The sequence below is a fragment of the Musa acuminata genome, chromosome BXJ2-8 (genome assembly GCF_036884655.1).
Source record: "Musa acuminata AAA Group cultivar baxijiao chromosome BXJ2-8, Cavendish_Baxijiao_AAA, whole genome shotgun sequence".
NCBI classification, from domain to species: Eukaryota; Viridiplantae; Streptophyta; class Magnoliopsida; order Zingiberales; family Musaceae; genus Musa; species Musa acuminata.
Genome location: NC_088345.1, coordinates 32,048,107 through 32,120,195, shown reverse-complemented (window position 1 = coordinate 32,120,195; position 72,089 = coordinate 32,048,107). Strand labels below are relative to the sequence as shown.

Sequence of the window (72,089 nt, the reverse complement as noted above, 5' to 3'; positions counted from 1 at the left end):
TTCAAATACTTGCATTGTTGAATGATTCTCCTTTTTGCCTATGACAAAGGGGGAGAAAGAACTAGCTTGCATGTTTTAAAATGATGTAAAATTACTAGCTTGCATGGTGCAAAAATTGTTAGCTTGCTTGATGTAGAACTTGCTATCTTACTAGCTTGCATATCTAAAACTTGCTAGCTTGCCCAACTCAAAAGAGAAGCAAGAATTACTAGCTTGCACATCCCAAATAGAAGCAAAATTGCTAGGTTGAACTTCTCTAAAGAGAAGAAAGAACTTGCTATCTTAAACATTACCAAAAACTTACTAGCTTGCAATCTTAAGAGAAGCAAGAGTGCTATCTTGCACATCTCAAAAGATACAAAAATTTTGTCAACTTTCATATGTGAAAAACTTGCTAGCTTGCATGTTCTAAACTTGCTATTTACTATCTCACATTCAAAAACTTACTAGTTTGAACATCATAAAAAAAAGCAAACATGCTAAGTTTCACATCTAGCAAAATTTACAAACTTGTAAAACTTAAAATTTTTGCTAGCTTGCATATTGTAAAATGATATGAAATTTTGCTAGCTTGCACTTTGCAAAGGAAGCAAAAAATTACACTTCTCAAAAGAGAAGAAAGAAAAATACTAGCTTGCATAATGATATATGTAATGATGAAATTATGCAATGATTTGAAATTATATATCAAAATCTTGCTAGTTGCACTTCTCCTTTTTGTTGATGACAAAGGGGGAGAAGTTATGTTGATGATCATGCATGGAATGATATATTAAAAAATTGATTATGCATGATTTTATTGCTTGGACTCATAATGATTTCATGATTAAATTTGCCTTGACTTGAATTCAAGGTTCTATCAATATGGCATATTGATAGAGGGAGTAAAGGTTAACTTCGTCATTAATTGGTTGTTATCAACAAAAAGGGAGAGATTATTGAATCTCAAATTTTGATGATGAAATCAATTGATGAGTTTATGATCTAATCTGCATTTTTAAGTGATGCAGGACTAGCTTTGATCAAGGAGAGACATTGATTAAAGTAGGAAGAATCATATTGGGCTAGAGTGAATATGTCAGAAGATTAAACGTCGGGCTGGAGGATTGATCGACTTGTTGGCAGAAGACTTGTGCCATGAATTCGGGCATCAGGCCAAAAGAGGGGACATTGCACTAAGGAGATCGAAGTTACGGAGGTCAACATGCCGATTGGGCATAAGGCTACAAAAGAGGACGATGCGTCGAAGGATTGGATGAGTGCCAGATGAACTAATGACATACCGAATAAAGGATTCATGCTTTGTAATCATATATCTAAGATCGAAGCAGTTTATGGGGCTAATTGAGTTAGCTTTTGGTGTAATCATGTTAACTTAATTAAGGGACAATTGGGCCTTAATTGAGATTTATTTGGGCTCATTGAGAGGCTCATTCAGTGACCCAAAAGTTGGGTCATGCGGTTGCACCGCCAGAACAGGCGGTGGAACTGCTTGTGAGTTGGAAAACTCGAAAAACTCGATCTCCGAGGCTGTCAAGCGGTGGTACCGCTAGTCTGGCTTATGGTACCGCCCAGACATAGTCTCCCAAGCAGTAGTACTACTAGACTGGGTGGTGGTACCGCCCAGTGTCAGGCTTCAGGCGGTTGTATCCCCCAATGCAGGCGGTGGTGCTGCCCGTACCCCGAAATCTCGGGGATTTAAATTTTGGGCTTCAAATTTGAATCCATTTTGGGCCTATAAATATCCCACTCTTTTCTGCTTAGAATGAAAAGAATTGGGTAGAAAGGGGGAAAGAATCCTTGATGAAAAAGAGTTGAAAAAGCTTGAAAAGTGTTGAGTGTTCCTCTCCACCTCTTAGAGTTTAGAGTTCATTCTGAGAGAGGTGTGAAACTTGTAAAGGTTTCTCTTGAGCGTGTCAAAAGGAGAATAGAGTTATAAGAAGGAGGTTGGTCTTCGCCTATTGAGGAAAGATCGATAGTGGATGCGGATGGCCTCGACGGAAGAGGAATCGATGGAGTGGATGTAGGTCACGACGACCGAACCACTATAAAAATATGTTTTACGTTTCTTTTGAGCAATTTACTTTAACTGCAAACTGCCTTCTTATTACTTTCACTATGCTTTCTTACGCTTCCAAGTTAACATCTTCCAAGATCAGTTTTTAATGCACGAAAGAATTTTCAAACCGACGACTTTTATCCGCTGCACTAATTCACCCCCCCCCCCCCTTAGTGCTAACTCATTCCTAACATACAGTACAAGTGCTCATTGGAGAATAAGTTCACTAAATGATTTGCTTATGAAATGTTGGATGGTTGATGATGTCTTATTGTCAGATAACGATTCTGTAGTCCTAGTGGTGTATCTGGTCCTTAGACTTGAGACACCAAGGATGTCCTGTATGAGTACTCCACTCTTTGATACTGGACTTATAGGTTTGGAGGTTCCAGATCTAGCACAGTCGGTCATTGGGAGTGGTAGCCAACCCTACAAGGACTATTGAGTGTCAATAGAGGATTATCTACTCTCGGTGTCATAAGAGGAATATCTCATATGTTTTTGCTCAAATAAATCCCTAGCCAGGGTCATTCGGATTGAGAGAGAAAGAGTTCTCCGGGAGAATCCGATTAGAGCGAGACTCGAGTAGAAATCGTATGGGGCTGAAAGCACCATGCCCGGTATATAGTCTTTGGGATATTAGATGAATGAGGGACTATAGATATGTGGTAACTGAGGACAGATAGGTCCAATAGATTGGATTCCCCTATATCGTTTGGGGACTACGACGTAGTGGCCTAGTACATCCGCAATCGATGAGTCGAATGAATTATTATGGAGATAATAATTCACTGAGTCAGAAGGAGTTTTGATAGGTATGACTCACGGCCAGCTCGATATTACACCTAGAGGGTTACACACATATGGTAGATATTACGATGAGTAAAGGTTCGGATATGAGATATATGCAAGAGCTCTTATCCTATTGGATATCCAATAAACCCCTTGAATTATTGGATCTTGTGGATGAGATCTAATAAGAGCCCATTAGAGATTATTAGATAGAGATCCAATCTAAGAGGCTTGGGTAGTTGGATGGAGATCCAATATCCAATAAGGGAGGATTCATTAGGGTTAGTTGACAGGGGACCTCTATAAATAGGAGAGAACTAGTGGTTCATAAACTAGAGATTCTTGGTTGCCTCTCCTATTCTCCTCCTCTTCTCCACCTCACATAGCAGGTTTGGAGTTTTGAGGAGCATTCTCGTAGCCCTACTATGTGGATCACCGCTAGAGAGGATGGCACTTAACCTCCTTCACCCTCTCCTAGATATCTGCAAGGATTCAGGGATATACGATCTCCCTATGTAACACAATCTATCTTATACGTAGTTTTAAGTTTCATAGATTTTTACGCACCAATCTTCAAACAACGATGAACACATCTTTGTGAAATTAAAGATTTTGTTTTTATGTTCTTTCGCTGCGTATGTGATGTCGCCCCCAAGATTTTCCAACATCCTCCTCTCTAGTAGTGTTCCACACAATAGGGCGGCGATTATGCTCCTCAATTCTCCAGGCCTACTATCTGAGGAGGAGAAGGGGAGGAGAATAGGAGAGGCAACATAAAAAGACTCTAGCCTATGACCCATTAGTTCTCTCCTATTTATAAAGGTTCCCTATTAACTTAACCCTAATGGATCATGCCCTATTGGGTATTGGATCTCCATTCAACTACCCAAGCCTCTTAGATTAGTGAATCTCTATCCAAAAATCTCTCATTGGCTCTTATTGAATCACATCCATAGGATCCAATAATTCAGGGGTTTATTGGATATCCAATAAGATAGGGGCTCCAACGGATATCTCATATCCGAACCTCTACTCATCGCAATGTCTATCATATGTCTGTGACCCTCTAGGCCCAATATTAAGCTGGCTATAAGTCATACCTATCAGAACTCCTTCTGGCTCAGTGAATTATTATGTCCATAATAATTCACTAAACTTATCGACTGCGAATGTACTAGGCCACTACGTGTTTAAGAGTTCTCCCAATTTTCATAGTTTGTGGATTAGAGTAGCCAACCAATGCATGCACTGGATGTGTGTCGACTATCGAGCACTTAACAATATTACAGTGAAAGATAAATATCCTATTCCAGTAGTGGATGAACTATTGGACGAATTAGGAGGAGCTCAGGTCTTCACTAAATTGGACCTACGATCAGGCTATCATCAAATTAGAGTACATGAAGAGGATGTTCAGAAAACTGCCTTCAAGACACATAATGGCCATTATGAGTTTCTAGTAATGCCTTTTGGGTTAACCAATGCGCCCTTTACCTTCCAGAGTTTAATGAATGATATATTTTGGGCTCATCTCCGTAAGTTTATTTTGGTTTTCTTTGATGATATTTTAATATACAGTCATTCCTTAGAAAGTCATTTATTACATTTACGAACTGTCTTTAATATTCTTCGTGAGCATGGTCTTTTTGTTAAGAAATCCAAGTGCAGTTTTGGGCAACCTGAGGTTGAGTACCTCGGCCATATCATATCTCAAAAGGGAGTTGCAGTTGATCCTTCAAAAATCCAAGTGATGACAGATTGGCCAATTCTAAAGTCAATCAAAGCTTTAAGTGGGTTCTTGGGATTAATCGGCTATTATCGAAAGTTTGTGAAGAATTATGGCAAAATTAGTGCCCCCTTGACGTCACTTCTAAAGAAAAATGCATTCAGATGGTCAGAAGAGGCAACTCAGGCATTTCAATTCTTGAAAACTGCAATGTCTACTACACCCGTGCTGGCTTTGCCCGATTTTAATAAGATGCTTGTAATTGAATCTAATGCTTCTTGAGCTGGAATAGGGGCTGTATTAATGCAGGAAGGTCGGCCTATCGCTTATGCTAGTAAGGCTCTTTCCCCTTCCCATTTGAGTTTATCTATTTATGACAAGGAGATGCTAGCTATAATACATGCAGTCACAAAGTGGAGACCCTACCTAATTGGTCGATGGTTTCAAATACGCACTGATCACAAAAGCCTCAAATATTTTCTAGAGCAAAAGATTTCTTCTCCAGAGCAACAGAAATGGGTCACAAAGCTACTGGGATTCGATTATGAGATCATTTATAAAAAGGGGAGTGAGAATTTAGTAGCCGATGCCCTCTCACGCCTTCCAGAACAAGCTGAACTAGTAGCTATTTCTATTCCTATTTGCGAGACTTTGGAAGTTATCAGAAAGGAATGGTCAAATAATCCTGAGATCCAAAACATCATTAAAAACTTAGACGAAGCCCCAGGTTCTGTCTCAAATTATAGTTGAGATTCGATGGACTTGCGCTATAAAGGCCGAATAGTAGTTGCCCCACATTCTTCTTGCCAAGCAATAATTCTGAAGGAGTTCCATTCATCACCAATTGCTGGTCACTCGGGATTTCTCCGCACTTATAAGCGAGTTCGACAACTTTTTTACTAGAAAGATATGAAAAATTTTATCAAGAAATTTGTTGCTGAATGTGATGTTTGCCAACATCATAAAAGTGAGACAGTAGCCACCCCAGGCTTACTACAGCCCCTCCCTATTCCTGATGCTACTTGGACCGACATATCTATGGATTTCATTGACAGTCTCCCATCATCTCAAGGAAAGAGTACTATACTTGTAGTCGTGGATAGACTTACAAAGTATGCTCATTTCTGTGCTTTACGACATCCTTATACTGCTACAAGTGTTGCTTGTACTTTTGTGGAAAACATAGCTAAATTACATGGGAGTCCCCGTTCAATTGTTAGTGATAGAGACAAGATTTTTACTAGCTCCTTCTGGACAGAACTTTTTCGTTTACAAGGTACTCAGCTGAATATGAGCACTGCTTATCATCCACAAACAGATGGGCAAACTGAAGTGGTAAACAGGTGCCTAGAAAATTACCTCCGATGTTTTACTAGCGACAAACCGAAGGAATGGGTCAAATGGCTTCCCTGGGCAGAGTGGTGGTATAATACCTCTTACCATTCTTCTATTAAAATGACTCCATTTGAAGCAGTTTATGGCCAACCCCCACCTACAATTACAAAGTATGTACCTGGTTCTTCTAAAGTCGATCAAGTGGACAAGGAATTGATGGATAGAAATAAGATTATTCAGCTTTTAAAGGATAACCTCACAGCCGCACAAGCAAGAATGAAACAACAAGCTGATAAACACCGAAGTGAACGAGAATTTACTGTAGGTGATTGGGTTTTCCTTCGTCTTCAACCCTACAAGCAAACTTCCATAAAGGTCCGATCTTCCATGAAGCTATCTCCTCGGTTTTTTGGGCCTTATAAGTGTTGAATCTCGGATTTTGATGATGAAGTCAATTGTCATTTGTTATCTAATCTATGTGTTGAGATAAGTGTGCAGGATTAACTACGATGAGATTAAGACAAGCAGCAGGAGTTGCCCCGGAGTCAAGATCATGATCACGTTGGGAGTTCGAGAGTTCGACGGAAGCTTGGACGGTCGTCGGAGGTTCAGAGAGAACAGATCCGAGAAGTCCAGAAGCTTGCCAAGCGAAGCTCGTCGGAACTCGCCAAGTGGATCGTCGCAAAGTCCAGGAGTATGCCGGATGTCCGCAGGAGGATCACCGAGGGTTATCGGTTGATCGACGGAAGTTGGCCGGAAACTCGCCGGAAGAAGCGATTGACGCATCGGAGCAAGCTGCAGGAGTTGTCTTAGAGATAATCGTAGTTAGCACGATGATTAAGCATGAAAATGGGAAGTGATCCCATTAGCTTAATCTTGGGGCAATTGGGCCCCTGAAAAGATTCAAAGTGGGTCGAATGGAGTGAACCATTCGGACCCTGATTGCACCAGGAGGTGCAACCGCCCCAGCCAGGAGGTGCAACCGCCTGGGCTGTGGGGCTGGGAGGTGCAACCGCCCCAGCCAGGAGGTGCAACCGCCAGGGGTGCACGGCTGGGAGGTGCAACCGCCCCAGCCAGGAGGTGCAACCGCCAGGGGTGCACGGCTGGGAGGTGCAACCGCTCCAGCCAAGAGGTTGCACCGCCAGAGCTCAAGTTCCGAGCTCTGCCAGGCGATGCAACCACCAAGCTCAGTCTTCGAGCTTTGGCAGAGTGGTGCATCAGCCTGAGCTCAGTCTCGAGCTTTGCAAGGTGATGAATTCACCAAGCTCAGTCTTCGAGCTATGGCAGAATGGTGCATCAGCTTGAGCTCAGTTTGGAGCTCTGCCAAGTGATGCAACCACCAAGCTCAGATTTCGAGCTCTGCCAGGTGATGCAACCACCAAGCTCAGTCTTCGAGCTCTGCCAGGTGATGCAACCATTGAGCTCAGTCTTCGAGCTCTGGCAGAGAAGAAGCAATCGGCAGAGCTCAGTCTTCGAGCTCTGCCAGGCGGTGCCACCTCTCCAGTTGAGAGGTGCAACCGCCTGATCCCAGAAATTCTGGGATTAGATCGATTTGATCGTTTTGAGCTCGAATTTTGAATTGGGTTGGGGCCTATAAATACCCCACCCATTCAGCACTGAAAAGATATAGACACATACCGAAATTGTGATCTTTTCTGTGATTCTAAAGAGCTCAAAAGTGTTGTAAATCCTTGAGTCTCCTCCTTCTGTTCTTCAAGTTTTCAACTGTAAAGTGAGGAGAGAAAGGTCTGTAAAGGTTGTCTCCTAAGCCTGTCAAAAGGAGAGAAACTGTAAGAGGGAAGTTTGGCCTTCGCCCATTGAAGGAAGGCAGCTAGTTGACGTCGGCAACCTCATCGGTGGAGGAAGCCAAAAGTGGAGTAGGTCAAGGCTGACCGAACCACTCTAAATCTCTGGTTTGCGTTTAATTTCGAGCACTCTATCATTACTGCAAACCTCCCTCATCACTACTGCTCTCTGCGCTTTCACGAACAAGTTCTAAGTGCTGTTCTTCCAAATCTGCATTCAGACGTAAACTTGTATTTTCGTACATTGCAGTTTACGTTTACGTTTGATTCTGCAGAACTGTTTTCCGCGCTTTTACGAACGAGCTTCCTTGCAGTTTACGCTTACATTTTAATCCTATTAATAACTGCAATCTGTCCTCTACGATTTTACGAACGAATTTTAACATTTAGACGTAAAACTGCATTCGGACGTAAATCGGCTTTCTTCGCTCAATCATCAGATTTCAGTTTACGTTTACGTCTTGATTTCAACTGCATACTGCCTTCTGCGAATATACAAACGAGTTTCAAAGTTTAGACGCAAATCTGCGTTTAGACGTAAAACTGCGTTTAAACGTAAAACTGCGTTTAGACGTAAATCTGCGTTTAGACGTAAAACTACGTTCAGACGTAAAACTGCGTTTAAACGTAAAACTGCGTTTAGACGTAAATCTGCGTTTAGACGTAAAACTACGTTTAGACGTAAAACTGCGTTTAGACGCAAATCTGCGTTTAGACGTAAATCTGCATTTAGACGCAAAACTGCGCTTAGACGCAAAACTGCGCTTAGACGCAATCTGCGCTTAGACGCAAAACTGCGCTTAGACGCAATCTGCGCTTAAGACGCAAACTGCACTTAGATACAAACTGAGAATTTGCTTTTGCATCATAATCGTTTTTGAACGAACGCAGCTTTTTGTTTTTAAATTATTATAAAATTTCCGCTGCACTAATTCACCCCCCCCCTCTTAGTGCTCTTGATCCTAACAATTGGTATCAGAGCTCGGTTAACTCTCTAAAGGATTAAAACCCAAGAGAGAGATGGCATACGCCGGAAACCAAGAGGGGCATTCGATTACACGTCCACCCATGTTCAGTGGAACGGACTACACTTACTGGAAGACCCGAATGAGGATCTTTCTTATTTCTATGGATTTTGAACTATGGAACCTTGTTGAAAATGGATTTTCAAAATCTTCTCTTCCAATGATCGATTGGAACGATTTGGAAAAGAAGGCTTTCGCTCTTAATGCAAAGGCTATGAATGCCTTATTTTGCGCACTAGATAAAAACGAATTTAATCGTGTTTCAACTTGCGAAACTGCTTTTGATATTTGGCACACACTTGAAGTGACCCACGAGGGCACAAGTAGAGTGAAAGAGTCAAAAATCAATCTGTTGCTGCATTCTTTTGAACTTTTTCGAATGAAACCGAGTGAAACCATTGGCGACATGTTTACCCGTTTCACGGATGTCGTCAACGGTTTAAAAGGTCTCGGAAAGAGCTTTTCGGATTTTGAGCTTGTTAATAAGATACTAAGATCCCTTCCTAAGAGTTGGGATCCTAAAGTCACCGCCATTCAAGAGGCAAAAGATCTGCAAAATTTCCCTCTTGAAGAACTAATCGGGTCATTAATGACCTACGAAATGACCTGCAAAGCTCATGAAGAGCAGGAAGACATCCTTCCAAAGAACAGGAAGGATATGGCACTTAAGACTTCTGAATGCCACTTGAGAGAAAACTCAAGTGATGAGGATTGCGACGATGACTTGGCACTTTTGACAAGAAAGTTTAAAAAATTCTTCAAAAGAAACAAGTTTAAAAACGATGTGAAAAATAAACTTGAACCTAAGAAAGACCAGGTGATCTGCTATGAATGTAAAAAGCCGGGACATTACAAAAATGATTGTCCCCAAGTCAAGAAAAGAACAACAAAGAAGAAGGCGCTCCAAGCAACATGGGATGATTCGAGCGCATCCGAGGAAGAAGAATCCAACACCGAGCAAGTTGCTCATTACGCCTTTATGGCCATCGAAGGGGAGGTAACGGATTTATTAGATGCTGATTTATCTTTCGATGAATTATTAAATGCCTTCCATGATTTATTTGATGAATGCAAAGTTATAAATAAGAAATACAAGTTGCTAAAAAGGCTACATGATAATCTTACTTGTGAGTTTGATAAGTTAAAAGTCGAACATCATGATAGTTTAAACTCATGCATCAAATGTCATGATTTAGAAACTATACGAAAAGAAAACTTGCTGCTTAAGGACACCTTGAAGAAATTCGAGGTTGGTAGCAAGTCATTAAACATGATCCTTACAAACAAGGGTCATGCTCCCAAAAGAAGTGGGATTGGATTTGTGAGGAGTCCTCACCAAAATCCAACTACCTTTGTAAAAGGCCCCATCGTACACGTTCAACACCAAACCAAGTGCAACTTTTGTTGCAAATCTGGACACAAGACACATTGTTGTCCATTCAAGAAAATAAGTCCAAACAAATTAATTTGGGTTCCTAAAGGAACCATGATAAACTCTATGCAACATGATAGAAAATATAGATCTGTTTATGAGGCACCCAAAAGAAAATGGGTTCCTAAAGATCATCCGTTCCTATAAAAACATTAAAAGTCTAGGCCGGAGCAAGAAATAATGTTCTGCTCCTTAACTGTCAATGATCATAAACCAAGAATCAAAAAGGAACTCGCAACGCTTAAGTAACAAGTGGAAGCTATGAAATCACAAAAACGATACAATTAGAAACTTATGATATCCAAATTCACATACCCCCCCTGATCTTCAAAACCTGTTCATCTACGAATTAATTCTTGTAGAAACTAAACATGTCATGATCTTAAAAGGGACACCAAACAAACATTCGTATGCACGTTAAAAGATCTATCTAACAAAGAGCTTCTTCCTTAAATAAAAACTTATACGAAATCATGTAACAAACATCAATTGCTCTGAAACTCTCCTCAAGGCAAACTCTCCTAAATCAAAACATCCTAAAAATGCTCACCTGCTGCAGGCGGTGGCACCTCTCCAGCTGGCGGTTGCACCTCCAGCCTTCACGGGTTGCCAGAGGTTGCACCGCTCCAGCCAGAGGTGCAACCGCCAGCAGCTCTGCCCTCTTAAAATCACGCTAGGGCCGGCTAAGGAACCGACCCCAACTCCATTCCCACTTCACTCCTCTAAGCCTTCCAAATACCTCTCATTTCGGAGCAAAACATCAAGAATCCTCCCTTCTCTTGAAGATTTCACAAAGGTATTCTCTAAGAAGCTCTTAAATTCTGTTTTGTTCTTCATTTTCTTTAGCTCATCATCATCCCTTTAAAACAGCAGTAGTAATGGGATCTAGAAGATCCTCAAGGGACAAGGGAAAGAGGAGAGTAGTAGAAGAGTTTGATCTCACTCTTTTTGATTCCAAAAACCATGCTGAAAAATTTCTCTCCTTCGAACTAAGAAGCATCAATAAGGGAAAATATGTAGATCTGAATGAACTAAGAGATGTAGAGACTATACATTGGTTTGCAAACCTAAATCTACTTCCCATTTTGCAGATCAACGAACCCATTTATCCTAGACTAGTTCGATTGTTTTACAACAACATGCAAAAAGATGATGAAGAAAGGATATCAACCTATCTCTTAGGACAACACATTTCAATCACTGATAGATTCATTTGTGATATAATAGGTATCCCCATGAAAAGCATAGGACTTTACTTCAAAGGATCATGGGATGAAAACACTATTGGAACATCTTACGTTGACGCCTTAGGAACAATCCTTGCCAATCCTAACATAGAATCTATTTCTAAAAGTTGTGAACATCTAATGCCTTTTAACACTAAGATACTTCATCATATCATGACTAGTATAATTCTTCCTAAGCAATTTCATCATGATGAAGTAAGTCAATTGGAATTAGGAATTATGTACCTAATTATGAAAGAACGTGACATTTGTCTTGGCTATCTGATCCAACAAAACATGTTGGAATTATCTACAAAAGATATGATGCTCCCATATGGTGGAATTATTACTAGAATAATGAAAGCTTACGACATTCAAATACCACTAGAAGAAGAAGTAATGAAATCAGATAGATACAGCATAATAAACAAAAATCTACTTCACCGTCTAAGATGTCACTATAGAAACGGTAACTGGGTTAGAATGCCTAGAAGAACTAATCCCCCTGAACCTGAACCTGAACCAGAGCCGGAAACCCCAATCTTTAGGAGTACCCACTCTCCTCCAATCTGTCCCTTTGAGGAAACACATCCGGTTGAGCAGACTCACACATCATCCATCGAAGATATCGGGATTCGGATGGACCGATTTGAGCAACGACAAGAACGGCTTGAACTTCGACAAGATCAAATCCTAACCGAGCTACAACAAATCCATCGACAATTTGACTCTTTATTTAGGCACTTTAATCTTCCACCTCATGAATAAGCTTGTATAAACATCTGATGTTGTAAACTCCTTATGTTATTCATGAAGGACTTTGTCTTTATGGTTACCTGATATGCTGTACATATGTTACCCTGATATAGTTATCTTTGTCTGTGTAAGCATATTTTGCAAACATCTCTTGTTGTTTATCTCGGTTTTTGCACTAAAACTAAAAAGGTTTAAAAACCTATGCCTTGAAAATATGAAGCAACATACCAATGTAAGTTGATAAGTCAGTATGACATTGATATGGTAGCTATTGCTAAAATGATTGCTATCATGCCATGTATCAAACAAAAATTTGCATCATACGAGCTGATATCTTACCATGTAATGCAATGCTACACTTGCTGAAATAAAAATCCTGCTATGCAATATGATATAATGCTGCACTTGAAATAATTGTGTTACTACATCAAAATTATTTTTCGGATGTTATCACTATTACATGCCTTGAGAACGCTTGATCAAACAACATATTGCAAATTATGTGACAAATATTTTTAACCAAATGCATGTAAAAAGTTCATTTTTCGAGTTGTATGCTAAAAATGGGATGTTCCCGTACACTCTTATGAAAACTCCTTGGAAAATGACTTTCCTCCGTCAAGCAAAAACAATAAAGTGATATATGTGTCATGACTTCCTTTATTTGCTTGATAATGCTATCATGCTTTTTGTTGATGACAAAGGGGGAGAAAAATATGAATTGATATACACTATGTCATAGTTGCAAATACTGGAGAAAAATATGAATTGATATACACTATGTCATAGCTGAACTGCAATAATCATATCTATGTCATAGTTGCAAATACTTGAGTGATGCTATAAACAATATTATGCCATCCTTGCATCACCAAGAGATATGTGAACATGTACTATAGTTTGCATCTTATCTTAATTTGATATTGTGAAGAAAATGCAAACTTACTAGAAAATCTCAAATGTAAGCATCATGTAAAAAGTCCTTCGTAGCTTTATATGATTGCATGATGATTAGTTACAAACACAATCATACAAACTTGTTGATGTATGTCATGCCTTGACATAATTCTTGAAGAGATACATCATGATAGGCATCATGATGGGAGCATTGATAAGTTTAACTGATCTAACTTATCAATGCGTCACTTGAATTCAAAGGTCTTGAATTCAAGGTTGACTTATCTCAACTATGGCATATAGATAGGGGGAGTTAAGGATAACTCCTTTATCAATTGATTGTCATCATCAAAAAGGGGGAGATTGTTGAATCTCGGATTTTGATGATGAAGTCAATTGTCATTTGTTATCTAATCTATGTGTTGAGATAAGTGTGCAGGATTAACTACGATGAGATTAAGACAAGCAGCAGGAGTTGCCCCGGAGTCAAGATCATGATCACGTTGGGAGTTCGAGAGTTCGACGGAAGCTTGGACGGTCGTCGGAGGTTCAGAGAGAACAGATCCGAGAAGTCCAGAAGCTTGCCAAGCGAAGCTCGTCGGAACTCGCCAAGTGGATCGTCGCAAAGTCCAGGAGTATGCCGGATGTCCGCAGGAGGATCACCGAGGGTTATCGGTTGATCGACGGAAGTTGGCCGGAAACTCGCCGGAAGAAGCGATTGACGCATCGGAGCAAGCTGCAGGAGTTGTCTTAGAGATAATCGTAGTTAGCACGATGATTAAGCATGAAAATGGGAAGTGATCCCATTAGCTTAATCTTGGGGCAATTGGGCCCCTGAAAAGATTCAAAGTGGGTCGAATGGAGTGAACCATTCGGACCCTGATTGCACCAGGAGGTGCAACCGCCCCAGCCAGGAGGTGCAACCGCCTGGGCTGTGGGGCTGGGAGGTGCAACCGCCCCAGCCAGGAGGTGCAACCGCCAGGGGTGCACGGCTGGGAGGTGCAACCGCCCCAGCCAGGAGGTGCAACCGCCAGGGGTGCACGGCTGGGAGGTGCAACCGCTCCAGCCAAGAGGTTGCACCGCCAGAGCTCAAGTTCCGAGCTCTGCCAGGCGATGCAACCACCAAGCTCAGTCTTCGAGCTTTGGCAGAGTGGTGCATCAGCCTGAGCTCAGTCTCGAGCTTTGCAAGGTGATGAATTCACCAAGCTCAGTCTTCGAGCTATGGCAGAATGGTGCATCAGCTTGAGCTCAGTTTGGAGCTCTGCCAAGTGATGCAACCACCAAGCTCAGATTTCGAGCTCTGCCAGGTGATGCAACCACCAAGCTCAGTCTTCGAGCTCTGCCAGGTGATGCAACCATTGAGCTCAGTCTTCGAGCTCTGGCAGAGAAGAAGCAATCGGCAGAGCTCAGTCTTCGAGCTCTGCCAGGCGGTGCCACCTCTCCAGTTGAGAGGTGCAACCGCCTGATCCCAGAAATTCTGGGATTAGATCGATTTGATCGTTTTGAGCTCGAATTTTGAATTGGGTTGGGGCCTATAAATACCCCACCCATTCAGCACTGAAAAGATATAGACACATACCGAAATTGTGATCTTTTCTGTGATTCTAAAGAGCTCAAAAGTGTTGTAAATCCTTGAGTCTCCTCCTTCTGTTCTTCAAGTTTTCAACTGTAAAGTGAGGAGAGAAAGGTCTGTAAAGGTTGTCTCCTAAGCCTGTCAAAAGGAGAGAAACTGTAAGAGGGAAGTTTGGCCTTCGCCCATTGAAGGAAGGCAGCTAGTTGACGTCGGCAACCTCATCGGTGGAGGAAGCCAAAAGTGGAGTAGGTCAAGGCTGACCGAACCACTCTAAATCTCTGGTTTGCGTTTAATTTCGAGCACTCTATCATTACTGCAAACCTCCCTCATCACTACTGCTCTCTGCGCTTTCACGAACAAGTTCTAAGTGCTGTTCTTCCAAATCTGCATTCAGACGTAAACTTGTATTTTCGTACATTACAGTTTACGTTTACGTTTGATTCTGCAGAACTGTTTTCCGCGCTTTTACGAACGAGCTTCCTTGCAGTTTACGCTTACATTTTAATCCTATTAATAACTGCAATCTGTCCTCTACGATTTTACGAACGAATTTTAACATTTAGACGTAAAACTGCATTCGGACGTAAATCGGCTTTCTTCGCTCAATCATCAGATTTCAGTTTACGTTTACGTCTTGATTTCAACTGCATACTGCCTTCTGCGAATATACAAACGAGTTTCAAAGTTTAGACGCAAATCTGCGTTTAGACGTAAAACTGCGTTTAAACGTAAAACTGCGTTTAGACGTAAATCTGCGTTTAGACGTAAAACTACGTTCAGACGTAAAACTGCGTTTAAACGTAAAACTGCGTTTAGACGTAAATCTGCGTTTAGACGTAAAACTACGTTTAGACGTAAAACTGCGTTTAGACGCAAATCTGCGTTTAGACGTAAATCTGCATTTAGACGCAAAACTGCGCTTAGACGCAAAACTGCGCTTAGACGCAATCTGCGCTTAGACGCAAAACTGCGCTTAGACGCAATCTGCGCTTAAGACGCAAACTGCACTTAGATACAAACTGAGAATTTGCTTTTGCATCATAATCGTTTTTGAACGAACGCAGCTTTTTGTTTTTAAATTATTATAAAATTTCCGCTGCACTAATTCACCCCCCCCCTCTTAGTGCTCTTGATCCTAACAATAAGGTATTAGAATGCATTGGACCAGTGGCCTACCACTTGGATTTGCCTACTAGCTCTAAACTACATCCAGTCTTTCATGTTGCATGCCTTAAAAGGAAATTGGGTGACGATGCAATAGTGCAGTGCCACTTGCCAAACACTTCTACTACTGGGGAAGTTCAAGCTCAACCACAGGTTATACTTGATCGACGAGTTGTCATGTACCGCAGACATCCTATAACTGAAGTGCTGGTGCAATGGGCCAACTTACCAAAAGAAGATGCCACTTGGGAGTCCTACAACATGCTAAAGGAAAAGTTTCCAGAATTTGATGCTGCTCAACCTTGAGGACAAGGCTGAATTGAAGGAGGCGGGATTGTTAGGATCCTTTTATTTTCTGTGCTTTCCTTTTATTTTCTGCATATTTATTAAGTCTATTTAGTTTAGCTAAAGTCGAAACTCTATAAATAGAGATGTAACTGCTTCTTTTCGCTTATCTATGAAAAATACTATTTTGTCTTTTGACAAACCCTTGGAGGCCGATCCCCTCGAAGAGATCAAGGAGGGCCGATCCCCTCGAAGCGATCAAGGAGGCCGATCCCCTCGAAGTGATCATCCCCTTCTCTTCTTCTTTTTACGATAAGACTTTAGGGTCTTATCACTACATTGTAGTCCCCAAATGATATAAGGGAATCAAATCCATTGGATCTATATGTTATCAGTTACCGTATACCTATAGTCCCTCATCCATCTAATATCCCAAAGACCATATACTGGGCATGGTGCTATCAGACCCATATGGTTTCTGCTCGAGTCTCGCTCTAATCGGATTCTCTAGGAGAACTCTTTCTTTCTTAATTCAAATGACCTTGGCTAGGGATTTGTCTGAGCAAGAATACATTAGATATTCCTCTAATGACACCGAGAGTGGATGATCCTCTATCAACACTTAATAGTCCTCGTAAGGGTGGCTACCACTTCCGATGATCGGTTATGTTGGATCTAGAATCTCCAGATATATAAGTCTAGTATCAAAGAATGAAGTACTCATATAAGACATCCTTAGTGTCTCAAGTTTAAGGACCAAATACACCACTAAGACTACAGAATCGCTATCTAACAATAAGGCATCATCAACCATCCAACATTCTGTAAGCGGATCAATTAGTGAATTCATTCCCCAATGTGCACCTATACTGTATCCCTAGTATCCCCATACGAGCAGCTATGATACCAGCTACATCTATCATATGGACGGGTATACAACACATCAGTCTGTCTGGTTATCTCGATGTCCCTCTCGAGTAATCTATAATTGGGATTATTTAGGATATGCGGTTAAAGGTGAATCGGTCTCATTATCGTGATCTCATCATGATCTGATTCCCATTATACAAATTCATGGATATCATAATATATTCAAGCAATAGTCAATATAAAATAATAAAATATCAAATAATAATAACAAGTAAAAAAACTGTGTCAAATCACACATGCCATCACTCAAGTGATTGGCTTGCATGACACTTATGACTGGTAGACATAGTTTGGGATATTGTGTCTAGGTAGTACCACCGCTTGACACTAGGCAATACTACTGTCCAGTCTGGTGGTACTACCACCTGGTATAATCTCGGAGACTATCTTGAAGATTGAGCCTCTGGCGGTGCCATCGTTTGACCTAACTTTTGGGTCACTGAATGAGCCTTTCTCTTGGCCCAAAACAACCCCAACATAAGCCCAATTGGCCCCTAATTGAATTGGCCTAATTTCAACCCAATTACAACTTAAAACTACTTCGATCTATATAATTATTACAAAGCATTAATCACTTGTTGTCTGGCATATCATTGGTTCATCAATGCTTCATCCAATCCTTCGACACATCGTCCTCTTTTGTGACCTTTTGCTTAATCAGCATATTGACCTTCACAACTCCGATCTTCTTGGTGCAATATCTACTCTTCTAGGTTCGATGCCCAAACTCTTGGCACGAAGCCTTCTGCCGACACATCGACCGATCATCCGGCTCGACGTCCAATCTTCTGACATATTTCACTCTAGCCCAATATTGATTCTTCCCGCTTTAATTGTCTCTTCATGATCGAAGCTAGTCCTGTGTCACTCAAAATGTAAATTAAATCATAAACTCTATCAATTGGTTTCATCATCAAAATATGATATTTAACAATCTCTCCCTTTTTTATGATGACAACCAATTGATGACGAAGTTTAAACCAAACTTCCCCTATCAATATGTCATATTGATAGAAACGTAAATTTAAAAATAAACTATGAATCCAAGCAACATGTCATCATAAAATCATGCATAATCAAAATTTCAATACATCATTCCATGCATGATCATCATCATACCTTCTCCCCCTTTGTCATCAATAAAAAGGAGAAGTACAATTATCAATGTTTTAGAGATATGTAAGCTTAGCAATTTAGTAAATTTTTCATCACTTTAGAACATGGAAGTTCTTTCTTCTTTTTTAAGAAGTGTAAGCTGACAATTTTTTGCTTTCTTTGCAATATGTAAGCTAGCAAGTTCTTTCACCTTTGAGATGTGCAAACTTGTAAGTTTTGCCTTTCTTTGCAAGCTAACAATTTGCTTTTCTTGATATATGCAAGATAGCAATTTTCTCTCCCCCTTTGTTATTGTCAAAAAGAATGGAAGGTTACGATAGTGCAAAACTTTTCCCTTTGTATCATTTTTCAAATAATCGCATGAAATATATCAAGAAAAAATAACTTGGTGATGAGATATATAATTCATAAACACAAATTTCAAGTTGTGAATATCAAAAGACAAATTATGATTCTTTTGGATAAATCAAATAGTGAAAAGATGAATCATAGTAAACGATTTTGATTCAAATGAAAAATGCAAGTCATTGAAAACCGAGAAATCAAGATAAACTATGATTCATATGGATAATTCTCCTCTTTAGCAAATGGCAAAAAGAAACATAGGAGATAAAATAGCAATGATATCAATCATGATTCATTTGGATAGTAGATAGCAAAAAGAAACATAGAAGATAAAAGATCTCGATTCATAAATATCGAGAAATCAAGACAAAATTCATGATCAGACAAAACTCATCTAAATTCAAATCATCAAAATCACTTTCAAGATATTCAAAATGACATAAATAGATTTATCAATTTTTTATTGAAAAAATCGATAAGATAGAGATATAGAAATTTTCAAAATGCATTCCCTTTTTAGTTGTTTCAATTTATGTGATTAATTTCATCCAAGCATGCCTAAGTTTTTTTATTTTAATGTCATAACCATTCATCATGTTTAAAACCTAAAAATGAGACTTATCACAAAAATCATCAAGATCAATAAATCATAAATCATAAAAATCATTAATACTTCAAATCATCATGCATAATATAAGATCATCAAGCATGATGCCAAAAATTTTAATATTTTCATTATATCATTACATCATTAAATCATCAAACATGATTTCATAAAGTATCTTTAAGAAAAATCATTTGGATACAAATAGTTCTAATTATAATGATCATTCCTTTATTGTTTTGGCTAGTGAGCTTTATAAAGATTATTGGATCTCCGGTCATAAATCTTGAACATCTACTATCAAAATTTTATTTTTGCTCATAGCTTTCAATTGTAGATATTTCTACACGAAAGGTGGGTTTGTTCTAGGTACCCATTTAACTTTGGGTCCCTTATGTTTTGATCTTTCACTCTTAGCTTTTAGCATTAAGTTATTCATGGTTCCTTTAAGAACCCAAACCAATTTATGTGAGCCATACTTTTTTGAATAGATATTTATATGCAAAATGACTATGTCTACCACAAAAATTACATTTGTTTTCAAGGAAAATATGTAATGTGGGTCCTTTAACAAAACTGGTTGGCTTTTGTTCAGTGTTACTCACAAAGCCGATTCCATCTTTTCTACGAACATGACTCTTATTGACAAGAATCATGTTTAAAGATTTGCTACCAATTTTAAATTTATCTAATGTTTGTTATAAAAAATAAATTTTCCTTTATAAGTGAGTCTAACTCTTCATACTTAGTGTAAGGAGTTAACATGCAATTATCATGCTTATTTTTTAATTTTTTAAATTTATTAGCAAGAGAAGCATAATCCTTTTTTAACAACTTATATTTTTTACCAACTAGAATATATTCATCAGATAAATTATGGAAAGCATCAAGCAATTCATTGTAAGATAAATGAGATTCGATCGAGTCATTTACCTCATTGTCGAAAGCCATTAAGGCGTAGTTCACCACCTCGTCTTTGATGGTTTGCTTCTCATCTTCGGATGTACCCGATTCATCCCATGTCACCTTGAATGCTTTTTTCTTCTTTAGTAGCTTCTTCGATTTATAACAAGTTGTCATGTCATTTTTAAGATCATTTTTAGAATTAGTCTTTTTTATGAACTTTTTAAATTTTTTTGTCAAAAGTTACATGTCATCTTCACTTGAGCGTCCTATCGAGTAGTCTTCTATTGTTCAAAGTGTCAAATCCTTCATGTTCTTTGGAAGATAGTTCTTATGTTTATCATGTTTAATACAAGTCATTTTATAGGTCATCAAAGACCCGATAAGTTCTTCAAGTGAAAAATTGTTCGAGTCCTTCGTCACTTTTGAATCCCAACTTTTTGGAAAGATCTTAGTATTTTGTTAACAAGTTCAAAATTAGAAAGTTATTTACTAAGACTTTTTAAACTATTGATGACATCCGTAAAACGGGTGTACATATCTCCATTGGTTTCGCTTGATTTCATACGAAACAATTCAAAATCATACATCAAAAAATTAACTTTAGTATCTTTAACCCTACTTGTGCCTTCGTGTGTGACTTTAAGAGTGTGTTAAATATCATGTGCAGTTTCACAAGTCGAAATACGATTAAACTCATTTTTATCCAAAGTATAAAATAAAATATTTATAACTTTCGTATTTAAATAAAATATTTTTTGCTCAAAGTTATTCCATTCATTCATAGGTTTAGAGGGGGTTTGAAAACCAAGTTCAACGATATTCTATAAATCAAAGTTCAAAGAAAACAAGAAAACTCTCATCGGAGTTTTTCAATAAGTGTTCCTATTGAATATAGGAGGACGAATGATAAAAAGACCCTCCTGAAAGCTGAAAAAAGCCATCTCTCTTGGGTGTTAAACCAAACTGAGAGAAATCTTGGCTTTGATACCAACTATTAAGACCGAAATCGACACTAAGAGAGGGGGTGAATTAATGCTTATGAAAAATTACATTGGTTTAAAACTTCATATGATGAAAACTAATATCGGAAAGATATTAACTTGAAAACAAAGTAAGAAATTAGTTTGTAATTAAAATAAAAAAACTCAAAGTAAATGCAAACCAGATTTATAGTGCTTCGGTCGTCATGACCTACATCCACTCCCGATTCCTCTTCACTCGAGGCCACCGACTTCCACTACCGATCTTCTTTCAATGAGCGAAGATCAATTAATCTTATAACTCTTTCTCCTTTTCATAGGTTCAGGAGAGAACCTTTACAATATCTCTTTCTTAGATCTCACTTCTCCCTTTAGAGGAACTTCTAAATGCTAGGAAGAAGTGACCCTACACTTCAAGAGAGATTACAATCTTTCTTTCTCAATAATATTTTTTCCTTTTCTACTCAATTCTTGTATCTCTATACAGGAATAGCTTGAGTATCTATATATCCCAAATGACTTTAAAATTGGAGTTAAAAAAGGTCTCATTTTGGGTTTCTTAGGTTCTGATGATATTATTGCCTGTGCTAGGCGATACTACCACTTGCAGCACTAACACTGGGCGGTACCACCACTTGACATAGTCTAGGAGACTATATTTGGGCAGTACCATCGCCTAGGCTAGTGGTACCACTGTCTGACACTAGGTGGTACCATCGCCCAGTCTAGCGATTCTATCGCCTGACATAGTCTCGGAGACTGTCTTGGAGACAGAGCCTCTAGTGGTGCCATCGCTTAACCCAACTTTTGGGTTTTTGAATGGGCCTTTCTCTTAGCCCAAAACAGCCCCAACATATGTCCAATTGGCCCCTAATTGAGTTGGTCTAATTTCAGCCCAATTACAACTTAAAACTATTTCCATCTAAATAATTATTACAAAGTATTGATCACATGTTATCTGACATGTCATTAGTTCATCGGCGCTTTATCCAATCATTCTGTGTATCGTCATCTTTTGTGACTTTTTGTCCAATCGGTATCTTGACCTCCACAACTCCGATCTTCTTGGCACAATGTCCGCTCTTCTAGGCCCGATGCACGAACTCATGGCACGAAGCTTTCTGTCGATACATCGATCGATTCTCTGGCTTGACGTTTAATCTTCTGACATGTTCCACTTCGGCCCAACATTGATTCTTCCCGCTTTAATTGTCTCTTCACGATCGAAGTTAATCATGTGTTACTCAAAATATAAATTAAATCATAAATTCTATATTTTATTATCAAAATTTAAGATTCGAGATAATTATAACTGATTCTCGTAGAGTGCTTACTATAAAAGGTATCGCATAGGTCTATAAAAAAATCTTTTGGAGTCTAATATTTCTAGCGTGTCCGACTTATTCATTCATCTTTTTGACTTGAGTGTTAGAGGGGTGTTGTCAAGAACGCCCCTAATGTAGTGTTTATAGGACACTAGAGGATAGACCAAGTTGGATCCGAATATCTTTCGGCTCGGACAATCAACATGTGCACCAACAAATAGTGATTGATATTAATTTATTAAAATTTAAAAATATAAAGTTTGATTCGTCTAAAATACTCGTTCGTTTTTTCTTTTATCCCCATGAGTTCTTAAAAGTTATTTAATATAAACGAGTCAGTCAACTCATGTAGATTAATTACGATAATATATACAAATTAAAAAAAAATTATAGGGTTAAAAACGCATACGAGTAACTTTGGAAGGCTAGATAGGCAATTTTGCCGTCCCTTAATTTTTTTTTTTTCCAGTTTTCTCATCGTCTTGGCTTTGATTCCCCTCACCAGAGTATCCCTTTCAAGGAGAGTCGGAGACGCACGCGTGCGATTCAGAAGAGAGTTCAGAGCGATGTCTCTAACGTCGGTGAAAATGGCAGAGGAGGTCTGGCTCACTTGTCTTACTCACGCGCTCACTACCGAAACAGAGGAGATCATGGGTCTACTCCTCGGCGACATCCAAGTAATACATCATAGATCCAAAAAAAAATCCCATCTTGAAAGCATCCTTTTGTTCCTTCGCAAATCGTTGGATTTTAAATTGTCATTTTGGAGTTGCGATTAATTAGCGTTGATTCATTATGTGGCGTGAGAATTTGTAGGTCTTGCATATATTTATCCGTTTGCTGCCTACTAGAATGCTTTTTTTCGGTGTCCAGTGATAATTGATGGAGCCATGGTTTAGGGTTTCTTTTCCTTTTCCTTCTTTTTGTTTCACTTATTTAAAAAGTACTTTTAGATTGTTCCCTCTTGTTGTGACGATTCTGCATAGTGTTTCTTCATCGTGCTATTATCATAAAAAAATTAACTTGAATGACTTTAGGTGAAATCAACGTTTTATATTACAGATTGTCAATTTCTTTCTATCAAGGTTTCTACCTTTTCTGGATATTATGGTAATAATTATATATGAATTTTACGAATTTTTATTTTTGAGACGTCAATCTTTTTCTGCTAGAAATTTCTCTTTTCTGGTGTTGTAGATAAGATCACTATGTTGCTCGACATCTACTTAGCTATGATGTGACAATTGATCTGAAGAAAGAGGTTGTAGGAAATTTTTCTCAATTTTACCGGGCATTAAGACGGTTTTCTTGACTAAGGAAAAAACTTATTTAATAGTTTATAATTTTTATTTCATAGCAATATGAAGTTCCATTTGAAGAGTTTGTTAGTGATCTGTTGCATGACCTTGACATGTCTTGCCCTGCCCGCCACTTTTCATCGTGTTTAGGAATTGTTGTGAATTCCTGTACTGTTTTTAAGCTTACATTTTGATGGTAGGGACTGAAGCCTGTTCTTGCAAGTGGGAGTATGACACCTGTTTGTCTCATTTTCTTGATCTTTATGTCATATTACCTGACAAAATTTAGTGTGGTTCTACCAAATAGGCTAATGAAACTGATTGAGAACTACTTTTAGTAGTGATTTCTGAAATTTTATTTGAAACCAACGTACTCTTATAATTTGGATAAAACTAATCATGTTGCTGGAACCATTTTGTTATGTTGTTGAATGTTAAAAAATGTAAAGACCTTAGTTGACATAGGCATGGTGATTGTTACAGAAAAACTTGGAGCTGTGAGTGAGATAGTGGTATTGTGATTGTAGACCTATTTTGAGAGAGAGAGCTGCCTTTGCTTTTGGTGTTTCTTCATAACTACATGGTAGTCGTCCAGGGAGCGCAACTTATAGTGAAACACAAGTTGGGAAGAAGTTGTCAATAATAGACATGAATTTTTTCTTGTCATAAGAAGCCACAGTTATACAAGGTCTCAAGTCACTTTCTCTTTCACAAATAAGGACAAACATGGATGGAATCATGATGATATATTTGGATAAGCATGATCGTACATAGCCTTTGGAGCCAAAACAAGAGAAGCATTTTGAGCCCATCACAACTTGTGATGCAGTTGGAACAATGATTTTATTTGTAGGAAGCTCTAATCAGTTGTTAGATAGTAAAATAGCTATATGAGCTATTAGACATGCTCTTTAACTCTTCTAGTGATGGATTTTCTCATCCTATGCTTTATTGGATGCTAATGCAAGCTTTTATTGTTGTAGGAGAATGCAAGGGTTATTTTTTCTTTAATTTCAGCCATTCTGCTATCTTCTTGTGCCTTCGCATTATCTTCTTTACTTTTTTAGGCATATTTTGACAATCTGATCCTTGTAGTATTCAAATAGTGGGAATGCGACTGCACTAATCTGGGGAGCATCCCCACAGATGCGGTCTGATCGACGCAAAGATCGTGTGGAGACTAATCCTGAGTTGCTTGCTGCAGCTTCAGCTCAAGCTGAGATATCCATTATCTAGTTAGATTAATTTTTCTTTGATCTTAGAGGATGTGAAATTTTGCATTTAAAACTTGACCTTTTAGCACAGAATGACTCTGACAACAGGCAGAACAACAAGGGTTATTGGGTGGTATCATTCACATCCTCACATTACAGTTCTTCCATCTCATGTAGGTAAGCTGAATATTCTATTGACTGCTTTGAGTTGTAATGTGTTAATACTTTATTAATCTATGGCAGAAAACTGAGACAAGTTATTATCATATTATTCTGCTCCTTTATATTGTGTTATTCAAATTGCCACTAAATGATAAGGTTCCAAAAGCCTTTTTGGTGAACATGTGTCCCAGGGGGAAAATATACTATGTCAAAAAAAATGATAGAGATAAACTATGTCAAATATCTTGACCTAAGATATGGAGGAAAATATAAATACAATAGAGATAAACTAATTAAAGATAAAGACCTTTAGTTCCAAAGGGGAAGAAGCAAGGATATAATTCTCTGTATGATATCGATTTCAGTAATCTATTGCATTGGTATAGTACTAGTACACTAGGTGGTATATTGACATACTGAATGGTATCTTTAAATAAAATGATAAAAATAAAAAATGAATAATATTATACTGGTATTAGTGAACAACTAGGTATTGCTTCGATAGACGATAAGATGAGAGAAAATCGTTCAAGATGGTATGAACATGTGTTTAGAAGCAAGGATTAAAATATCGTATCGTACCGTACTGTATACCAAGCGGTATACCGTTTGGTATATATATACATGTATATATATATATATATACATGTGTATATATATATATACATGTATATATATATAAAGTAATAAAAGAAAAGATTTTTGGTGACATCGCTTCGGCGAGGCAACGTTGCTTCGGTGACGTCGCCTCTCTTCTCCCCAGGTGGGGTGACATCGCTGAAAAACAAGGCGACGTCGCCTCTCTCTATCTCTCTCTCTCTCTCTCTCTCTATATATATATATATATATATACATGTAATCTTTTATTTACATATATTTATATATTTATATAAATTTATATATAAAATTAAAAAAAAAAGTGCGACGTCGCCTCTCTTCTCCCCACGCGGGGCAATGGCCTTGGTGAAGTCGCCTTTATATATATATATATATATATATATACCGCCTGGTAGCCGGCGGTCCGTGTACTGGTCTGCTGATGGATTGGTATGTATCACTCGGTACGGGTGGTATTATTCGAAATTGAAGACTTTGCTTAGGAGACCTCTAGATGCGGTAGTTAGAAGATGTGAAATGATTAATGTTGGTGGTACGAGAAAAGATAGAGGAAGACCTAAAAAGACTTTAATAGAAGCTATAAATAAAGATCTAAGTACTTTAAACTTAACTAAACATATAACTTTTTACAAATCTCAATAGCGGTAAAATATCCATGTAACTGACTCCAAATAGTTGGGACTTATGACTTTGTTATTGTTATTATTGTTAAATAATATTGTATTGGTATCAAGCTATGCATTTTGACATTGATACTTGATCGGACTAGTAAATATTGATCCGTACTAAACAGTTTGCTCAAGAGTCAAGTGAATCAAGGCAGTGGATCATGAACCACCCTACTCGGATTCAGTTCCTGTAAATCACCCATCACATCAGTGATGTTTAACTTATGTCGAACAAGTATAGTTTTATTACTTGAACCACTTGAACATTATAGGGTGAATGACATTATATTAATCTATTGTTTGAGAAGATGATAGGTCCTGTATAAACCATGAAGAACTGGCAAAAGTTTAGTAGATATAATGATTAAATTAGGCATTCAAATAATACCCATCTGATGCTGATTGCTGGTATGGTAAGAGGGATGGCAGAAAAAGGGGCTTGTCCCCATATGGGTCACAAGGTTACCATATAGCTATAGGCACCAAAGCATGTAGCAGCTTATGTGATGCTTCAGTTTGCACAGTGTTTGTTTCATCAGTACAAATTAGAAATTAGTTAATTATTCCACATGTACTTTCTTGAAGCTTTTTTAACCTATTTTTATTTCTGGTAATCTGTGGTGTTTCATTTGTTGATAGAAACTTTATATGGTTAAGTATTGCAAAGTGAATGATGGAAGTAAAAGTAAGCTAAACCTTAAAATGTTATTTTCTAAATAAACCTTTTTATTTGTAGAATCACCTTCTACTAGTGATCAATTTCTTATTTAGCCTCATTTTCATATTGTTGTCTCACTGGCACATGAGGTAAATCATCAACATGTCTAGTTTTGTTGGAAATTATTATGTAGAAAATACCATTCTGTTATGGATCTTATGATTTAATGCATGATTTGTTCAGAGATCGTCGTTACAAAATCTCATTAGGTAAATGGTGTTTCAATTTTGGGTTTCAGCAAAGCTAGTTTGTTATCAATTTTTGATCTGGTTGACATGATATTCATATACCTGAAAGATGAAAAGTTCATATCTTTCTACAATGACCATTGTTAAGTTATGACTTACTAGTATTCTATAACTAACATGACTATAACAAAGCTGGTACTATGTTGAATATTTGAACTTCCACTCAGGTTTCACCCTGTAGGTTATTGATAAAAAGAATGAATTTAGATAAGTTAAACACGTTCTTTGAAACTATAAAATAGCATATTAAGAGTGAATTTGGCTACTATAAAATTTTTCCTTCATTTAAGCTTTGGATTAAGGTTTTCAGACTTGTTCTCTGTCAGACTAAGTCCTGATGCAGTAAATTTCTACAGTTTTCCCTCTTTTATTTCAAAAAAATGATAAAAAAGGTCACTGAAAAGTATTGGAACTAAAGACCATCAGTGACTTTTGTCTTAAAGATCAGAAAAATGATTTTAACCACCAATAAATGTTCAAGACCCCTGCAAATGCTGGATTTGTGGTGGGTTAATGTATGCAACCCTATCTCTTGTTGTCCACCATTAATCTCTCTAGAATGTAATTTGTTGATTATTTTGTTCAAAAGTTCACTACCTGCATGTATGTAGTCATCCTTCTAAAAATGCACACTCTTGTAAGAGCTCCTTTGCCATAACATATGTATGCAAAAAAGATAAATATGTGAATTAGCATATGCAGTAAAGATGTAAGGATATAAAATTATAAACACACAAGATATTCTACCTTTTACCTTTTTAATGTTGGGGATGTAAGTTTTTTGCGATTTGACTTGTCTTGATTATTTATTTAGGTGTAGCTATATTTATATTTGGTTTACATATTGAACTGAATTTGTTGGATCCTTTCCATGTGCATTTTGTTAATCTATTGAAGTTGGTAACTTGTGATTTGCAGATGTTCGAACTCAAGCAATGTATCAGTTGCTGGAACATGGTTTCATTGGACTGATATTTTCTTGTTTTAGTGAAGATGCCCAGAAGGTCTATCTTATGCTACCTTTCCATATCACAAAGCATCATTTAGCTCAATAAGATATACATTATTTTTTCTTTCAGGTGGGAAAGATTCAAGTTATTGCTTTTCAATCGATGGATGGGAAACAGAGGCAGGCACCACCTGTTACCAATAGTTCCATTATAGAAGTTGAATCATCTTGGAGTTCCTCGGACAACGCCTTCTTGGTATCAACACCTGCATTGACTGAAAGCTTTGAACAAGATACTGGAGACTCTAGAGCATCCAAAGCTAGTAAGGTAATATGAAATATTCCTTTTATGCTTATATATTGTTTAATCTAACGAAAATTTCTCTGTTTTATGTATGGCGAACAACTGGTACTGAACTTTTGACAGTCAAAACCTGCTTAACTTGATATAGGGACATTATCACTGAGGCAGTTGCCTAGGCCAACAAATAGCTACTCTACAATTTGTTGCATCCATTGTACATGCCTACTTGGCAGTGTCATCAAAGGCAGTGGGCCCTAAAAATACCAAGGTTCCAAAATGCTAAGGTGCTCACCATTATAAAAGTTATAAAAAAATATAATTAAGGAGATAATTATAAAATTTATAAAATTGTTGCCATGATTCAGAATCCTAAAACTGCAATGATAATCCAATATACTAGAATTGATATTCAGTCCCTTAAACAATCATAAACTACTATTAATGAAAGTTAACCATTATTAACAATAATTAACATTTAAATTCAGGAGAAGGCCAGATGGGGCTATTGGGGAGAGAAAGAAGCATGGGGCATTATCGAGGGAAGAAGCAGAGAAAAAGGAATGGGGTAGGGAGGTGCTGTTGGGAAGAAGCAGAGAGGGGAAGAGCTTGAGTGCGACAAGTCTGCTGGGGAGAAGCAAGAGGAGGTGGGGGGTGCTCGAGGACATAGCTCTGCTGAAGAGAAGCAGAGTGGGGGAGTTCGTGTGTGACACTGCTGGGTAGAAGCAGATAGCGTAGGCAGGAGGTCAGGCAGATAGCAGTAGAGGGCTGACGGGTAGAATGGGTGGTGAAGTAAGATGGGACAACACATGAGGCTTCAGGGTAAAAGCAAAGAGTAGTGCTCGGGGGTGGCAGCACTGTTTGAGAGAAGTAGATAGAAGAAAGAGGGGTTTGGAGGGGGGGGGGGGGGGGGGGGGGTTGCGCGGTTTGGGGGGGAGCTCAGGGCAGTTTCTTTGCCAAGCAAAGGGTCAATCAGCGGGAGGTTGAGGAGGAGGGGAGGAAAGCAAAGTGTAGTTTTACTTTTTTCTCACATGTGGGCATCTGTATAAAGGAATAAACATCAATAATCGAAGATATGATATAGATAACTGGTGCAAGGCTATTGTTTTCCAATGGTATGTTTCTATCATTGGCTTTTAGAATAATGAGAATAAGATATGAGGGAATAAAAAATTTAGAGATAATAATGTAAGGATTATTAAATATATAATGAAAAAAAGAGGAGGTTTGGAACTTGAAAGGGGACAATATCAATACTTTGTGGACTATGATGAGCAAAGAATTTTGGAGCATGATAAAGGAATGATAAAGGAGATTATATGAGAATCTAAAGATAGTTGTGTAGCTTTAAGAGAGAGTTAGTGATGATGCAAGAAAGTTCAAAAAATGTTACTACTAAAAGATCATGCTTCTAAGGTTGACAAAATTATAAAAATGAGGAGAATCTAAGAAGATATGTAGCAACAAAAAAAGAGGCAACAAAGATTGCAAGTATGACAAGATACTAGATTTATGATAGTTCTTTATAATAGGTTAGTACTAAGAATGGCAAAAAGGATATATTTCAAATTATTCAAGCTATGAAAAGAAAGTGCATGGATTTAGATAATATAAGATGCATTATAGATGAAAATCATAAGGTTCTTATTAATAATAAGGAGATTAAGGAAAGATTGAGATTTTTTTATAAAGTATTTAATGAATATTCTAAATAACTTAGCTCTAAATAAAAATAATGCTGGTAGTCTTATTAATCATTGATTTATTTGTAAGATTCAAGGATTTTAATTTCGAATAATATTGCCCGTACTACACATTCGGGTCCATCAGCAGACCGGTACATGGACCGTCCGTTACCGGGCGATAGCATCGATCGATGACGGAGAAGAAAGAAGAAAACCTGGAGATCCAACGCGACGATGAAGCCTCGGTGACGTCGCCTTTCCCTTTTTTTTTTTCCGTAGGGAAATCGAGGCGACGTCGCCTCCCCTTTCTTTTTTTTTTCGCGCGACTCCTTATGTGGGTAGAGCTGTCGTTTATATATATATATATATATATATATATATATATACCCAACTGTATACCAAAATGTACCGCTCGGTATATTTATACTGTACCATATTGAACTGAGCTCGAAACTCCGGTACGGTATGAAATTACAAACCTTAGAAAAAGGCTGAAAATAGGTAAGAGTGTGGAGCTCGATATTATTCGTATTGAGGCTTTAAAGAATTTAGGTGATCAAGGAATATTTTGATTGACTAATTTATTTGATAAAATTTTAATGATGGAAGGAAAAGATTTCTACTAACAATTTGTAAGAATAATAGTGATATCCAAAATTATTCTAGTGACCAAGGAATTAAGATGATGAGTCATATAAAGAAGCTTTGGGAAAGAGTAATTGTTTGTAGAATAAGATGTGAAGTAAATATTTTCGAAAATCAATTTAGTTTTCTATCCGAAAGATTAACAATGAAAAGTTATTTATTAAGTAATAAAAAAGTATAGAGAAATAAAAGAAAGATTTACATGTAAATTTTATTGATTTAGGAAAATCCTATGATATTTTTCGAAACGATCTATTATTGGGGGCTTTTGGAAAGAAAAATGTGTTAACTAAATATATTGATGTTATAAAAGATAGTGTAGTCACTAATGTTAAGAGCACCCAATGAATTTCTTATTAATATAGGATTATATGATGACCAATATTAAGTTTTTACCTTTTTTATATTGTTAATGAATGAACTTAATAGTCATATACAAGATAGACCTATTTGTTGCTAATATTATTATGGTTTATAAAAGTTTAAAATAAAATTAATTTTAATCTTGAGCTATAAGAGCAAACTTTGGAAATAAAATCTTTTAAATTAACTAAGACCAAGACAAAATATATGAGAGTAATTTTAATAATAGTAAGAGAAGAACTAACAATAGTGTTAAGTTGGATCGATAAACATGTCCAATAATTAGATCTAGATTTCTTGAATTGATTATTCGACAATATTAAGAAATTAATGAAAGCAAGGCCTATTTCGTTCAGACCAATAATAAATGGGCAGTATGTATCGGTACGAGCGTGAACCAATATATGGATCGCCCCATTTCGAGCAATCTGCTTTGACCTATTTAAATGTTTAGGGCTCATGAATGCTTGAATGCGAGTGCTTGACACTATCGCCCATCATCGACGGTGAGCACCCTCACTGTCAACAGGTAGGTTTTGTCCACTTCTCCTCCTTCGACCTCTTCTTCCTCGATCGCCTCCTTTCCTCTTGGTTCCTCCTTTCTCCTCTTTTTCTACCATCTCTTCTTCCTTTCTTTTCCTCCTTCATCCTCTTCCTTCGTTTGCTTTTTCCTCCTCTTCCCCTTCCATCTCCTCTTCCTCCTACTTTCCTACATTTCCTCCACCATCTCCTCTTCTTCCTTCCTATTTATTCCTCCTCTTTCTTCTTTCTCCTTCCTCCTTTTCCTCCACTACCCATTGCTCTTCTCCTTCCTCTCTGAAACACCGATAGTGATTAATACGTATTGGACTAATAGATCACCGGAATGGGTCTAGTACCAGAAATGATGGCCCTTGTATGAAAGTATTATTCATAAAATAAAAGCTTTGTGGTTTATGGGATCATTGGATCCTTTAAGATTATAAGAAAAATTTTATAAGATAATTATTAGACTAATAATGATTTATAGGTTTAAGTATTTGGTGGTTACGAAACAATTTATAAAAGGTTTGTGTCATTGAGATGAGAATATTGAAGCAAATATGTGGAGTTAATAAGAAATATAGAAAAAAATATAATTTCATCTATGAACAATCAGGGGTAACTTTGACAGATGGTAAAATGTGGGAGTATCTGAACTGCCAACCGTATATTTAAGAAAGAGAATCTTCTCTAGTGTAAGTGCTAGTTTGTAGCCCTCCAATAGGATGCTTTCTTCCCTAAGAAGACTATGGTATGCTTCACTTTCTCACTCCCTCTATCTTTGGGCAATTCATCAGTTAAGAGCAGAGAAGGTTAGAAACATTATAAGAGAAAAAAAGAAGATAAATGACATGGGCAAGGGAAGAGATATACCTAATAGCGAGCAAGGCAAGTGATCGTACCATGCCACATTGATCATGGAAGTAGCAGATTGAAATGAGAGTGAGAAGGAAGAGAGCAAGGAAGTTGCATTCCGTTCTATAGTTGCTTGTGCTTGTGAGTGAGAATACCTTTTAAGAACCCCAAGAAAGGCTTTTTTAGTAGTTTTTTGAAGTCAGCTTGACAATGATAGGGCTCTACCCAAGGTTTGAAATTTTGTATTGTACCGATGTATCGAGCTTTGCTCAGTATAGTATGGTACGACGTATCGAGCAGTATGCCAGGGCGCACCGAGCGGTACGCCTAATTTACGCATAAAATCCTCTGAAAATACATGATAGGAGAGTGTTGTATGATGGCTACAAACATACTTATTCTTTTAAGGTGAATAAAAAGAAGATTATTTTAGCTCCATTATTACCATCTGAAACCAGTCCACCAAAGAAGGAAGTTAGTGCTCTTATGACCTATGATGAATGTAAGGGTGCACTAGAAAGGGGTGGTGATATTTTGGCTCTAGTAGTAGTAGAGAAGAATGAACAACACAAGGAGTCACCAGCAATCATGAAATCAATCCTGGAGGAGTTTTAAGATGTTATACTAGAGGAGATTCCATATAGTCTTTTACCTTTGAGAGACATCCAACATCATATAGATCTTATTCCAGGGGCTATGCTATTTAATAAAGTAGCCCATAGAATGAGCCCCAAGGAGCATGAAGAACTTCAAAGGCAAGTGAATGAGTTGGTGGAAAAGGGGTTGATTCGGGAGAGCATGAGTCCTTGTGCGGTTCCAGCCTTGTTGGTGCCTAAGAAGGAAGGTTTTTGGAGAATGTGTGTGGATAACCGCGCCATCAACAAAATCACAATTGATTATCGTTTTCCCATTCCAAGGTTAAATGATTTACTTGGTTAATTGTATGGTGCTTCTATTTTCTCTAAAATTAATTTGAGGAGTGACTATCACCAAATTAGAATGAGGCCTGAAGATGAGTAGAAAACAATATTTAAAACTAGAGATGACTTGTATGAATGGTTGATTATGCCATTTGAGCTATCTAATGCTCCTAGCACTTTCATGAGATTTATGAATCATACACTTAAGCTATGCATTAAGTCTTTTGTTGTGGTTTACTTTGATGACATATTGGTGTATAACAAGAATGAAGAGGAGCATATATATCATTTTAATGAGATCTTTCTTATTTTGAGGCAGTAAAAGCTATATGCTAATCTAAAGAACTACGATTTCTTTATTCTTAGTATGGTGTTTTTGGGGTATATTGTTTCAAAAGATGGGATCATGATGGATCAAAGTAAGGTAGAAGCTATTCTTAATTGGCCGACACTTGCTTCATTGCATGATGTGAGGAGTTTCTATGGTTTAGCTTCCATTTACAGAATATTCCTCAAGGGTTTCAGCTCTATTGTTGCTTCAATCACCAAATGCCTAAAAGGTGATAAATTCAAGTGGACTAGTGAGGCTGATGATGCTTTTGAACTGTTGAAAAGAAAGGTTACTGAAGCTCCTATCTTAGTTTTGCCTAATTTTGACAAGGTGTTTAAGGTTGAATGTGATGCCTCTAATGTGAGTATTGGTGCTGTTTTGAGTCAAGAAGGAAAGACCATTGCCTTTTTTAGTGAGAAGCTGAATGATACAAGGAGATATTCTACCTATGATAAGGAGTTCTATGCCATTTATAGAGCCTTATCTCATTGGAGTTAATATCTTTTTGTCAAACCGTTTGTCCTATATTTTGACCATGAGGCATTAAAGTTCATTAATCTTCAGCACTAGCTAAACAAGAGGCATGTAGCTTGGGTAGAGTTCTTGCAATCTTATAACTTTATTATCAAGCACAAATCTGGTGTTCAAAATATAATTGCTGATGCATTGAGTAGAAAGCATTCTTTATTATCAGCCATGGAAGTTAAAGTGCTTGAATTTGAAATATTCAAAGATCTCTACGAGAATGATGTAGATTTCAGCTCAATATGACAGAATTGTAAATCAGGTTCTTTTTAGCAATTTTCTATCTTTGATGGTTTTTTTTTTGAGCTAATGCCTTGTGTGTTCCATCTTGTTCTTTGAGACAAGTAATTTTGGCTGAAGCTTATGGTGGTGTTTTGGGAGGACACTTTGGTAGGGATAAGACTCTAGCTCTTGTTCAATCAAATTTCTATTGGCCTAAAATGTTCAGAGATATGGAGAGACTTGTGAAGCAATGTTGAGTGTGTCATTTGGCAAAAATAAGAAGCCAAAATTCTGGTTTGTACACTCCATTACCAGTGCCTAGTACTCCATAGGAGGATGTGAATCTTGACTTCGTTTTGGGACTGTCAAGAACTCAAAGGAATAAGGATTCCATCATAGTTGTTGTTGACAGATTCTCAAAGATGTCTTACTTTGTTCCGTACAACAAATCAAATGATGCATCTCATATTGCTGATTTGTACTTCAAGGAGATTATGAGATTGCATGACATTCCAAGAACTATGGTGTCTGATCGAGATTAAAAATTTCTTAGTTATTTTTGGAGAACTCTACGGAGGAAGCTGGGTTCATCTTTGAAATTTAGTAGCTCTCATCATCCACAAATCGATGGGCAAACAGAGGTAACGAATAGAAGCTTGGGAAACTTGCTCAGAAGCTATGTTGGTAAGAACATAGCAATGAAATCTTATTCTTCCATAAATTGAGTTTGTTTATAGCCATTCTATGCATCACAACATTGGTAAGAGTCATTTTGAAGTTGTTTATGGTGCTAATCCTATTGGTCCTTTAGATTTAGTTCCTCATTCTACAACTAAGCAATTTAGTGGAGTTGCTAAAGAGAGAGCTAAATAGATAAAGAAGTTGCATGAGAGTGTTAAAGCAACCATTGAAAAGCAAAATGAAAGGTACATACAAGCTGCCAACAAACACAAAAAGCATGTGGAGTTTAATGAGGGTGATCTGGTCTGGATTCATCTAAGGAAGGAGAGGTTTCCACTAGGCAAATTTGGGAAATTGAAACCAAAGGCTGATGGTCCATTCAAGGTGCTTAAGAGAATTGACAAGAACGCTTATTAGATCGAGCTACTTGGAAATTATGGAGTGTCCCCAATATTCAATATGGCTGATTTAAGTCCTTATCATGATGAAGGAACAAATGAGGACTTGAGGACAAGTCTTTTTCAACAAGGGAAGATTGACACGGGAGTGCCTAATTTTCTATAATCAGCTCGCGTAAGTCTTGATGATCCTATGGTATTCTCTACAGTCCAAAATGCTTGTCTCATAAACTTTAATCCAGATCTCTTAAATGTGACAACCCATAAGCCAAATGTGTTGCAAGCCCATTATCCAAACTTGCAAATGGCCCAACTTGATTGAATAGCCCAAATTGATTACTAAAGAGTTAAGGGGCATGCCTTTATAAGTTGGAAAATGTTAGGACTCTAGCTAGGAGAGTCCTAATTGAGAGGGACATTCTGTTAGGACTCTAGCTAGGAGAGTCCTAATTGAGAGGGACATTCATGTAGGAGGTTTTTTCTTAGAGAAGAATTAGGAGTTGTAAGCGAATAGGAGTCTTGAGTAGGAGTCCTATTAGGAGTTGGTTAGAAGTAAGAGTCTGAAGTAGGAGTCTTATTAGGAGTTAGGGTTTAGAAGCCCTATAAATAACCATGTATTCTTCCTCTTTTGATAAACAATAGATGAATCTTTTCTGCAGCCTTTGAGCAGCAACTTGGAGGGAGGAACCCCTATAGAGTTCCAAGGAGGCCGATCCTCTAAAGAGATCAATCCCAAGTTTAGAATCTGCAAGGGTTCTAACACCTGGTATCAGAGCAGCGTTCTTGGCATCTCACTGCCCTTCCACAGCCATCAATCAACCCTCCACAACCGCCCAAAGCAATTCCCACAATTGCTTAAAAGATCGTCGCCAAATTCCACCGTCATCCCCACCACCGCAGATCATCCTTTGATCTCCACGTGAATTGCAACAGGTTCTGGTTTCCTACCTTACTGCTGCTGTAATTTAGTTATCCCTATTCGAAAAAAAAAAAAAAAAATTCGTTCTTATATTGCTGCAAATTTTCATCGTAAGTTGCTGAAATTTTTCGACGAGAATTCTGCTATCGCAACTTACACCAATTTTCTTGCTGTTACTATCGAAATTTTCTTGATTAAATTGGACATCCTTGCTGTCATATAAACTGAGATATTGCTGCCAATTCCCTCCTCAAATCTCTCAAATTTTTTGTGGAGATTTCGTCGAGAAACCACTGTTTCTTCGATGATAATTCTGCTCTTACAAGACAACACAATTCTGTAGCAAACTTTTACTGATTTCTATCAAACCTATACATGCCTTTAACCCATCAACAAAAGAGAGATCTTAACATCACAGATTTGGAGTCATATACTATGGCATCTGAGGAGGCAATCAATGCTAAATTTGAAGCCTTTGAGGCATGAATGAAGGATAAGATTCGGACTCTCTTTACCGAATTCAGTTTGGGCCGACCACCAAGCCCGAAGAAATCACATCAAGGAGAGAGCTCTAACCAATCACATCATGCCCAAAGAGATGACTTCCAAGAGAGGGGAGGCTCTATGACCGACCCCAACTATTCGCGCATGAGAGTGGACTTCCCTAGATGGGAAGAAGGAGACCCAATTGGTTGGATCTCACGCGCGGAGCGATATTTTCGGTACCATAAAACTACGGATGCATCCATGGTGGAAATTGCAGCTATACATCTTGAAGGGGATGCCATACAATGGTTTGACTGGTTTGAACACACTTATGGAGTCCTTTCATGGCGACAATTCAAAGAAGGACTACTGATCCGCTTCGGACCAACTTATTACGAGAACATTGACGGACAACTAGCAAAGATCCGACAAACCTCCACCATTCAGGAGTACTAGACCAGGTTTGAAAGATTATCTAATCAAACTCGTGATTGGTTTGAAAAACAATTATTGGGGACCTTTATTGAGGGTTTAAAGCCGGAGATCCGGGGAGAAGTTAAGGCGCGACAACCTTACACGCTTATGGCAGCCATCTCTTTCGCACGACTTCAAGAGGAGCGATTGAACCATGAAGCCCGGAGGACTAGGATCACTCCACGACCTACAATACTAAAGCCCTCAGCCCCCCCTACTATCAATCGAGTCCCTGCGCTGAAAAGGTTAACAAGAGAAGAACTTCGGGAGCGATCTGCGAAGGTGTTATGTTGGCATTGCGACGAGCCGTGGAGCCGTGAACATCGCTGTAAAAAAGGTAGACTTCAGAATTTTCAGTGGGAGATTGGGTTTATCTTCGCCTACAACCATACAAGCAACTCTCTATCAACACTCGAGCCTCCATGAAGCTATCCCCACGTTTTTATAGGCCCTATCAGATCACAGAGCGTATTGGAGCCGTGGTATACAGACTTAAATTACCTGAGGATGCTAAAATTCATCCTGTCTTCCACGTATCATGCCTAAAGCCCAAGTTGGGAGAACACGAGTCACCCCAGATCCAACTGCCAAACACAACTGAGGATGGAGTTATTCAAGCCTAACCACAAGCCATCCTCGATCGCAGGATCGTGATGTGTCGCCGACATCCCTCTACTGAAGTACTAGTGCATTGGAATAATCTACCACTTGAAGACGCCACATGGGAACCATATGAGGAGCTGAAGACCCGGTTCCCTGAGTTCATGGAATCTCAGCCTTGAGGACAAGGCTGATTTGAAGAGGGCGAGTCTGTTAGGACTCTAGCTAGGAGAGTCCTAATTGAGAGGGACATTCATGTAGGAGGTTTTTTCTTAGAGAAGAATTAGGAGTTGTAAGGGAATATGAGTCTTGAGTAGGAGTCCTATTAGGAGTTGGTTAGACGTAAGAGTCTGAAATAGGAGTCCTATTAGGAGTTAGGGTTTAGAAGCCCTATAAATAACCATGTATTCCTCCTCTTTTGATAAGCAATAGATGAATCTTTTCTGCAGCCTTTGAGCAGCAACTTGGAGGGAGGAACTCCTATAGAGTTCCAAGGAGGCCGATCCCCTAAAGAGATCAATCCCAAGTTTAGAATCTGCAAGGGTTCTAACAGAAAAGCCCAGACTCTTAACTTTCCAACCGATGAGCAGATTCAAAGGGAGAGTTAATTCAACTTTTCTTTATGATCAAGGAATGCATTAAAGAGTTTAGTTATCAATTGCTAAGCAATAAATTTTGTAGTTCCCTATGCATGGAGAGTTGTTTTATGCACTAGTACTTATTTTGATGTTTTAGAGTTAGAAACAGTTTAGAATCTGATGGTATTTATAGAAACTCTTTGAGTTCTCTCTTAACTCTGTATCTCTTTAGTTTACCATAGAGTGGTGGGTTTCATCTTTGTATCTCTTGGACATTTCCTTGAGTGGTGAGTCATTTATTTTCAGTTCTGTATCCTTATTTAGTATCCTTGGGGTGGTGAATTTTCTATATCCGTTTGTGATTTTAAATTCGATAGTGAGCTATTTATTGATTTTATGAAAGTATTATCTTGAGTTTGTTTCTTTTCAATCCAAAAGATATTCCAGCAAATACAACTATCAGTCTTTCAAATTCCATTCCTCTTTATCCCGGTATTACTAATACTATTAGTATTAGCGATATGAGGAGATACAAGAGATTATAGAAAACAAACTAGAACCTATAAATAAGGATTTGAATTACTCTTAATTTAATAAGGATATTGTTTATTGTAAAACTCAATGATATCAAAAGATTCATGTGGTCAATTCTAACTATAAATAGTTAGACATTACAACTTGTTATTATTGTTTTTCTGGTACGATTTCGTCATCCATGTATAGGACATGAGGAGATGTGAAGCATCCTTACTAGGAGTAATTTCATGAGTTAGAGTCAATATGTTGTTTTCCCTTTTTTTCCTAAATCATTATATATGTATATTTTCCTTTATACTAGTCGAAGTTTAATCCCATTTTTTGTGTATAAGTTAAAATTAGAATATTTTAGTAGTATTCCTAACCTAGTTAAATTCTTTTAGTTTCTTTTGAAATCATTACACGTATTTGTTTATAGTTACCAATTTATCCAAGAAGTTCTGTTGTCATTACGGTAGATATGAAGGTTATATATGACATCATTATGAGACATCGTATGATTGAATTCATCATTAATTGATCAAAGCAAGGATTTTAATTTCGAATAATACTGCCCGTACCGAGCGGTACGTACTGGTCCGCCAGTAGACCGGTATGCAGAGCGCCCACTACCGAGCGGTATCATTGATTGAGGTTGTTTCCGCCCCGTTACCACCCTAAATCGGTCGTCATCGCTCGCTACCAGGTGGTATTAGCTGAGGGAGAAGAAAGAAGAGGGAGAAGAAGAGGAGAACCTGGAGATCCGGCGTTGCTCTCCCTCGTCTAAGGCGACGAGGCCTCAGCATCGTCGGCGACTTCTCCTCATTCACGTGGGGAGAAGAATCCTCGGCGACGTCGTGGGGAGAAGAAACCGAGCATCGTCGAGGCGACGTTTCTTCTCTCCACGTAAGCATAAGAAACGAGGCGACGTCGCCTCGTCGCCCTTTTTTTGCGTAGGGAGAAGGAAACGGTTTCTTCTCCCCACCTTCTCTTCGCGTGGGCAGAAAAGAGGCGACGTCGCCTCGTTTTTCTTCCCCGCGTGGGGAGAAGGCAATGTTGCCTCGTTTTTCTGCCCACGTGGGGAGCACCCGAGGTTTCTTCTCCCCAAGCGCCAAAAAGGGCGACGAGGTAGTCGCCCCTTTTTCTTACTTTTATATATATATATATATATATATATACTGAGCGATATATCGAAATGTACCGCTCGGTATACTGTACCATACCGTACCGAGCGAATCTTGAAACTCCAGTACAGTATAAAATTTCAATCCTTGGATCAAAGATTTGTCAATTGTTTCAGTCGGTGAAATTACGCACTGGAAGCATTTTATAAAGGAGCTCCTATGTTTATTTTAGTTTTAATATTTTATTGGTTTCTTATTTTATATGTAATAAGTTGCCACATGACAACATCTCATGTATTTCTATGTCATCTTCATTGATTATGGGGATAAGAAAGGAATTTAAGTCTAAAGTGGAAGATAATTGGGAAGATATACTCAATAGAAGATGGTTTACAACAAAACTAATCCCCAATTAAAGATCTTGCTAATAAAGAAAGTTATCTCTTGGAGTAAAATGGGAGTGAAGATTTTTTAAAAAATGGTAGATGTGATGATTGATCTTATTGCTCCTTAACTTTATAAAATAATTTTTTGAGTGTATGAGATCATTTTCTTTCCTCCAATGATTATTCATTGTGAGATTTAAGGAGTTACAAGGTCTCGTTTCTTGAGAGTCATGCTTGTAACTAAAGTGATTTTGGTATTTCAATTTCTTTACTTCTGTAAATTATCTCTTTTTTGTGGCAAAGATTTTGATTCAGTCCATCGCCAGTTTTGATAATTTGTCGGACTGATATAGTTCCAGGATATTTAGTGGTCTACTGACATAAACTGCTTGGTATTGATGGATAAAATAATAAAAAAGAATTGCCTACCAGTACTAGTACTTCATTTGACTAAATTATGTGCTAGCTGCCTATACTCGCTGGTATTTACTAGTCCAAGAAAGGATCAGTATCAGACCTATGGTTTTGTACTCGTAGGCAAGGTTCGTAATTTCGTACTGTATCGGAGTATCGAACCTAGCTCGGTACGGTACGGTACTAGTATACCGAGCGGTATGCTTTGGCATACCGCTCGGTATATATATATATATATATATATATATATATAATAATAATAATAATAATAATAATAATTATAATTATAATAATAATAAAGTTAAAGTTAAAGTTAAAAAAAAGGGCGATGTCGCCTCGTTTGTTCTCCCCACATGGGGAGAAGAAACCTCGTTTTCTTCTCCCCGTGAAGCCTTGGCGATCGTCGAGGCTTCTTCTACCTGCGCGGATGAGGAGAAGTCTGACGACGTCGAGGAGGTGACATCTCATCTGCGGCGTCCGATGACTCCGGATTGTCGAGGGAGAGCGGCATTAGTTCTTGAGGTTTTCCCTTTTCTTCTTCCTCTTCTTCCTTCTCCCTCAGCTAATACCGTCCCGTAGCGGGCAGCGACGGTCAAAATTGACCGTCATCGACCGATTTCGCATGGTAACGGGACGGAAACAACCCCAATCGACGGTATCGCCCGGTAGCGGGCGGTCCGCATATCGGTTTGTTGGTTGCCCGGTACATACCACCCAATACAGGTGGTATCATTCGAAATTAAAAACGAAGCTTGTAGGTATTACTTTTTATTTCTTTTTGGGCTGGAACTGGGTGGTATGAATCATTGTAGGTACCAGATCAACATTCAAAACCCTGGTCTTATATACTATGGATTAACTTATTCATATCATATCCTTTTACGTGAACTAAAAATCATTCTTTGATTTTTTAGGTTCTTATTTCAAGAGCATGAACCTTGACATAAAGTTGTTTTTGACAAGATTGAGTTATACAAAAAACCTTTTTGCTTAGGGGATAAAATTGCATACATTGACTCTCCGTATTCCCCACATTGGTAGGAGCACCGTGCACTGTCTTTCTTTTGTTATTTCATCTATTGTCTACATTACACACTCTTATAATATGGTTATGTTGCTATTTCTTTTGACTTATAAACCATTTTCTCTTAAATCTTTGTGGACAGTTATGCTTATAACATTTACTACATTCTTATATTTTTTCTCGTCCTATCTACTAAAAGGTAACGATTTGCCAGATCAGCTGATCCAGGTTAAGATAGATGACTCCCTACTTGGTTCCAGTCAATTTTTCCGCTTTGTCACTGGAATTGGTTGATTTAGGCAAGAATTGGCCAACTTCAGCTGCTCTCTCTCCCTTGGAGGAACACGAAGAACAGAAGGAGAACGAGGAAAGGCAGTGGGTGCTGCAACTGTCACCATGACTGCCATTGGCTTTCCTTTCCTGCATTTGTTGGAGGGGGAGGAGAAAAGGAAAAAAAAGTTTATTGTTGTTGCCACCACTTTATTTGCATTTCACCATATCCACTAGACTGTTGTGTTCTCACCATCCACAACTGTTGTTTCTGTCATCAACATCTGTCAAGAGAGAAAGTAGAGGGCAAAGAGGAAAGAGACGAAGATGGGATAGAGGCAAGAGGGGAAAGGATCTCATGTATAGCAAGCACCTCTAAGGTCATGTCATAATTTTATTATATACATAAACTAAATCAGTTTACTCGCTGACCATTTAAAACTCAATTAAAGCCTCTGGAGGTTCCACATGGGCCCCATAAAAGGTTTCTAGTGAATACATTTGTGAGGCTGTAAGATAGAAAAGGGCCACATTAGTATTGCTCTTTTTAGAAAGATTAGAGTGAATTTGTGGATAGTTTTCTGAGATATTAACACCTTTTTTGTTTGCTTATCTGCATGGCTGATGGTTCATTACCTGCTTGCACTGCTGCACCTAGAATTCTGTACGTATGCTACTGTATGCAATTAGGCTTTTGCAAATTCATGCGCTTTATTCATGATTGGAAGAACTTTTGAATTTTAATATAAGCAGGATTTTAAAGAATCTAGCCGCTTTGGAACTTTTGTTTATTCTAGCATTGCGCTCTTTTGCCAAGTAGAAAAGTCATATATTGAGTAGAACTTTGTTTTATTTTGATGACTCTTTTTACTCATGATAAATACTTATTAAGTATGCTGACTTTCAGAATAACGTCTGTCAGTGATTTTTTTATGATATAAAAAAACAATTGCTTTGTTTAGGTTGGAGGAAAATCTTCAGATTTAGGGGAGCTCTTTTCTTATGCCGATGTCAATTATTTAGGAAAGCAAAGAATGAGAGAGAATGCGGGGGCTGATTCAGACTCTTCAGATATGACACCAAGCATGCAGGAGGCCTTGCATCGTTCAAACATGGATATGAGGTATTGTTTAATAATAACTAGGTTATATAATTGTTGTTGATGGTTGTGTCCTTGCATATGTTTTTGTCCTAGTGCCCTTTCTCAATGTTGGACAATCTGTTGTGCTTCTGATTGTGATCTGGTGGATTTTAATGATGTTATTTTGTCAACATATATGAGAGAATTAGTGTCTCACATTTGTTCTTTCACATGGATAGCTACCTTGAGTTTTTGGAAGTTAGTTGTATTGTCTTTCTTGTGTCAATTCTTGCATGTTTGAATCTGTTGGGGATTAATATCTTTAATTAGTGCTTCTTTTAGTTCCAGCAAGAATTGCATCTAAGTGACAAGTTAAAGGAAAAAAGAATGAATTAATTTTTGGAAAAGAGTAAATAATTGCCAAGATATATCTTAAAGTGGCTTACAATGTCTTATATTCAGGCTAATTTGTAGAGCCAAATTCCTAGATACATTGGGTTAAGAATAAAAAATGACTAATAATGTAAAATTTTGTTTATAATACTGTTCTATCTTGTTTTAACCTTTGTTATGGGGTTTTTTGGGATCCCAATAGTAGACAGCCCCCTAGAGCTTATGTGACCATGACAGGGTCTAGGCCTCAATTTGAAGCACAACATGAGATGGATCATTGAACAAGATCTCAACCTATCTGAGGCAGAATAATAGTTGGCAACTCTTCCTGCTTTGTAATGGGGTTCCGATCAGTGATTTAAAAAGGCGCTCGAGCGCTCGCCTAGGCGCTCGGGCAAGCAAGGCGAGGCCCGAGTGCCTCGTTTAAGAGCCAGGCGACGCGCTTCAAAGAGGTGGCACGCCTTGAAGCGCGTCACCTGGGCATTCGCTTGAGCCCTGGCGCCGGGCGCTTTGGGTGAGCGCTCGGGTGATATGGGCGACTAAATTAGACTTTTAAGTCTGGTTCAATTAAATTTTAACCAATGCACGTTGTTATATTAGTGCGCGACCCCGAATCCCAACACTACGCACGCTTCTCTCACTGTTTCCATCGTCGAAGATTTCTCCCTCTATGTTCGCCGCTGATGATTTCTCCCTTTGCCTTCGCCGTCGACGGTTTCTCCCGCTGCCTCCGAGTCTTCCTCTATAGCTGATCGAGTCTCCTCAGCTTCCATTGTTGTCTGTTGCTACTGCTGTCCATTGCTTGTTGTTGTTCGCGACACGACTCCGTTGCCGCTGCTATTGTCTGTTGCCTCCTATTGCCCGCGACTCCGTAGCTTTCGCTACTGTCTATTGCCTCTTGGTGTCTATCCGCGACTTTACTGCCTCGTGCTATTTGTCCGCGACTCTATTGCCTCCTACCATATGCCACTTAGCTTCTCACTGCAACTTCTCACTATCGGTCTCTACTCTTCCCTACTACAGTTAACAATATGTTAATAGTAGATTATTAATTAATGTATAAAATAATCTTTATTTAGTAGATTAATAATATGCTATTTAGATTTTAATACTACTAATCTTTATTTATTTGAAATTATTATTAGGGCTTCAGGATAAATGACAAGTATACAAAGCAATTCAATAGATTCTTCAACACATTGTATTGATTTAATATTAGAGGATATTAGAAAGATCCTTGAAATCAAGAAAATTTTAGAAAGGGCAATATTTGTTGTTGGATTTCTTTATAATTATGCTGGGGCATTGAATATGATGAGAGGATTTACTTACAAGCAACAAGAAATTGGTGAGATATGATGTTACCCGATTTGCTACTTCCTTCTTAACATTACAAAGTGTGTATCATCAAAAACATAACCTGAGAAACATGGTTACCTCGGAGAAATGGGTGACAAGCAAATGGGCAAAAGAAGCGAAAGACAGGAGGGCCAGTAATATCATCTCAATGTCGTCCTTTTGGAATTTTGTAGTTTATATATTAAAGGTAATGAGCCCTCTTGTTCGAGTTATTCGGTTGACGGATAATGAAAATAAGCCTGCAATGTGATATATTTATGAGGCTATGGATAGAGTAAAGGAGACGATTCAAAAGTCTTTTAATGGAAATAAAAAAATATGATAAAATATTTGCAATCATTGATGAAAAATGGAATTGGTAGCTTTATCATCCCTTGCAAGTAACAGGATATTATTTGAACCCAGAATTCTTTTATAAGACCACATTTGTTGGGTTTGATAAAGAAGTTCTGAATGTGTTATATCAATGCATTGTAAGATTAGTTCCAAGTCTTGAGGTGGAAGATGAGATTATTTATGAATTATCTTTTTATAAGAATGCCGATAGTCTTTTTAGAATTCCTATGGCAGTTCGATCCAAGACAACTACATCCCCAGGTATTAATAATTTGATATAATTAATTTCATCTATAGTATGTTACTATGTTATTGCTAATAATAAAATAAATTTTGCAACTGAATAGTGGAGTATATTTGAAAATTCCATCTTGAACTTATAGCAAGTTGCTATCAAAATACTTAGTTTGACATGTAGTGCTGTGGGTTTTGAGCAAAACTAAGGTGTCTTTAAGCATGTAAGTATAACAGAATATTTTAATTTATTTTTTTATAGATGTATTAATATATTTTTAAATTATATGATATGATAGATTCACTCAAAGAGAAGAAATCGGTTCGACCATCAACGATTACACGATCTTGTTTATATAAAGTATAATCGAGCTTTGAAGGCTCATCATGATTTGTGAAATAGAATTGATTCAATCTCATTACAAGACATTGATGATTCAAATGATTGGTTGGTGAGAGAAATGAGTGCAAACTTGCAAGATGCCGAAAACAAGCTTGTATTTGAAGATAATAGCTTGACATCGGGAGATGTGGCAAGAGCTTCGGGTGTTGGAGAATTACAAACATATATAAGATAAATGACGAAGAGAAAAATGAGTGCAATAACATCAAGCTCGGATCCTGTTATTGTTGAAGAGAATAAAACATATTTTGATAAAGAAGAAAGACCAGAGGAAGAGAATGAACTTATGAAAATGAATTGTTTGAAAATGAAGATGATGTTAATTATGATGATGAATGACTTTGATGTAAAACTTTATTGTTTTGAATTTTGAGTTTTTTGACATTTTTGCTATTAGGAGATGGATAATGTGACTTGGTACTTTAGATATTTTTAATTTAATGTCATATTTTATTTAAATAATCATATTTATTAATTATATTATATATTTTTTATATTTTAATATTTTAGAGTGTTTTGTTTCGCTCGGGCGAGTGCCTAGCGCCTTGGGCGTTTTTGGACCTTGGCGCATTTTGATACATAGCGCTTTTTAAATCACTGGTTCTGATCCACATATGGGTCATATTGTTGTCACGTTCTATGAGTGGGCCTGTTGGGTGACTGACAATTGAGTTAGCTCCATAACAGGCTCCAGGTTTATGATGACTAAACATAATTCCAAGACTGATTATTTGGTAAATGGCTTTTTGCTTCTTACTTTATTTGTCGATATTTCGGAAACCATCAACACTTTCTTCTATAAACAGCTTATTTAATTATTAATTATAGTCATTCCTGGTGGTTGTTGAATGTTCGTAAAGAAGGTGCTACCTTCAATTTTTTAGGTTGATTGTTTGACAGATTAGTTTAACCCTGCTGGAATTTAGGTTCATGCATATCCAGCTTTGAGTGACATTATTTAACAGAAGGAACATAGGACACTAAGCTGTCCTTTATTTTTTGGCTGAAAGATAGTAAATTTACGTAATATCTTTAAGATTATTGATTAGATATCTTTTTGTTGAACTCCAATTTAATTCTTTAACAACTGGCTTTCACAAGGGCCTTTTAGCTGATTGTATTAGGTACTGCCATGTGCGAGTGCCTAATGTACAAAGCATTCAAGGAAAGCATAAAACCTTTGCATATTTGTGTTTTAAGCTTTAGCATATCGTTGCTGATTGACCAAAAGAGATCACTTGCAACATTGGTCGGACAAGTGATGGTTTACTTTTAGTTGGAGTGTTTGTGCCAAGAAATGATTGCCCTTGCCTGACATAACTGATTGGTATGTACAGATATTTTACTATCGAACATGGCAAACTTGACTTGCTATGTGATCAAAATTGGAAAATTCATTTTTTTTCTTATCGTGCCTGTTCTATCCTGTCCCTTATCCTTTTGTGTTTTTTGTATGTCCCATTTATTAACTCTTTATTTAGAGGTGTTCCAACTGCTACTGTCAAGCCTTCTGTCTGAAGGAACATATTATTATTCTCTAGGTTGTGGCCTGTGAAATTACTTCCATGTTTATTGAATGATGTTGATTCTACAACTTCACTGTGGATGTAGGACTTAGTGTAGAGTCACGTGGTTTTGCTTATGATTTTGCTGTGGTTATCTAGAGGTATTGCATAAATATGATTCAGACAATTCTTCTATGCCCTCTATTAAGTGAAAAATTTTCTTATTGAGTCCTTGAATAAAATTCTTTATTTTGTTGTTTTAGCCTTATTTCTTGATATGTCTGGCTATTTTGTCTGTGTGGAGACGTATTTATTGCTTAAGTGGATCATAATCTTTTTGTATGTCAACTTTAAGTGCTCAATAGCCATCTGATGGTGCTAATCTGTTTCTCTACTTTGCATTGGCTGGCAGTGGTGCAGAGTACCTTAGGAAGGAAGTGCCACTTCAAGTTCTGCCAGCTAGGTATATGTTGAAGCTCAACTCTCCCTTGAAGTCATTTACAGATATGCAGCATGTACTATTTGAAGAAGAACGATCAGCGTATAAGCAAGCCATATTTGAGAACATGTGGTACGTCTTCTGTTTGATCTATGATTCTTCTACGATCTGTACTTCTAAGTCTATGATGACTCAGCCTTTTGCTTAATTGATTTCGTGTCTCAACCAGCAATGGGAGGATACACCCCCTAAATTATGTTCATCATACATCAACATACCAGGCTTCCCTCTGCAAACTAATGGAGTATTGGTGGGAAGAGATACTGTTATCTTTATGTCCATATGCCATCTTTCATCTTGATTACCTGAAGAAAGATTATCATGCTAATGTTGGTTATCTTGATTCTTGTAGTTTAAACCCTACGATAAGCGCTCTGCAAGGCCGGTTGAAGGAAAATGAAATCAGGGTAAACTGGACTGATATTTTCTTTCAGGATGTCAAAGATGATTGTGCACAGTTTGAAATGAGCTGATTGCGGTCCTTGTTGTATCAGTTAAACATGCTAATGGAGGAGGCGCAATCATTAGAGGTGGAAGCCCGTGGCCGGAAAAGTGGAATGCACTCTGAGTCTCCTCGCAGTCATGTTGCTCGTGGATTTCGGGGCAGTCCTTCTGTGGGGACCCGGGACTTGCATGCTTCAGTGGACTCAGCTGTTACAAGAGCCCCAAGTGGCAGTGCAAGCAGAAGAAAGGCACCTTGATCATATGCCACAAGTGTATTCTGGTCTTGAAGGCACATTTTGTAATGTTTAAACCAGTCAACACTCTCTTCAGTGATGTTTTCCTTGTGTTTTGTCCATCTCAAATCAGCATTATGTGTTAGGCATGTGCATATATCACTTAACATTCTGCACTTAAGCTAACTGACCAATTGAGAAAAGGGTTCCGGCTCTGCTGCATTGGGTCTTGAAGGTTTTGTTATTAGTTGCATTGCCTTGGCCTGGAATGAAACAATGGAGTGAATAGAATTGTTAAAATATTTTGATAAGCGGCTATTTCCATTTTGGTCTTTATGGTTCTTATGGGAACATTCTAATTTAAAGTCCTTTATTGATGAGATAACAAATCCAATTCTTTTCTTAAATGTTAAAGATTAGGTTAAAGGATAGGTGCGTTCAGACCCATTTGAATCAAATCATTAAGGGTCGAATCAAACTAATTTGATTTTTGATTTAGTTCGATTAAGGTAAGGTAGGTCTAAATCGAAATCGGTTTGGATCTATCTAATTGAATCAGTTCAAAATTAATTAATTTGATTAATCAATTATAATATATATATATATATATATATATATATATATTTAAAATGAATTAATTTGATTTGGTGAATCGGTTCGATTTAATTAAATCGAACTAGAATGTCAGTCCAATTTGGTCGAACTATAAGATTTATAAAATTGGGCTCACATCATATGTGGAATGATCGCATTGAAACAGACCCAACTAGAATACGATCTTAGTGATTCTAAGATTTTGAGTTTGGGACCAATTTGATTAATCGATCTGAATCATTTAACGATATACGATAGTAAATTCGATCGAGCTTGATATGTTTAAATAAAAATCAGTTTGGTTTTTTATAGATTAATTGAGCTGAAGAAAAGTATTTCTGAATTAAAATTATTTATATTTTTTAAAATTAAATTATTTATGAACCGGTTTGATTCACCGTTTTAAACTCGCATGATTAATTTTTAAAACATCATGGCCCTCAGGGCCGCTTCGTGAAGCCCAAATCCCACGCCCTTTCCAACTCGTAACGGCAAACCCATTCTAACAACAGCCATTTTTAATCTATATGTAGCCGGAAGAACCCGACGGGTGGTGGAGATGGAGATGCGGACGGAGACGGAGATGGAGGTGGAGGAAAAGATTTGTCGTTGTTGGAGGATCCTCGAATTCTACAGCGGCATTGGCGGAATGGTAGGTACTGCGATTCCCGGATCTCATCCGTTTGGTGAATACTTACTGCTACTAGGGTTTCGTTCGTTGTTCTCTCCATAATATAACATTCGTCAACTGACGAATCGTTTGCGCCGGCTGCAGAGATACTCCCTGCTTCGGGCTGGGATTCGAGGACGCGTGGTGGAAGCGTTCGACATAAACAACATCGCCAACGATGTCTACGAGCACAACTTCGGCCATCGTCCTTTCCAGGTTCCTCGTCTCTCCTTCTCCTTCCCCTCCATCCTTCGTAGTAGTTACTGCTACCAAACTTCTACTACTGCCACCAGTGGACCAGTGGAGTGGAAGATGATGGCATGTTGGAGGCTTTGCATGGTCTTGTGCAATGACAGTTGGAGCTGTACCTATGGAGGTTGACCAATTATCGAACTTGTGACTCCACAAGTGATCTTGTTTTGTCTTTTGGATTTTTGTTTCTTCCAATTTTTCCTTTGGATAAACGATGTGCTAATTCTTTTCATTGTAGTGTCCACCGTGATTTATATCTAGTCTCACAAGGGAGAAATGATGACAAGTTTGAATGATAAGAACTCATGTATCCTGGAAGTTTGGAGATTGCAGATGGTTCACAACTGGAAAAATGTGTTCTAGAATTTTAAAATATTTTTCTGGACTAAAAATTGGTCTTGGAAATAAATTAATTTGGTAAAATATGTGATGGTTTGGTGTTATATTAGATGCAGGAGATCAGTTTCTTTTTTTATTTTTAGCTATGTGGTTTCCTTTGTATTGTTTAAACAAGTCTTTTAATAGCGTTAGAGTTCAATCTTCAAAATCCAAACTAAATTGATATAAAAGAGCAACTCTGATGTCCAAGGTCTTGGTGAAACCTCATGATCCTTAGATGCTGAAAGCAACAACTGGTTTCATTAATGATAAACCGATCCAAGATGTTATTGCTTTTATTTTTAAAATCTTTTTTTGACACTACATTTTATCAACAAAAAAACACCAATTTTCTTTTCATTTCGTTGAAAGAAAGGATACAAGACAACAACTACTTCAAAATTTTCCAAGTATGATGAATAACACTGTTTACAATTTAGAACTTCAGATGTGCTATTCATCAATCTTGTTAGATAATGTGTCAATGCAATCATAAATTTTCTATCCAATAAAAAGACTGCCACAGTTTTGTAAGGCACATATAGTTGCACAATGCATTAAATAATCTTCTTTTTAATGTGATTTAGACATTATTGTGAAGAGAAACATTGTATACATGTGATATTGGAGATTATATAGTGGCACAAATCAGAAGTGACATGCTGGAAAACTTAGAATATGCTTTTGATTCCTTAAGTTTGGCCCATCAGTACCATGCCGACCAACAAAATTCAAACAACACATGCCCTATTTATATGGACATCAACAATTATAAATAGTTATATCGATATATTTGATTACACTACATAGATGCATGTTCATATGGTTTGGATGTTTTTCAATTAGACAATCATTACCCTGGGCCTTTGCCTGAAATATGTAATAGGAAAAATATCTAGATAGTTTGAGTGGCAGCCTAGAGAGATATATGGAACCCTCTTGGTTCATCATTGATGTATCAGTTATTGCTTTGTCGCAGGGAAACATTCAAATTTTAACTCCTCTTGATTTAGACAAGTATGAAGCACATGCATGGCTCCTTTCTCCTCCATGTCAACCATACACTAGACAAGGTTGTGTTTTAAAACTATTTGATGTTGCTTTTTGTATTCAGATTTCTTTGCCTTTACATTAAATTTGTGTTGTTTTTTCTAGGTCTGCAAAAAGACTCAGCTGATGCTCGAGCATTGTCTTTCATCAAGATCCTTGAGAATATGTCACATATGATGCAGCCTCCACTGATGTTGTTTGTGGAGAATGTTGTTGGGTTTGAGGTTTCTATTCAACTAGTTATGATTCCGTATCCATATCTATTGGATCTTATTGAGTAGAATTCTTACCTTCTGTTGCAGACTTCCAATACCCACAAGCATATGATGGAAGTGTTGGCTGGAATTGGTTTTGTCACACAGGAATATATTTTGAGCCCATTGCAGTTTGGAGTACCATATTCTAGGCCTCGGTACTTTTGCTTGGTATGCCCATTCAATATTGATTACTTTTGTTTGTTGAACTTGGGCATGAAAAGGAATTTCTCAAAGTTATTTGCTTTAGTTATGAAGCATCATAATGTGTTTACAATTGTCTCATGTACTAATTAATCGATTTATGATAATGTAAATAATGATGAGTTATATTACTAGATTGGTTTGGTGATTGTCACCTTGGCTTCTAGGATGCTTCCATGGTCTTGAGATTGCCAAAAGTCCAAGGCATTATGGGTGTCAGGTTCCCTTGAAGTGCTAGTCACTCACCTAGGCGCTTGCCGGAGCAAAGCTATGCACTTCCATTACAAATATTATGAAAATATATTTAAGGTAAATAATAACTTCAACTAAAATGAATTTTATATCATATTACCTATGCAAGATAATTATTATCAAAACATCATATATATATATATATATATATATATATATATATATACACACACATACACACACATATGTTTGTATGTATGTATGTATGTATGTATGAGCACTCAATCAATAAAATAATAATTTAATTTTGATATCTAAATACAAAAAAATAAACATATATTACTACAAGAGTTTTAATGGTCATCAAGGTCTACTACATCATCATTGACATTAGCTTTGTTCTCGTTTTCACCACTTGATATACATCCTTCAAATATTTTCTTCTACTTCGTCCTAATCAACTTCCTCCTTTTCAAACTTTAAGATTCTTGAACATGGTGTTTTTATACTTGTTCTCAGTCTTATTTATCATTTTATTGTCTAGTGAATGTCTTTGCTTCTCCAAATACATATGCCCTTACTGCAGCACCCCATAGCAAAATGTGATAATTAAAAAATACCAAATCTTCCTTTGCATTTGATAATGTTAACACCATCTCTCAACCCATTCGTTTGGAATTAAGATCAACACTATTCTGCAAATCATGATGAGCTTTGATTGCTTGATTGTTTTAATATATACCAGATTTTGACATGGTATGCATTCTTTCTCTTTGTATAATTTGCTGTGATAATTCAATAACTAGTTAGTGCCTATGGAATAGATGACAAAGTGAGGGTCATGCACTGATGGTGGGTGCAAAACTTAAGGGCTGGAATCTCATCCTAGACCCAAGCTAGCATCTCATCAGCCAATACCTCAATTGAGGTGCATGCCTAGGCAGTGTCTTGTTGAAGTCGCCTCATCTGAGTGCCTAGTCAAGCACCCGAATGCCTTTCTAAAGCACTGCATAATTTTTTTCAAAAAGACTGCTGAAATACCTTTGAGTATATTTATACAAATTCTTATTTTAGTAACATGTCACCTAGAAATCATTTCTGCATGAAACATATATCTGTTAATTTGCGTAATTACCCATGGAAATCATAATAGGAGCACTGGCATCATGAATCGATTTCTTTTGCACATAGTGTAAACAATCTTTTCTAAAATGCTTGTCACTTTGCAGGCAAAGAGAAAACCTTTGTCTTTTCGAAACCCATCCTGCAATAACTTAATACTACGGACACCCTCTCCCTTCATGCCATCAAAAAATAACCAGTCAACAGATGGGTCTGATGGCAATGATGGAAATCAGGAAGAATTCAACAGTTCTTGTGAGCCTATTATAAACTTTTTAGAGACACATTTTCTTACAGGAAATCAGCAAGAATACATGACATTTAGGTTTGGCACAGAGATTGTTTCCTCCCCAGCTGATGGTAAATACATGATTGATAAAATTTCAACCAGTACTAGTACACCTAAACACTTGGCAGACATTGATAATGATAAAATTTTTGAAGATGATGGAGGTGGGACATACAAGAATGCTTGGGACATATACTCTGTTGCACCAAGTTTGATTGAGAGGTGGGGAAATGCCATGGGTATCCTTGTATCGTTCTCTTGTATTCTAATTCTGTCTTGTCAAATAGTAGGTTTATGAGTTTGCTTGAATACTGTTATTTGTGTCCATTCCTTGACCAAGATAAAGATGTAGTCTTCCCTGAGTCCAGGCGCTGCTGTTGTTTTACCAAGAGTTACTATCGTTATGTAAAGGGTACAGGCTCCTTATTGGCTACTTCTGGGGTATCAACTCTTCTCTCCTTTTGCTTTCTTTCCTTTGGCATTCACATAACTGTTTAGTTGTTTTTAGCAAACTTTTTCTGCAAAATTTCTTTCAAATAAATTTTTTTTGTTTGTAATAGGACATTAACTCAAGACTTGAAGCTCCCTCCTTGATAGAGCTTGGCCTTCGGTTCTTTACACCCCGAGAGGTATGCATTTGATATGTGATCAATGTCTAATTAACTTGTATATGTGACCTAAAAATTTTCAACTGTTTTCAGGTTGCTAATTTGCATTCTTTTCCAGCGGAATTCCACTTTCCGTCACATACAAGCCTAAGGCAACGGTGAGTTGTTTTATAGTCCAGTTTACAAGTAACTTCAGATTTCCAGTTGTGTTCTTAAGAGATTAAGCTGCAGTTGAAGTTGACTGAGACTTTTCTGGAAAGTGTTATGTGGTCTTTTTGTTACACTTAAAGATCATGGATTATTGTTTAAGGTTACCTTAGGCTTAAAATCAATTAAATTGTGCAGTGCAAGCTTGTAGTGTTGCTTTTGCTACCATTTGCTAGTGAACAATCAAAACAGAATAATGGGATATCATGGCAATGTTAGAGTTCCATATTGTTTTTCAGCCACTTGGGCCTATGTGTCATCTGTTCCAGGTTGGTTACTAATTTTCATTTGCCTCATCATGTAGATTTTAGAATGGATGTTTTCATGTCATATAGTACTGCTTTTTGTCCAAATCAAAAGAACATACTCTCATTTCCATATTTAATTTATAATATATTTTGTTGCTTGTTTTGTTTCTGTACCTTGAAATAGTAGCAGCAACAACAATAACAATAACAACAAATTGTAATGTCCTAGTTATTTGGGATCTGCTGGTTAAGGTTCATGTTAATGGTATTTGACATAGTCTTATATTGGCTGTCAATGGCTTAATGCAATTCTCCACCTTTTTCATATGAGCTTGGGACTGGCATTGATAGTGTTTGTACCATAATAGCTTTTAGGGAGTTAAAACACTGCTTCATTTTCGAAGATGTTTATTTTGTATTCTGAAATCCCTTAATTGTCTATTTAGGGATGCAGACTTATGAATTCTTTTGTAGATTATGTTTGGTTACTAATGCTATGTAAGCTTTTAGTTTTTCTCCATTTGTACATCTGGGTTTTCATATTTGCAGACTTATGAATTCTTTTGTAGTTTATGTTTGGTTACTAATGCTATATAATCTTTTATTTTCTTTTTCCATTCATACATCTGGGTTTTGATATAAACCATCCTTTCATCCATTTGTTTGGTGTGAACTGGTTTAGGGAAATTTTGTAAACATGTGTCTACAGCTTAATCTATGAAAGAAGTGGTTTTAGGGGGGAATTTTCAAGTGAATTTGTTGGAACAGAAGAATGTTCTGATTAATGGCATAAAAATACCTGTTCATTTCTTGGCTTATTAATGCAGATTTATATGCTACTTTATCTGCAGGTACGCCTTGTTGGGGAACAGTATGAGTGTTGCAGTCGTGGCTCCCTTGCTTCAGTACCTTTTCAGTGAATCTACAACATCGAAGATACCCACATTATCAAAAGATATTTGCTGAAAAATTTTGGAGTGGACCTTGCTATGAAAATTCTCATCTCAAACGACAAAGGTACTAGATTTAATCCATTGTTTATTAGCATGTCTTTCTTTTTTTGTTTGATATTCCTAAAGTGATGCTTACCAAGTTGTGTGTTACTCTACTGGGTGTTTTACTCTTATCTGATAGATCATTAGCTGCATGCTTTTATTTGATGTGATATGTCATGCTCCTGAATAGTGAATGATAGCAGGTGCAAGCATCTTTGTAATGCTATTAATATTTGATGGATATTTAACAGAATCTGCAAGTGAGCACTTGCCCTTTTGTGATCGGAATTTCTGCGGTTTGAGAGACAGCTGGTTTGCGGTCTCCACTAGTTTTGCACATTTATCGGATTGGGCGAACTTGTTATACTCGGTTGAGGTAGAATTTCGATGATGTATACAACACAGATTTCATAGTGCCTATGAGATTGTGGACCTATTTTTCCTTGATATATCTCTGGATCTTACTCATCCTCCTGCTTTCTCTATGTCAAGATATTGCAGTTCGTGATGATCCTAGTTTATGATATTGTGGATATATCAAACTTGCAGACGCTAAGTCCAAAACCTTTTTAGACAAGGGTCAATGTCTCTATATTTTTCTCAATGTTGTGATATTATAATTATATTCAATCTTTCACTAATATGATTTCGTATTATCTTCTCTTGTTAGCTTTGAAATATAGTACATTGGCATATCTTATGTACTGGGCCATTATTGTCGTATGCTTATAAATGCTGGATCGAGTGTGGCATGTGGATATGATTGCCTTGTATTGTTGGTTCCTGACTTTGAATGTTTGAGTCTTTAAATTATTCAATGTTATGAACTGTGAGAACATGCATGAATCTGGAAAAATCTTTCCTCGTAACTTACAGGTTACATGAAATGTGCGTCTCTAGACAAGATGATGGATCTCGTTGCATTGTGAGTGATCCTTCTCGACTGCAAATGTTACATAAGAAATTTCATGTTCAACATAATGTAGTTTCTTCTTTTTGCTTGATTTAAACGGGTTCCTCTTTTTTGTATTGTATACCTACGAGATTATGGCATGCAACTCATGTTATGTCTATGCTTTATACTGGACATTCAATTTAACTTTATTGTTAAGATAACATAACATCTAGCAAAAGCAGCCACACGTGCAACACATCGATTCGTACTATAACCTGTAAAAGAGTATCTATGTAGCCACTTCGCATATGACACTTCAAGCAAGAGAATTTGTCGAGAACCATTTTTGTGTTTGCCATTTAATCAGTAAGAAACTCCTCACTAAGATGAATTTGTTCTTTGAGATGAATTTGTTTTTGCCATTTCAAGCAAGCTTCTTAATCAGTAAGAAACTCCTCACTGAGAAGAATTTGTTTTTGCCATTTTATTCAGGGCCAATTCAGAACCAAATTTGAAAACCTGGTTAAGCTCCAAAAGAAGTACTGAGAACATGTTAATAAATGTGGAATTCCGTAAATATTTGATCTCACCATATCATGTTCTCAAATCACATATAAATTACATCGATGCTACATGCTTTGTTCATTTGAAGTTGTTGGTGATATATGATATGAGATTCCCTCACTAAAATACTTAGACTCCGTTCACAAATTATATGTAATTTAAATCGACTACATAAAAGATGGATCAAGTTGTTTTCATTGTTTATAATCTTTTTTAAATTAGACTAAATGTTGAATCTTAAATTTTGATAATAAAATTAATTGATGAGTTTATGAGACTAATATGATTTCGAGATAGATAATATAGAAAAATACTTCGATCATAGAATCAAACTACTGAAGAGCTAACTATCGATTAGGAGAGTCGAATGTTGTATTAAAAAATTATCGTATTGAAAATTGAACATCCAATTGGAGGGTTGGTCGACATGTTGGAGATCGGATTTTGTGCTAATGGTTCGAATATCGTGCAGGAAGGATTGGATATTGCATCGAAAGATTGACTGTAATGGGAAAGTCGATATGCTAGTGAAATTGGTGATATACCGAAGGAAAGGATGATGTGTTAAAAGTTTAGATGAAGTGTTGGAAGATTAGATGATATTCCAAAAGAGCATACGACATGTCGAAAGTTTTGTAAATGTGCCGGATGTGTGGTTGATTTGTCAAGGTCTTAATTGAGATCATTTTGGATCAATTTAAGTTGGTATTGGGCTGAAAGAAAGCTCACTTGTTAAGAAAAATATTGGGCTTGAAGTCGGGCTAAATTGGGCCCATTAGAAGGCAAAACAAGTGACATAAACTAGGCTTGGGTGGTGGTACTACTAGGCCAAAGCGATTGTATTGTTTAAGTCAATCGATAAGCACATTTATGCTTTTCAACATTTCCAATGATAGTACCACCTATGACGGTAGTAGTGTTGAATCCCGGATTTTGATAATGAAATCAATTGATGAATTTATAGACTAATATACTTTTGAGATAAATGATGCAAGAAATACTTTGATGACGAGCTCAAACCATTAAAGGGCAAATTATCGAAGTAAGAGAATTAGACATTGTGCTGAGAAAAGTATCATGTCGGGAATTTGATGTCGAGCCGGAGGATTAGTTGATGTACTAAAGATTGGATTTCGTACAATAAGATTGGGCATTGTGTTGGAAAGATCGGGTATTGCACCTAAAAATCGAATGCCGTGAGAAAGTCGACATACTAATAGATTGAGTGATATGTTGAAGAAAATGACGATGTGTCGGAGGTTTGGACGAAGTACTGGAAGATCAGACGACATGTTGGAATGGTGTATAACGTGCTAAAAACTTCATAATTGTGTAGGATATATGGTTAGATTATTAAAGTCTTGATTGAGATTTCTTTTATCAAATTGAGTTGGTATTGGGTTGAAACCATGCCAAATTGTGAAGAGAGAGAGAGAGAGAGTATGTGTGTGTGTCTGTGTAGAGAGAGAGAGAGGCCACCCTTCAGCGTGAGCTGATGGGTTCCTTTTTATACCTGATCCCTTGGCCTTCTTACTGGCTGGCTTTAGGATAAGATTAGGTGAACTGCTTGATCATTCTCTGATCTTGATAAGGTAGGACGGTTATTGCTACTGGGGTACATCTGGATGCATTACGGTGCCATCTTGGGGCTAGTGACTAGGAGCCCTGCTTAGGTGTCGGTTTCAATGGCAAATGAGCTGGCATGGGGGCAAAATGGTCCCTATCATATGCCCCCTCTCGGAAAGGCATCCTTTGGGGCCTTTCTTCGGAGGGCACACTTGCGTGCTCTTCTATCTGATGCATGCTCTGATGGAAGTCTGTTGGCTGGGGTGTTTGGAATGTGTTGATCTGGTTGAGGTATAGTCCTGGGGTCTTCATGTCGAGTGCATGGCTCAGGAGCGTATAAGCTTGGCCTAGGTGCATCCCGTAGGTCTTTTCGCTAAGGTGCATGGCTAGGGAGCATGTAAGCTCGGCCTAGGTGCATCCCTCAGGTCTTTTCACTAAGGTGTATCCCTTAGGAGCATGTAGCCCTCAGGGCTTCATGTTGAGATGCATGTCTCAGGCGTGAGTCCTTTTTAACTCTTACTCATCCAAGGTGCCACCATCGGGTCTTTATGCTGATGTGCACGACTAGGGAGCACGTAGGGTCAGCTTAGGTGTAGGCCTCGGGGCTTCTTACTAAGGTGCACAGCTAGGGAGCGCATAGGCTTGGCCTAGGTGTAGGCCTCAGGGCTTCTCAATGAGGTGCAAAGCTAGGGAGCATGTAGGCTCGGCCTAGGTGCAGCCCTCGAGGCCTCACGCTGAGGTGCATGGCTCAGGAGCAAATCATTTTTAACTCTTACTCATCCAAGGTGCCACCCTCGGGTCTTCATACTAAGGTGCACAGCTAGGGAGCACGTAGGCTTGGCCTAGGTGCAGGCCTCGGGTTCTTATGCTGAGTGCACATCTAGGGAGCATGTAAGCTCGATCTAGGTACAACCCTTGGGTCTTCATACTGAGGTGCATGGCTAGGGAGCTTGTAGGCTTGGCCTAGGTGTAGCCCTCAGGGCTTCACACCGAGATGTATAGCTCAGGAGCAAGTCCCTTTTAACTCTTACTCATCCGAGGTGCCACCCTCGGGTCTTCATGCCAAGGTGCACAACTAGGGAGTGTGTAGACTCGGCCAAAGTGCAAGCCTTAGGTCTTTATACCAAGTGCATGACTAGGAGCATATAAGCTTGGCCTAGGTGCAACCCTCGGGTCTTCATGCCGAGATGCACGGCTAGGGAGTGCGTAGACTCGGCCTAGGTGCAGGCCTCAGGTCTTCATGCCGAGTGCATGAGAGCGTATAAGCTTGATCTAGGTGCAACCCTCGGGTCTTCATGTCGAGGTGCATGGTTAGGGAGCATGTAGGCTCGATCTAGATGCAGCCCTTGGGGCTTCACGCCGAGATGCATGGCTCGAGAGCAAATCCTTTTTAACTTTTACTCATCCAAGGTGCCACCCTCAGGTCTTCATGCCCAGGTGCATGGCTTGGGAGTGTTTAAGCTCAGCCTAAGTGCACCCCTCAAGTAGCTAAGCTTGGCTACATTGAGATAGAGAACTGGGCTCTGTAAGGAAATCTAGGGGCGACATCACATGTGTAGCGAAAAAATAGAAAATAAAAATCCCTAAATTTCTCATAAATTATGTTCATTGTCATGCGAAGATTGGTACACAAAATCCATAAAACTGAAAACTGCGTAATTACCTAGGGAGGTCATATATCCTTGGATCCCTACAGATCTGTAGGAGAGGATGAAGGAAGTCATGCACCCCCCTCTCCAGTGATGATCCACACAGGAGGGCTACGACGATGCTTCTCAAATCTTCAGACCTGCTATTTGAGGAGGAGAAGGGGAGAGAAGAACAAGAGATGACAACTAAGAGAAGCTCTAGCCTATGAACCTTTGGTTCCCTCATATTTATAGAGACCCCTTGTCAACTTAACCCTAATGGATCCTGCCCTATTGGGTATTAGATCTCCATCTAACTACCTAAGCTGTTAGGACCAAGTCGGCACTAAGAGGGGAGGGGGGGGTGAATTAGTGCTTACGATAAAATCACATCGGTTTGAAAATTCTCATTCGATGAAAACTGATTGGAAAGATGTTAACTTGAAAACACTTTCATAAGCGTAGTGAACGTAAGAAATCAGTTTGCAATGAAAATAAAAAGCTCAATGTAAATGCAAACCAGATTTATAGTGGTTCGGTCGTCATGACCTACATCCACTCCCGATTCCTCTTCACTCGAGGCCACTGGCTTTCACTATCGATCTTCTTTCAATGGGCAAAGATCAACTACCCTTTTATACTCTTTGTCCTTTTTACAAGTTCAAGAGATAACCTTTACACCCCTCAAGGTAACCCTCACACACCTTCCTTAGAACAACCTCTGAGCTCAAGGAGAACGGAACTCAATCTTTCAACACTTTTACAACTTAGAATTCTCTCCTTTCTGCTTAATTCTTACATCTCACTGTAAAAATAGTTGGGGTATTTATAGACCTCAAATGGCTTAAAAATGGAGAAAAAAAAGGTCTCATCCCGGGTTTCACGGGTCCTAGCGGTACCACCGCTTGTGTTGAGTGGTACTACTGCCTGCAACACTGACATTGGGCAGTACCATCGCCCAGTCTGGCGATACCATCGCCTGACAGACTATGTCAGGGTGGTACCACTGCTTAGACTAGCGGTACCACCGCTTGACACTGGGCAGTACCACCGCCCAGTTGGGTAGTACCACCGTCCATTCTAGCGGTACTACTACCTAACACAATCTCAGAAACTGTCTTGGAGACTGAGCCTCTTGGCCCAAAATAGCCCCAACATAGGCCTAATTGGCCCCTAATTGAGTTGGCTTAATTAGATTCTAAATAACCTAATTAGAACTAAAACTACTTCGATCTAGATAATTATTACAAAGCATTAATCACATATTGTTCGACATATTATTGGTTCATTGGGTGCTTCATCCGACCCTTCGGCATAAGTCCTCTCATTCGGTGTATTGCCAATCGGCATGTCGCCTTCTCGCAACATCCGATCTCCTTAGCGTAATGTCCGATCTTCTTGGCCCGATGCCCGAACTCATGGCACAAAACCTTCGGCCGACACGTCGACCAATCCTCCAACTCAACATCCAAGAAGAAAGGAACATAGGAGAATAAAAGACCTTGATTCATTTATAAAAAAATCTCAAGTTGTCAAGATCATAATTTATATATTAAAAATTTTAAAATTATAATTTACAAGAAAAATCATGATATATAAAAAAATCTCCTCTTTAGTAAATGACAAGAAGAAAAGGGTATTTGGTTCATACATAAGAAATATTGCGTCAAGTAAAGGAATCATGATTCATGTGATAAAAAGATTATCGATTCATGCATTTAAATAAATATTTTTTAAACCATCATTACTTCAACTCATCATGCATAATTTTAAAATGTAAAACCATCAAGCATGATACAAACATTTATTTTCAAAACATTCATCATTATTTTCAACTCATTCAATTTATCAAATTATCAAAATCACTTTCAAGAGATTCAAAATGACATAAATAGATTTATTAATTTCTTATTAAAAAATCGATAAGATAGAGATAGAGAAAATTTCAAAATCTATTCCCTTTTTAGTTGTTTCAATTTATGTGATTTATTTCATACCTATTATCTTTTATGTCAAATCAAAACATGTATCATCGTTTAAAACCGAAAAGCAATACGGAAATCATAAAGATACATATTATTACTTCGTAAAAGATACATAGGATTAATCTTATTAGGTGTACAAAATTAGATTTAAATCTAACATTTTGTTCCTTTATAAAACATCCAATTGTCATGATCATTTTTTTTAAATCACTAGAAAGAAAAGCCTGATAATATTATATATATATATATATACACTAATTAATTTAAAAACAACTCATGAAAAGTATCAAGTAATTTCATAGTAAAATAAAGAGGTTTTGGGTGAGTCATTTACCTCATCGTCGAGAGTCACCAAGGCATAGTTCACCACTTTATCTTTGTTGGTTTGTTCATCGTCTTTGGAGGTACTCGATTTGTCCCAAGTTGCTTTTAGTGTCTTATTTTTCTTTGGTAACCTCTTCTTTTTAAGTTTATTTTATTTTTTTGATTATTGTTTTATAAACTTTTTAAACTTTGTTGTTAGGAGATCAAGTTCATCATCACTTGAGCTTTCGCTCGAGTGGTCTTCTTTTGTTTTAAGTGTCAAATCCTTCTTGTTCTTTGGAAGGTTGTTCTCATGTTCATCAAGTTCATCATGTGCCTTGCATGTCATTTCATAGTTCATTAATGACTCGATAAGTTCTTCAAAAGCAAGGTTGTTCAGGTCCTTTGCTTCTTGTATTGCCGACACTTTTGGATCCCAACTTTTTAGAAGGGATCTTAGTATTTTATTTATAAGTTCAAAATTTGAAAAACTTTTACTAAGTGCTTTTTAACCATTGACGACATCCGTAAAACGGGTATATATATCTCCAATGGTTTCGCTTGGTTTTATACGAAACAATTCCAAATCATGCATTAAAAAATTAACTTTAGAATCTTTAATCCTACTTTTGCCTTTGTGTGTGACTTCAAGAGTATGCCAAATGTCATATACAGTTTCAAAGTCGAAATATGATTAAACTCATTTTTATCCAAAGCATAAAATAAAACATTCATAGCATGTGCATTTAAAGAAATAATTTTTTCTTAAAGTCATTCCATTCATTCATATGTTTAGAGGGGGATTGAAAACCAAGTTTAATGATATTCCATAAATCAAAGTTCAAAGAAAGGAAGAAAACTCTCATTCGAGTTTTCCAACAAGTGTAGTTTATCCCATTGAACATAGGAGGACGAGTGATAGAAAAACCCTTTTGAAAGCTAAAAAAAGTCATCTCTTTTATGTGTTATGAGAAACGTGCCTCTGATACCAATTGTTAGGACCAAGTCGGCACCAATGACTCTAATACCATTGAACATAAGAAATTAGTTTGTAATGAAAATAAAATGGTCAAAATAAATACAAACCAAATTTATAGTTGTTCAGTTTTCGTGACCTACATCCACTCCCGATTCCTCTTCACTCGAGGCCACCAGCTTCCACTACTAATCTTCTTTTAATAGGCAAAAATCAACTACCCTTTTATACTCTTTCTCATTTTTATAGGTTCAGGAGATAACCTTTACACCCCTCAAGGTAACCCTCATACACCTCCCTTAGAACAACCTCTAAGCTTAAGGAGGAGGGAACTCAATCTTTTCAACACTTTTATAACTTAAAATTTTTTTCCCTTTCTGCATAATTCTTTTATCTCCATGCAGGAATAGTTGGGGTATTTATATACCTCAAATGACTTCAAAAATGGAGTAAAAAAAGGTCTCATCGTGGGTTTCTCGGGTCTTGGCGGTGCCACCACTTGTGCTAGGTAATACTATCACCTGTAGCATTGACATTAGGCAGTACCACTGCCCAATCTGGCGGTACCACCGCCTGACATAGTTTGGGAGATTGTGTTTGGGCGATACCACTGCCCAGTTTGGTGGTACTACTGCCTAACACAGTCTCGGAGACTGTCTTGGAGACTGAGCCTCTAGTAGTGCCACCGCTTGGACCAGTAGTGTCATCGCCTGACCCAACTTTTGAGTCACTAAATGAGCCTTTCTCTTGGCCCAAAATAGCCCCAACATTGGCCCAATTGGCCTCTAATTGATTTGTCCCAATTACATTATAAACCAACCTAATTAGAACTAAAACTAATTCAATCTAAACAATTATTACAAAGCATTAATCACATGTTGTCCGACATATCGTTAGTTCATTCGACGCTTCATCTGACCCTTCGACTCATTATCCTCTCTTACGGTGACATGGAAGTATCTAATTTACTATAATCTGATCATATGAACCTTGATTATGATATGATATTTTTTTCAGCCAATAATGATGCATCATAATTTTCAACTCGGCCCACTCAAATATGATAGCTCATCATCATATTCCCTACACAAAGTTAAAGCTATTTCAAGGTGCTTTTCTTTATGACCAAGGAATGCATTAAAGGAGTTGGTTAGAAGCTGTGAACACTTAATTTCGAAATTCCCTATGCATGAAGGGTTGTTTCATGCACTAGTACTAATGTTAATGTTTAGAGCTTAGAAAGGACTTTAGAAACTGATGATATTTTAGCAGAAGCTATCTTGGAGTGCTCCCATAAACTCTGTATCTCTTGGATGCGTCCTTGAGTGGTGAGTCTTTTATTTTTTAGTTTTATATCCTTGTTTAATTTCCATTGGGTGGTGAACTTTCTGTATCCCATTATGATTTTAAACTTGGTGGTGAGCTACTTTTCATTTTTATCAAAGTTGCTTCATTAGTTTGCTCCTTTTCTATTCGACAAATTGTACTATCAGTTTTCTTTCAAATTTTATTCTACTACACCACCCTCCCATTCTGCATCACACCGGTATTAGTTTGGCATCAAAGCTAAAGGTTAGAGATCATGGCAAGGCTATGCCAAAGCTAAAGGTTAGAGATCATGGCAAGGCGGAATGGAAAAGATGTAGTTGGTGAAGGTAGCGACCAAGAAGATGACGCTGAGTCGTTGATGTTGAATCTCATATTTTAATGATGAAATCAATTGATAAATTATTTGATCTAATCCATGTGTTAAGATAAGTGTGCAGGATTAACTACGATAGCAATAAGGCGTAAAGCAGATGATGGGCCGGAGTCGAAGACTCGGATGATATATTAGGAGCTCGTCGAGAGTTCATCGTGAGATCACCGGAAGCACGTTGGAAGACTCACCGAATGCTCGTGGGAAGATTACCGGAAACACGCCGGAAGCACGTCGGAAGACTAGCTGATAGTTGGTTGGGAGTTCATCAGAAGCTCGCCGGAAGACTCACCGAAAAGTTCACCGAAAGATCGCCGAGTGAAAAATCAACATACCGGATCATGCTTGCCTTAATCATAGTTAGAACAATAATTAGAGTTGATTTGGGAGGTAATCTCATCAACTCTATTAAGGGCCAATTGGGCTCGGAGTTGGGCTGGTTTGGGCCAGAGTCAAGGCCCAACCAGGATGCTGAATTCCTGGCCGGCGGTGGCACCACTTGGAAAGCAGCACCCCAGGTGGTCTGGGCGGTGGTACCGCCAACAGTTATTGCTGCCAGTAGAGGTACCACCCCTATCAGGCGATGGTATCATCAGAGCTCGGTCTACGAGCTCTGTCAGGCAGTGGTACCGCCCAAACTGAGCGGTAGTACCGCTTAGTATCAGGTGTCAGGCGGTGGTACCGCCAGTACTCTAGAAATCCAGGATGAGACACTTTTTGGCTCCATTTTTGAAAGTCATTGGGGCCTATAAATACCCCACCCTTTTCAACATGAAAAGGTATCGAAGTGTGATTATAATCTTGAGTTTTTGGGGTGTAAAAGTGTTGTAAACAAGTGCTAAAGTCCTCCTCCCTTTCTAAATTTTGAGATCATTTAAGAGAGGTGTGAGACTTGTAAGGGTTCTCTCCTAAACCCAGGAAGAGGATAAAGTGCTGTAAATAGGTGTTCGGTCTTCACCTATTGAAGGAAGGCCTTTAGTGGACACCGAAGGCCTCATCAAAGGAGGAATCCGAAAGTGGATGTAGGTCACCTTGAGCGAACCACTTTAAATTCTGGTTTGCTTTTCATTTATGCAATTTACTTTATTGCAAACCACCTTAATCTTCTCTTGCACTTTTACGAAAGCTTTCAAGTTCAACTTCTCTCCGAAACAGATTGAATCGAAACCATTTTCATTGGAATCAGTTTTAAATGAAACAAACAATTTTCTGAAATCGTGAAAGTTTTCTGCTACACTAATTCACCCCCCCCCCCTCTTAGTGCCGCTCTTGATCCTAACAATTGGTATCAGAGCAAAGTTCACTCTCATTTAGTTTAAAACCCAAGAGAGATAACATTTGCTGGTAACTAAGAGAGTCATTCAATTACACATCCGCCCATGATAAATGGGACGGATTACACATATTGGAAGACTAGAATGAAGATCTTTCTAATTTCAATGGATTTTGAGCTATGGAATATTGTTGAAAATGGTTTTCAAAAGTCTTCTCTTCCAATGAACGATTGGAATGAGTTGGAGAAGAAGACTTTCACTTTAAATGTCAAGGCTATGAATGCCTTGTTTTGTGTATTAGATAAAAACGAGTTTAATCGAGTGTTGATTTGTGAAATAACTTTTGATATTTGGCACACACTCGAACTAACTCATGAAGGCACTAATAAAGTGAAGGAGTCAAAAATTAATATTTTAGTGCACACTTATGAGTTGTTTCGGATGAAATTGAGTGAGACCATTGGAGATATGTACATCCGATTTACAAATGCTGTCAATGGTCTAAAAGGACATGGTAAAAGTTTTTTGGATTTTGAACTTGTTAATAAAATTTTAAGATCCCTTCCAAAGAGTTGAGACCCTAAAGTAACGGTCATTCAAGAGGCCAAATATCTGAATAATTTTTCCCTCGAAGAACTAATTGGGTCACTAATGACCTATGAAATGACTTATAAAGCTCATGAAGAGCTTGAGGACACCCTTCCAAAGAACATGAAGGATATGGCACTAAGATCCCAAGAAGATCACTTGAAAGAAAACTCAAGTGATGAGGACCTTGATGAAGATTTGACACTCTTAACAAGAAAATTCAAAAAATTCATAAAAAAGAATAAATTTAAAAATGACACTAAAAATAAATTTGAATCCAAGAAATATCAAGTAATATGTTACAAATGTAAGAAGCCGGGACATTACAAGAGCGAATGTCCCCTAGCCAAGAAGAGGCAACCAAAGAAGAAGGCTCTCAAAGCAACATAGGATGCCTCAAGTACATCCGAAGAAGATGAGCCTACCATCACCGAGCAAGTTACTCACTATGCACTAATGACCATTGGATATGAGATAACAAGTTCATTTGATGCAAATTTATCCTTTGATGAACTATTAAATGCTTTTCATGATTTATTTGATGAATGCAAATCAATTAATAAAAAATATAAATGGTTAAAAAAGGAGCATGCTTCTTTTGTTAGTGATTTTAATAGATTAAAGGTTAAGCATAATAATAGTTTAACTCCTTGTACGAAATGTGATAAACTAGAAATACTTAAAAAGGAAAACTTTCTACTCAAAGAAACTTTAGAAAAATTTGAGGTTACTAGCAAGTCTTTGAACATGATCCTTGCCAATAAGAGTCGGGTAATGTCGATAAAGAACACGGATACTAAGGAAAAGAGAAGAGGTGAAGCAGCTGCTGATGAGGACTCATCAAAACCTAAAAAGTCTAAGGTTTCCCTTGATCACCTTCTGGCTGAAAATGATTTACAAGATGAGGATGGAGAATTGGACGCAAATACGAAAGACAACAATCGTATAAGGGCTGCTCTAGTGTTGATGCTGTAACATTTTATTGGTGACTTTGTGTTGTTTTCTGGGACTTTATCTGTTGATCTATAAGGTGTTTTTTGTTAGCAAATGTTGCACATCTGTATTCTTTGTTTCTGTCATTATATCTGAAGCATGCATTTGCAGTTGGTGAAGGAAATGTTCTCACATTTTCAAATCAGTTTTCTCATGAACTTCTCATTCACACTATGGATCGATGGTCTCTTCTTCCCAGTTTGCGTAGGTCTTGCAGGTTAAGATGGTGTTCGAATTCATGAGCACCTAACTCGACATACTTTCGGCGACGAGTAAATTTGATATCTTCAATTTATTTGCAAGTTCTGTATAAAAGATTGGCAGCATGTGGAAATGACTCTTCACATGGATTAATTACTCTGTTCCAGAGCTCATCATCTTTTCTCTAACCCTTTTAATTTTTGACTTGAAGTAGTGTTAGTTAGCTCATCATCTTTAAACCTTGATTGCAACCTCTCATGATTGATTGGCTACCATGATGGCCATGGTGCCTTCCACCCACCTTGCTGAAGCTTCATATTTCTGAACTGTAGATGAGTCAATTACGATCGAATTATGATCGTGAATTATAATTCGGTGATCAATTGGGAGAAGCGACTCCAAAGTCAATGCTAAGCTTGATGTTTTACCATCGCAAGAGTCATCTTCAGGAAACATCTCTTCGTCCCTCCTTTTATGATCCATTGTTTCTGTTCTGATCTTGCTTTATCTATCTGCAGAAGTACAGACTTGGAATGCAAACCAGAAGGGAGACAAACTAGGAAGCAAAGAAAAAAGATAGGTCAAGGCAGGCCACCATAAACTGAGAGAGTACATGCATTCCCTAGAATTGAGCTTCCAAGCCTACTTTTTATTCAGACAGGAAGCAATTCAAGCAAAGACTAATTGTTCCTCTGCCACCAGCGGTGCCGGGTATGTGTATGGCACAAAACTCTGATTTTACATATCATTGCATATAAAATTTAAGCTTTATACAAGAAATTGCAAAGCATTAACAAAGATCATAGTCTTCATGCAAAACATCAATGAGTTCTACAAATAAATTGGACTGTGCTAAAGAAAATAAATCGCAGAGAAGAGCTTTTTGACTCGAGATACTATAAAGGATTTAATAGCTTCGAACAAGCCAGGAAAGTTTCGTGAAGTGTATGAATGTTAGCGGTAATGCTTAGTCTGTGATACTTATTACAACGGCATAGATTTGAATGTTTGTGCAGTTGATGTAGTTTTTGTAATTTAATAATCCCGTGAACTCCAGGCTTTGATTTATGCTCTCCAATTTATATCCGTCATCCGATGTTTCACAAACCATGCAGAGAAATGCCTCTTGGAGAGGCATTATTCTATCAGATCGAAGTGCAGAGGAAACTGTAGGAGCAGCTGGAGGTAAGCCTATTGGTGTGTGGCAAACAAAGGCCCTACTCCCTGTAACATTCACGAGATTTCTTTACCAGGCATAGAAGAAATTGCAAACGTGTATAAAGGCTCAGAGGAAGTACTTGCAAGCGATGCTGGAGAAAGCCCATAAGTCTTTGTTTTGACATGAGTTGTTTGTCAGGCAGTTTGGAATCTAACAGAGCCCAGCTTACAGATTTCAACCTGCCACTATCAGGCTTGATGGAGAACGTTGGTCTGGTTTGCGAAGAGAAGCACTCGGAGCTGAGAGAAGTGCGGTCAGAGGAAAACATCAAGAAGAGGAATGATTCAGGGTTTCAACTTTATCAGGTAGGTAGAGATGAGGCCGAGGACAGTTCTCTTCTTCTGCTGGATTTGAATGTGAAAGGAAGCAACGGTGAGATGGTTGGTGGATCCAGAGGAAACGACTTGGATCTCAGAATCCAAACGTAGGGGTTGTAAACCAGCTTTGATTGTCGATTCTGCACTTGCAGACACATCCGATGCTATCATTGTGCGCATCGAGTTTGTTTGTTTGGTAAGTCTCATAGTCCCACATCGGGAAAATCAGACTTGTTGTCTTGTCTTGGAACTATAAATAAGGGTCGGGGTTTTGAAGTCAGATGCACCACAAGAAAAACCTAAGTGTTTGCTTTGGTTTAAGTCCATACTCAGTTAAATAGTTTAGACTTATAGTTTGGTTTTTCTTGTTTAGAATTTTCGGTTGTTTTATGGTCTAGGAACATCTTCCTAAGGCATTTGTAATTGTCCCTTTTTTGCAGTAGTAATTTGCTCATCTTTCATCCGTGGATGTAGGTCAAAGTCAATTGATCGAACCACGTATATCTAGTGTTCTGGTGTTCTTATCTCGCTTTTATTCTTTCCGTTTTATTGTCTTGTTGGGTTGCCAAAATTACCTTGTGGTAAATTTCCTAGGGCTAGCTCTAACAAACTGGTATCAGAGCCTGGTTCTGGGATCTTTTGGCAACGATGACAATAACAAAGATTGTTGTCGAGAAATTCGATAGAAATGTCAACTTCGGTTTGTGGCAGCTCAAGATGGAGGCCATTCTGGTTCAAGACGGAGTTGATTTGGTACTATAGGGAGCTGAGAGCATTCCATATGATATGTCAAAAGAAGAGCTTGCGGGTATGGATAAGAAGGCCCGATCCAGTATCATTCTAAATCTCTCTGACGAGATTTTATGGGAGGTAGCTACGGAGACTACGGCTAAGAGCATGTGGGACAAGCTTAAAGCCTTGTACATGAAGAGGACAATGGAGAATCGTCTCTACTTGAAGCAGAGTCTGTATATGCTTCGGATGATTGAAGGTACATCTATACTCTCGCATCTTGATAAGTTTGATTCTTTGGTTATGGATTTGGAGAATATAGATGCAAAAATTAATGATGAGGATAAGGCTTTGTTACTCTTGTATTCTCTTCCCCAATCTTTTAAGCATTTCCGTGATACTTTGATTTATGGAAAAGAAATAGTTTTGTATCAAGAAATTAAATCTGCATTGAAATCTTCCCCAATCTTTTAAGCATTTCCGTGATACTTTGATTTATGGAAAAGAAATAGTTTTGTATCAAGAAATTAAATCTGCATTGAAATTTAAGGAGCAGATAGACAGGAATATCACTGGGGAATGTAGAGAGAATCAGGCTGAGGGTCTGGTTGTTAGGGGGAGAATGGATAAAAGAGAATTTGACAATAGTAGATCTAAATCCAGACATAGAAATTTGGAATGTAGATATTGTCATAAAATGGGGCACATTAAATTTGATTGCTTTAAATTGAAAAATAAATTAAAGCAAAAGGAAAAATTTGTTGAGAAAACTATTGAATCCGCTGAAGTTAGTGTAGCAACTGATGAGAATGTTGAAAATATTTTCTCTGCTATTGATGATAGGACGAGGTCTAAAAATGAATGGATTTTAGATTCGGATTGTTCTTATCACATGTGTCCTAATAGGGATTTATTTTCCACATATGAATCTTGTAATGGTGGAATTATTTTGATGGGCAATAATGCCGCATGTGATGTTGTTGGTAGAGGTACAATCCGAATTAAAATGCATGATGGTATTGTAAGGACGCTCACTAATGTTAGACATGTTCCTGATTTAAAAAAGAATCTCATCTCTTTAGGCACCCTAGAGGCCCTTGGGTGTAAATACACAACTGAAGGTGGAGTTATGAAAGTTTCTAGAAGTGCTCTTATTGTTATAAAAGCTTGTAGGTCTGGTAGCTTGTATATTCTGTAGGGAACT

At 37.8% G+C, this 72,089-nt stretch overlaps 2 protein-coding genes across 4 annotated transcripts; both read left to right on the top strand.

Moving 5' to 3' along the window:
- The first annotated feature begins 22,715 nt into the window (after positions 1-22,715).
- On the top strand, positions 22,716-49,116 carry LOC135619374 (uncharacterized). Its single transcript, XM_065121317.1, has 10 exons — positions 22,716-22,958; positions 24,675-24,801; positions 24,884-24,970; positions 28,126-28,211; positions 28,287-28,484; positions 43,358-43,518; positions 48,119-48,277; positions 48,375-48,455; positions 48,558-48,612; positions 48,700-49,116. Exons 1-10 carry the CDS (start codon positions 22,848-22,850, stop codon positions 48,904-48,906), a joined length of 1,272 nt encoding a protein of 423 aa, XP_064977389.1. The 5' UTR covers positions 22,716-22,847; the 3' UTR covers positions 48,907-49,116.
- An 852-nt stretch (positions 49,117-49,968) lies between these two features.
- LOC135619373 (tRNA (cytosine(38)-C(5))-methyltransferase 2-like) lies at positions 49,969-56,701 on the top strand. Of its 3 annotated transcripts, none has more exons than XM_065121315.1 (13): positions 50,010-50,132; positions 50,252-50,362; positions 50,440-50,522; positions 51,756-51,849; positions 51,932-52,050; positions 52,129-52,251; positions 53,706-53,958; positions 54,043-54,126; positions 54,234-54,328; positions 54,448-54,516; positions 54,589-54,653; positions 55,802-55,967; positions 56,197-56,701. In XM_065121315.1, the coding sequence occupies exons 3-12, from the start codon at positions 50,496-50,498 to the stop codon at positions 55,914-55,916; spliced, it is 1,044 nt and encodes a 347-aa protein (XP_064977387.1). In that variant the 5' UTR covers positions 50,010-50,132; positions 50,252-50,362; positions 50,440-50,495; the 3' UTR covers positions 55,917-55,967; positions 56,197-56,701. The 3 variants fall into 3 exon arrangements, with proteins under 3 accessions (XP_064977386.1, XP_064977387.1, XP_064977388.1); XM_065121316.1 differs by having other exon boundaries at positions 50,114-50,128; XM_065121314.1 differs by lacking the exon at positions 50,440-50,522 and having other exon boundaries at positions 49,969-50,128.
- Positions 56,702-72,089: the final 15,388 nt, after the last annotated feature.

Coding starts and splice junctions, on each gene's coding strand:
- LOC135619374 (XM_065121317.1), top strand. CDS start 22,848: ATGTCTCTAACGTCGGTGAAAATGGCAGAGGAGGTCTGGCTCACTTGT. Junction 24,971..28,125: donor AGTTCTTCCATCTCATGTAG/GTAAGCTGAATA, acceptor TGTGATTTGCAG/ATGTTCGAACTCAAGCAATG. Junction 48,278..48,374: donor GCCATATTTGAGAACATGTG/GTACGTCTTCTG, acceptor TGTCTCAACCAG/CAATGGGAGGATACACCCCC.
- LOC135619373 (XM_065121314.1), top strand. CDS start 50,036: ATGGAGATGCGGACGGAGACGGAGATGGAGGTGGAGGAAAAGATTTGT. Junction 51,850..51,931: donor TCAACCATACACTAGACAAG/GTTGTGTTTTAA, acceptor TGTTTTTTCTAG/GTCTGCAAAAAGACTCAGCT. Junction 52,252..53,705: donor GGCCTCGGTACTTTTGCTTG/GTATGCCCATTC, acceptor GTCACTTTGCAG/GCAAAGAGAAAACCTTTGTC.